This window comes from Engystomops pustulosus, chromosome 7 (assembly GCF_040894005.1).
Source record: "Engystomops pustulosus chromosome 7, aEngPut4.maternal, whole genome shotgun sequence".
In the NCBI taxonomy this organism is placed as follows: Eukaryota; Metazoa; Chordata; class Amphibia; order Anura; family Leptodactylidae; genus Engystomops; species Engystomops pustulosus.
The window spans coordinates 79,469,787-79,541,875 of record NC_092417.1 but is presented as its reverse complement, the minus strand read 5'-3'; the positions used below and the strand labels follow the sequence as shown (position 1 = coordinate 79,541,875).

The 72,089-nt window shown below is 41.7% G+C and overlaps 1 long non-coding RNA gene across 1 annotated transcript; it reads right to left on the bottom strand.

Moving 5' to 3' along the window:
• Window positions 1-20,229: 20,229 nt before the first annotated feature.
• Window positions 20,230-23,825, bottom strand: LOC140068857 (uncharacterized). The gene is made up of 3 exons (XR_011848595.1): window positions 23,746-23,825; window positions 23,011-23,156; window positions 20,230-20,488 (listed from the first exon to the last, which is right to left on the bottom strand). It is a non-coding gene; the product is annotated as an uncharacterized lncRNA (long non-coding RNA).
• Window positions 23,826-72,089: the final 48,264 nt, after the last annotated feature.

Here is a 72,089-nt window from a genome sequence, read left to right as displayed (position 1 = left end):
GGTTCTTGAGTATTCATGAGCACATGTATCATAGTTTTTCAGCTGCCACTTTTGCAAGTTCTGAAGTTGGTCTACTTAATCATTGCAATGTATCTTAAGATTTTCCCTTTGTGACACATGTGATGAGTTCCCTGTTTAGTCTCATTTTTGGGACATTTTGTGGTGTGCAACTTTCTAGTCCCAAATCGTAGTTTAGCAAAAGTAAGTCTCGGCCTAGCATGTTCTGTTTTGCGACTCATTAGGTGCAAGAATAGGACAATTCCAAGCCTAAAAGTCCGACAAGTTACACAAACATCTGGGCTACAAAGATAAATATGGCTACTTCATTAAATCCCTGTCGTAGCTAACCCTGGTACGCTGCTTGATTTTGTACCTACAAAGTCACTAACTGCAAAAAGTCGCACAAAAAAAAAAGAACGCTATTAGAGATGAGCGAACATGCTCGTCCGAGCTTGATGCTCGGTCGAGCATTAGGGTACTCGAAACTGCTCGTTGCTCGGACGAATACTTCGCCCGCTCGAGAAAATGGCAGCTCCCGCCGTTTTGCTTTTTGGCGGCCAGAAACAGAGCCAATCACAAGCCAGGAGACTCTGCACTCCACCCAGCATGACGTGGTACCCTTACACGTCGATAGCAGTGGTTGGCTGGCCAGATCAGGTGACCCTGGGATAGACTAGCCGCTGGCCGCGCTGCTCGGATCATTCTGTCTCTGGATGCCGCTAGGGAGAGAGCTGCTGCTGGTCAGGGAAAGCGTTAGGGTGTTCTATTAGCTTACTGTTAGGCAGGAGTGATTCTCAAAGAACCCAACAGCCCTTCTTAGGGCTACAATAACGTTCTACTTTTTTTATTTTAATTTGCATCTTTTACCATTTTGTGAGGAATTAGCAGGGGGACTTGCTACCGTTGTGTTTAGCTCTTAGTGGCACACATATCCATAGCAAAGACCGAAGTGGCAAAATTCAGTAGGGGTTGGATTTCTATTAGGCAATAACTCAGTGTCATCTCATCTGGCATAGTAGTGTGCTTCCTTTGATACTTGGCTAGAAAATAGCCATAGGAGAATACAAACAGCTTCTTGAAGCCTACAGTAGCGTTCTATATATTTGATTTCTGGTTGATCTGCTGGTGGCTTTAGTTTCTGCAGTGCATGTACTTGCCAATTCTGAGCAATTTGTAGTGAGACTTGCGACCGCTGTGTTCTGCGCTTAGTGGCGCACATATCCATAGCAAAGGCTGAAGTGGGAAAATTCAGTAGGGGTTGGATTTCTATTAGGCACTAACTCAGTGTCATCTCATCTGGCATAGTAGTGTGCTTCCTTTGATACTTGGCTAGAAAATAGCCATAGGAGAATACAAATAGCTTCTTGAAGCCTACAGTAGCGTTCTATATATTTGATTTCTGGTTGATCTGCTGGTGGCTGTAGTTTCTGCAGTGCATGTACTTGCCAATTCTGAGCAATTTGTAGTGAGACTTGCGACCGCTGTGTTCTGCGCTTAGTGGCGCACATATCCATAGCAAAGGCCGAAGTGGGAAAATTCAGTAGGGGTTGGATTTCTATTAGGCACTAACTCAGTGTCATCTCATCTGGCATAGTAGTGTGCTTCCTATGATACTTGGCTAGAAAATAGCCATAGGAGAATACAAACAGCTTCTTGAAGCCTACAGTAGCGTTCTATATATTTGATTTCTGGTTGATCTGCTGGTGGCTGTAGTTTCTGCAGTGCATGTACTTGCCAATTCTGAGCAATTTGTAGTGAGACTTGCGACCGCTGTGTTCTGCGCTTAGTGGCGCACATATCCATAGCAAAGGCTGAAGTGGGAAAATTCAGTAGGGGTTGGATTTCTATTAGGCACTAACTCAGTGTCATCTCATCTGGCATAGTAGTGTGCTTCCTTTGATACTTGGCTAGAAAATAGCCATAGGAGAATACAAATAGCTTCTTGAAGCCTACAGTAGCGTTCTATATATTTGATTTCTGGTTGATCTGCTGGTGGCTGTAGTTTCTGCAGTGCATGTACTTGCCAATTCTGAGCAATTTGTAGTGAGACTTGCGACCGCTGTGTTCTGCGCTTAGTGGCGCACATATCCATAGCAAAGGCTGAAGTGGGAAAATTCAGTAGGGGTTGGATTTCTATTAGGCACTAACTCAGTGTCATCTCATCTGGCATTGTAGTGTGCTTCCTTTGATACTTGGCTAGAAAATAGCCATAGCAATAGGATAGGATTGTTTGGTTCTAAAAACTCAAAAAAAAACAAAAAACACAAAAAAAAACAAAAAACACAAAAAAACACAAAAAAAAACAAAAAAAAGTAAAAAAAAAAAAAAGTTATAACTCTCATTTTAAAAATGTTTAACCCCAGGGCTAGGGGTAGAGGACGAGGGCGGGGACGTGGGCGTCCAACTACTGCAGGGGTCAGAGGCCGTGGTCCTGGGCGGGGTGAGACACCACCTGCTGATGAGGGAGCAGGGGAACGCCGCAGAGCTACACTCCCTAGGTTCATGTCTGAAGTTACTGGGACTCGTGGTAGAGCACTGTTGAGGCCAGAACAGTGCGAACAGGTGATGTCGTGGATTGCTGACAATGCTTCGAGCAATTTGTCCACCACCAGTCAGTCTTCCACGCAGTCCACCCATGTCACCGAAATCCCCACTCCTCCAGCTCCTGCACCTCAGCCTCCTCCCCCCCAGTCTGCCCCCTCCCAGGAAAATTTGCCATTTGAACCGGCATACTCTGAGGAACTGTTTTCTGGACCCTTCCCACAGTCACAAACCACTTGTCCGGTTGCTGCTGAGCAATTTTCCGATGCCCAGGTTTTCCACCAGTCACAGTCTGTGGGTGATGATGACCTTCTTGACGTAGTGGAAGTGTGTAAAGAGGTGTCCGACGATGAGGAGACACGGTTGTCAGACAGTGGGGAAGTTGTTGTCAGGGCAGGAAGTCCGAGGGGGGAGCAGACTGAGGGATCGGAGGATGATGAGGTGACAGACCCAAGCTGGGTTGAGAGGCCGGGTGAACACAGTGCTTCTGAGACGGAGGAGAGTCCTCGACCTGAACAGGTTGGAAGAGGCAGTGGTGGGGCCAGACGGAGAGGCAGGGCCAGAGCTGGTGCATCAGCGCCACTGTCAACTAGTGAAGCTCCCGTGGTGAGGGCTCTTGCGGCGAGGGCTAGATCTTCAGAAGTGTGGAGGTTCTTTAAGGAAACACCGGATGACCGACGGACTGTGGTGTGCAACATTTGCCAAACCAGGCTCAGCAGGGGTTCCACCACTACTAGCTTAACTACCACCAGTATGCGCAGGCATATGAATGCTAAGCACCCCACTCAGTGGCAACAAGCCCGTTCACCTCCGGCCGTGCACACCACTGCTCCTTCCCCTGTGTCAGCTGCTAGTCAGCCCCCTGCCCAGGACCCTGCCACAAAAACCCCATCGTCGCCTCCACGATCCTCCACAGCATCCACCAGCGTTCAGCTCTCCATACCCCAGACGCTGGAGCGGAAACGCAAATATAGTGCAACCCACCCGCACGCCCAAGCCCTTAATGTGCACATCTCCAGATTGCTTAGCCTGGAGATGCTGCCCTATAGGCTAGTAGAGACCGAGGCCTTTCGCAACCTCATGGCGGCGGCCGCCCCTCGGTATTCGGTCCCCAGCCGCCACTACTTTTCCCGATGTGCCGTCCCAGCCCTGCACCAGCACGTGTCAGACAACATCATCCGTGCCCTGACCAACGCCGTTTCTGACAAGGTCCACCTGACCACGGACACGTGGACGAGTGCTGCCGGGCAGGGCCACTATATATCGCTGACGGCACATTGGGTTAACTTGGTGGAGGCTGGGACCGAGTCTGACCCTGGGGCTGGTCATATACTGCCGACGCCGAGGATTGCGGGGCCTACCTCGGTCCAGGTGTTTCAGGCCTACTATGCCTCCTCCTCCTCCCACCCCTCCTCCACCTCCTCCTCCGAACTACCATCCGTGGGCACGGCGCCATCAGTCGGTAGCTCTAGGCACAGCAGCAGTGCCGTCGCTAAGCGACAGCAGGCGGTGCTCAAACTGCTGAGCCTAGGCGACAAAAGGCACACCGCCCAAGAGCTATTACAGGGCATCACGGCGCAGACTGATCTGTGGCTGGCACCGCTGAACCTCAAGCCGGGAATGGTTGTGTGTGACAACGGCCGTAACCTGGTGGCGGCTCTGCAACTCGGCAGACTGACACATGTGCCATGCCTGGCCCATGTGTTAAATCTGATAGTGCAGCGTTTCCTCAAGACATACCCCAATCTGTCTGATTTGCTCACGAAGGTGCGCCGCATCTGTGCGCATTTCAGGAAGTCCAGCCCAGATGCTGCCACTCTCAGGGCAGCGCAGCGCCGCCTCCAACTGCCCGCTCACCGACTGTTGTGCGACGTGCCCACGAGGTGGAATTCAACACTGACCATGTTATCCAGAGTTTACCAGCAGCGCAGAGCGATTGTAGACTGCCAGATGTCAACTTCCACCAGAACTGGTAGTCAGGTCAGTCAGCTTCCTCAAGTCTACAATGAGGAGTGGACGTGGATGTCTGATATCTGTCAGGTGCTGAGTAACTTTGAGGAGTCAACACAGATGGTCAGTGGCGATGCCGCCATCATCAGCCTCACCATCCCGCTGCTTGGCCTGTTGAAAAACTCTCTGGTCAGCATGAAGTCGGAAGCTTTGCGCTCGTCACAAGAGACGGGGGAAGAATATTCCCTTGTTGATAGCCAAAGCACCCTGAGGTCTGTTTCTCAGCGCATATCGGAGGAGGTGGAGGTGGAGGAGGATGAGGAGGAAGAGGAGGAGAATGTTGGCGAGACACAAGAGGGGACCATTGTTGAGTCCTTCACTGTTCAGCGTGTATGGGCAGAAGAAGAGGAGTTGGAGGAGTTGGAGGAGGAGGAAATGGACAGTCAGGCCAGTGAGGGGAGTGAATTCTTACGCGTTGGTACTCTGGCGCATATGGCAGATTTCATGCTAGGCTGCCTATCCCGTGACCCTCGCGTTCAAAGAATTTATTCCAGCACCGATTACTGGGTGTTCACTCTCCTGGACCCACGGTACAAGCAAAATCTTTCCACTCTCATCCCTGCAGAGGAAAGGAGTGTGAGAATGCATGAATACCAGCAGGCCCTGGTGCACAAGCTGAAACAGTATTTCCCTTCTGACAGCGCTAGCGGCAGAGTGCGTAGTTCTGCGGGACAAGTAGCGAGGGAGAGTAGGCGAGCAGGCAGCTTGTCCAGCACTGGCAAGGGTACGCTTTACAAGGCTTTTGCCAGCTTTATGTCACCCCAGCAAGACACTGTCACCTGTCCCCAGTCTCGGCAGAGTAGGGCTGATCTTTACAGAAAGATGGTGAGGGAGTACGTAGCTGACCATACCATCGTCCTAAATGATCACACAGCTCCCTACAACTACTGGGTTTCAAAGCTGGACATGTGGCACGAACTGGCGCTGTACGCCTTGGAGGTTCTTGCCTGCCCTGCCGCTAGCGTCTTGTCCGAGCGGGTTTTCAGTGCAGCTGGTGGCATCATCACCGATAAGCGTACACGCCTGTCGACTGACAGCGCTGACAGGCTGACGCTTATTAAAATGAATAAAGGCTGGATTTCTCAGAATTTCCAATCTCCACCAGGTGAAGGAAGCTCAACCTGAATAATTGATCCACTCCTCCTCCTCCTCCTCATTTTCCTCCTTCTCCTCCTCTTTGTACAGTAAAGCAGAGGAAAATGGCTATTTTTTGACAGGGCCCACTGGCTCTTGCTATAGTACTTCATGCATTTAATTTTTCTGGAGGGCCACCTACCCGGTCCTCTGTTTGAAACAATTTTTGTGAGTGCCACATACAGGCACTCAATCTATTCCATTTTTCTGGAGGGCCACCTACCCGGTCCTCTGGTTTGAACAATTTTTGGGACTGCCACATACAGGCACTCAATCTATTCCATTTTACTGGAGGGCCACCTACCTGCTCCTCTGGTTTGAAGAATTTTTGGGACTGCCACATACAGGCACTCAATCTATTCCATTTTACTGGAGGGCCACCTACCTGCTCCTCTGGTTTGAACAATTTTTGGGACTGCCACATACAGGCACTCAATCTATTCCATTTTACTGGAGGGCCACCTACCTGCTCCTCTGGTTTGAAACATTTTTGGGACTGCCACATACAGGCACTCAATCTATTCCATTTTACTGCAGGGCCACCTACCTGCTCCTCTGGTTTGAACAATTTTTGGGACTGCCACATACAGGCACTCAATCTATTCCATTTTACTGGAGGGCCACCTACCTGCTCCTCTGGTTTGAAGAATTTTTGGGACTGCCACATACAGGCACTCAATCTATCCCATTTTACTGGAGGGCCACCTACCTGCTCCTCTGGTTTGAAAAATGTTTGGGACTGCCACATACAGGCACTATCCAAATTAAATTGTCTCCATAGCAGCCTCCACACGTTGTCTCCATTGCTACCTCCAAAAGTCGTCCATATAGCTGCCTCCATACATCGTCCCTTTATCAAACGAGGTGTGTCAGGCAGAAATTTGGGTTGTTTTCATGGATTCCACATCAAAGTTGTTAACTTTGTCGCCACCCTGCTGTGTTATCCACAAAATATACTGGCAAACTTTTACCATTTAGGGATATTATTTCAGCGCTTCTTGCGCATCTGTTTACATTCCCCTCACCCGGCATATCCTAAACTTATAAGAACGCTACTACACTTGATCTTATACAAAAGGTTCTTAGAAGTGCTGTTTGGGGAGTAGCCTAGAGACAGGGGCTTGGATTGGCGAAAGCTCGCCTGGCAGCGGAACGCCAGCTCCATGCGCATCATGCGCTTCTTGCGCATCTGTTTACATTCCCCTAACCCGCCATATCCCAAACTTATAAGAACGCTACTACACTTAACTTGGTGCAGGCTGGGACCGAGTCTGACCCTGGGGCTGGTCATATACTGCCGACGCAGAGAATTGCGGGGCCTACCTCGGTCCAGGTCTCAAAGGCCTACTATACCTCCTCCCACCCCTCCTCCACCTCCTCCTCCTCCGAATTACCATCCGTGGGCATGGCGCCATCAGTCGGTAGCTCTAGGCACAGCAGCAGTGCCGTCGCTAAGCGACAGCAGGCGGTGCTGAAACTGCTGAGCCTAGGCGATAAAAGGCACACCGCCCAAGAGCTATTACAGGGCATTCCACATCAAAGTTGTTAACTTTGTCGCCACCCTGCTGTGTAATCCACAAAATATACTTGCAAACTTTTACCATTTAGGGATATTATTTCAGCGCTTCTTGCGCATCTGTTTACATTCCCCTCACCCGCCATATCCTAAACTTATAAGAACGCTACTACACTTGATCTTATACAAAAGTGCTGTTTGGGGAGTAGCCTAGAGACAGGGGCTTGGATTTGCGAAAGCTCGCCTGGCAGCGGAGCGCCAGCTCCATGCGCATCATGCGCTTCTTGCGCATCTGTTTACATTCCCCTCACCCGGCATATCCTAAACTTATAAGAACGCTACTACACTTGATCTTATACAAAAGTGCTGTTTGGGGAGTAGCCTAGAGACAGGGGCTTGGATTGGCGAAAGCTCGCCTGGCAGCGGAGCGCCAGCTCCATGCGCATCATGCGCTTCTTGCGTATCTGTTTACATTCCCCTCACCCGGCATATCCTAAACTTATAAGAACGCTACTACACTTGATCTTATACAAAAGTGCTGTTTGGGGAGTAGCCTAGAGACAGGGGCTTGGATTGGCGAAAGCTCGCCTGGCAGCGGAGCGCCAGCTCCATGCCAAGATCCAACTAACATAGTTTTAACTGCAGCACCTTTAATCTACTACTAGTTCACTGCCTCCATACATGGTCCCCTTATCAAACGAGCTGTGTCAGGCAGAATTTTGGGTTGTTTTCATGGCTTCCATGTTAACTTTGTCGCCACCCTGCTGTGTAATCCACAAAATATACTGGCAAACTTTTATCATGTACCGATATTATTTGAGCACTTCTTGCTCACCTCCTTTGGTTCCTCTCTGCCACCCATTGGTTTGAAGCCTGAGTCCATTTAGGGTATGTCGCCATGACACTCTCTAGCCTGCTGCCGCTGCCTCTGCATGCCGTCCCCTATAGTGTCAGGGTCAATTATTGCATGTTTTAGATGCTATCTAGCTTCATTCTGTCACTCTGTCATGGCCATGCTGTTGCCCATAATTTTGGCATAATGGTGCGTTTAAGCATCCTCAGAGGCATCCATGCATGCTGCCCCTGCTGTTTCCTGTCCATTTCCGTGGTGTTTCCATCCTTTTCTGAGGTTCCCAGGTGTTTGGCCAAGCTTCCCTGTGCAGAGCCTTGGTCCCCTTGAAAAATGCTCGAGTCTCCCATTGACTTCAATGGGGTTCGTTATTCGAGACGAGCACTCGAGCATCGGGAAAAGTTCGTCTCGAATAACGAGTACCCGAGCATTTTAGTGTTCGCTCATCTCTAAACGCTATATGAGTAATTCATGTTCCCCATGGACTATTTTCACGTATTGGTATTGAAGAGAGGGTTATATCCAGACCGGGTGACCAGGTTTTGCTGGTCTGGATGATCCTCTCTCTTTTTTAATATGGAATCAGTAAAATTTAGTTTTTAGGGTTTTTCTTCTTTTTCTTTTTTATGTGCATTTATGTCTTGTTATGGTAAAAATGTTATTCTACAAAATCTTTATTCATATATATATATATATATATATATATGGATGATTTAGATATGATTTTGAATGTATTCATTTGTAACTCCACTCACAGCTGATTCTTTGGGTTCATTTTCTAAGCGCCCGAATCGCGTTTTTACGGCGGGTTACCCGAATATTTCCGATTTGCGCAGATTTTCCCTGAATCACCCTGGGTTTTTGGCTCACGCGATCGGATTGTGGCACATCGTCGCCGGCGTGCACGCAACGTAAATTGGGGGCGTAACCGAACGAAAACCCAGCGGATTCGGAGAAACTGCCGCATTAAAAAAAAAAAAGTGTCACTGGACACGCGCTTACCTGCACCCAGCAATGGATCGTGAACTCCGGTGGACCTCGGCGGACTTCAGCGCAGCAGCCTCACCTGGTGGACGTCGGAGGAACTGCCTTAGTGAATGCCCGGAAGACCCGGAACCACCGCAGAGAACGCGCCGCTGGATCGCGATCGGACCGGGCAAGTAAATCTGCCCCATTAAATAATGCATGGTGCAGGACCTGAAGGGAGGAGCATGACTCATTTTTATTGTATTTCTAGAAACTATAGTCGTACTCCTCCATTTAGTGAATAAGCTGTAACTGGCATTTTCCTTTAAGCTGTAGCTTCCATTAGTAGCATGAAACGAATGGCAACTTGATGCATTGTTATTGATAACATTTTTATATTATTATATTACATATTAGTTTTAAGGTATGGAGCATTATGAATACAATAACAATGGGAAAGTCACTTTGGGCGGCAGTGCTTCTACATCTGTCTGGCCACAACCCAGAAACACCCGGTGCCAGGCCGTGGCCAGAGTATTTACATGTTTAAAAAAAACCACAATATACTCACCTTTGGCTTCTTCCGCCGGTGGCTTTGTCTTCTTCCCCGCCTCGGCGCACACATTATTATGTCACGCAATGTCGAGGCTGGGTGACGTCATAGTGTGTGCAAATGAAGACGGAGCCACGGGGGTCCGGAAGAAGCTGAAGGTAGGTATATTGTGTTTTTTTAAGGGGCCCTCCTATAGACATTCCATTACAGGGGGGGGGGGCTGGAAGGGGGCACTCCTGTGGACATTCCATTACAGGGGGGGGCTCTGCAGGGGACATTCCATTAAAGGGGGACTTTGCAGGGGACATTCCATTACAGGGGGGACTCTGCAGGGGACATTACATTAAAGGGGGGGACTCTGCAGTGGACATTACATTAATGGGAAATCTGCCGGGACATTACATTAAAGGGGGCTCTGCAAGGGGCATTACATTAAAGAGGGCTCTGCAGGGGTTATTTTATTAAAAGGGGGCTCTGCTGTGGACATTACATAAAAGGGGGTCTCCGCTGTGGACATTTCATTAAAGGGGGCCTCTGCTGTGGGCACTTTATTACCTGGGGCTCTGCTGTGAGCATTACATTAAACAGGGGCTCTGTGGTGGACATTTCATCAAATGGGAGCTCTGCTGTGGACATTTTATCAATGAGGGGAGGCTTCTGGACATTTTATTAATGAGTAGCGGCTATATTTCCCTCCCTAGGCTTATACTCCAGTCAATAAGTTTCCCCATTTTTATTTTTTTATTTTTGTGATATAATTAGGTGCCTCAGCTTATACTTAGGTATATACACCATGTTTAGTTTTTTTCTCATAGTGAAAAGGCCAAAGACCAGGGGACATTATAGGTGTCTGTAGGGCTATAGAAATAGCAGTATTATAGTGTCCCCTTTTCTGTAGACCCTTCTTTTATAGATAAACAACGGAAAAAGGAACAGTATCAGGAGGGGCTAAAGAAAAGGGGGCATTTTAGACTGAGAGCTGCTCGAAATGGCACATTATATAATAATAATTCCTTTATTTATTTAGCGGACACAGATTATGCAATGCTGCACAGAGTTTGCCAAATCAGTCCCTGTCCCCATGGGGCTCACAATCTAATCAACCTACCAGTATGTTTTTGTGTGAGAGGGGGGCGAGGAAACCGGAGGACCCGGAGGAAACCCACGCAAACACGGAGAGAACATACAAACTCTTTGCAAATGTTGAGCCTGGGGCTTGAACCCAGGTCATGGCAGGGTGCATGTGTCTCAACAAATTCTCAATCAATTCTGTGATCTGCGGAGTTTCCCAATTCATTATTACCAATAAGTACAGTATATAACTCTTTGACCGTTCAGGGGGGTGATATGGGGGGTGTCTTCCTATAATTCGCCTCAGGCAGCAGAGAGGCTGGGTACACACCTGACAGTAGCCAATAGTCAAAGACACAATGGATGAAAGGACAGGTTTTCACAGGGGTTCTCTTTAATAATGCTGAAGCCTCTTTTCACCTTCCTGACACGGCCCATTTTTTCAAATCTGCCCTGTGTCACTAGAAGTGGTTATAACTTCGTAACGCTTTAACATATCCAAGTGATTTTAAAATTGTTTTCTCGTGACACTTTGTACTTCATGTTAGTTGAAAAATTTTGGTGGTATGTTTTGCATTTATTTATGAGAAAATCAGATATTTGGTGAAAATTTGGAAAAATGCTTGATTTTCAAACTTCAAAATGTTCTACTTTTTCCATACATAGTCATAACCGCAAAAATACTTAATAACTAACATTCATAGTCTTATTTTTGTAGGATGTTATGGGCCTTTGAACGTTAGGTGCGATTTTTCAAATTTTCATAAAAATGCTAAATCCTGCTATTGAGGGACCTACTCAGGTTTCAAATCACTTTGAGAGACCTAAATAAAAGAAAACCCCATAAATTACCCCATTATAGAAAATACACCCCTCAACGTACGTAAAACAACTTTTATGAAGTTTGTTAACCCTTTAATTGTTTTACTGGGGTTAAAACAAAATCGGATGCAATTTTGAAAGGGAAATTTTTTCGGCTAAATTAATGTGTTTTTCAAAAAATGTACAAATTTTCAGTGGATAAAATACCAAAAAGCGCCACAAAATTTGATTCCCTATCCCTCCTGCGTATAACAATCCCCCATATGTGGTGTTAACCTGCTGTATGGGCACACACCAGGGCATCAAAGAGAAGCTGCGCCATTCAGAGCAGATTATGCATTGTCACTTTTTATTGGCTATACAACCGCGGCGTGTTAGGGGTTAACACCCGCGATCGGAGAAATCTCCGATCGCGGGTGTTAGAGGCAGGCGTCGGCTATAATATATAGCTGACACCCGCAGCTTCTGGCCCCGGCTCCGTTCAGGAGCCGGGGCCAGAAGCATGACGTAATAATACTGCAATTTGCGGGAATGCACCTATTAAGTCAAATGTCGGGAAGGGGTTAAAATATAATATGATGTAATCATTAGTTATCTGTGGTTCCACAGTATATTATTACTGTATTAATCTAGGCATGGATAAGATGAATACAGGAAAAATAAACTATTATTGTCTTCTTTTGAGCTGTGCAGAACTGATATTTGAATTTGGTTGTTAGAAGAGACATAGAACAGCAGTGAAGCTTTTATTGTGCCACAGAGCTAATACATCAAATGAAAGGATCAGTGTTCTAGGAAATACCATGTCCTGGGCAATGCCCTAGACAACTGATCTAGTTAATTGCTATGGCCTGGGTGATCCCACGTCCACGACAATTGTTGAGTCGTAGGTGATTGCTTATGCCATAAGTGATCGTTATGGCCTGGGTAATGAGACTTCTAAGGATTCTGTGATATTAGATGAGTGGAAGCCATCAGACAATAATAGAGCCTTTTATACTAGGGATGGGGGATCCTGCTGAGATTTGCATTTCGGGTGTTAGTAATGGAGCTGGACCAAAAACCAAAAAGTATCAAATGAATAAATCAAAATTAAAAGTCCACAGATCGGCAGGGGGCAGAATGAAGGTTTGAATTGTAGCCAAATGAAGGAAGGTCAACAATCTCCATTACACTGACAGGACGGCGACGATTCCAAATGGCTCTGTTCAAAGGAGAGCTGCTCAAGGCGGCGGCTGTCCAAATAATTATTCATAAATTCACCAGGATCTATAGTCACCTTCTGAATATGAGAAGCAGGAAGGATTGTATAACTAAGGAAAAGGCTGAATTACAGAGAAGGGACAACCGGACAGAATGAATGCAACAACTTAGCAGTATCCCCAGGCTTCTATTAATGAGCATCTACTGATGATGCCAAACTTTTCACAGTTGACCCGAGACTTTACCCAAACACTCCTGTAAAACATATACACATGTAAATGGCTGTAACTTAGGAGAAGATTAAGACATATGATTTTGTTCTGTTTTTCCTTTTTAAACTCTTGTTGTGTAGAACAGGATCATAGGATTTATGGTACCAAGGCATCAACGCTGGAAACTTGCATCACATTTCTGTTAGAGACCAACATTATCCATGGAACCTGCCTTGAGACTTATCGTCTAAAATCTATACTAGTTACTAACATATACCCAGCAGGAATCATGTACTTCTAGTACAGTATTTTTCAGACTATAAGGCACACCGGATTATAAGGCGCACCATCAATAAATGCCTGCTAAAATCTCTAGGTTCATATATAAGGCACACCGGATTATAAGGATGAATGACCCGCAGGTGGAAGACCTGTGCACAGTTCAAGGCAGCTGTTGTCTGTAAGTACGGTTCATATATAAGGCGCACTGAACTATAAGGCGCACCTTTGATTTCTGAGAGAATCAAAAACCAATTTGTCATGCTTTGTGCAGCGCTGCATAATCTGTGTGCGCTATATAAATAAAGAATTATTATTATTATTTTCAAAGGATTTTTTGTGCGGCTTATAGTCCGAAAAATACGGTACTTGTAGTGCGCCACTCTCCTATACCTGGCTGGAGCCATCCAAGCACTTGTGGCATTCTTTTTGCATCTGTTTATCCATACACAATGACCCTCATTAGGTATGTGCAATTAAGTTCTCAGCACTTGCAACACCTTAAAGAGCATCTCTGGGATGCCAGAACGCCGCCCAAAAAGTGAGTCTACAAGATCCAGCGATTTGTAACTATGCAAATAAAGGAAAGGTAGTCCAGCATCCAGGCATTGAAGATTTGTCTTGTATTTAAAAATCCACTTTCTTGAAATATATCTTTAAAAACAATGAAGACGTCCTATAACATGATCAGTCTGACGCGTTTCAGACCGTTCGCGGTCCTTAGTCGTAGCCTAATGGTATGTTGTAGCATAGCACAGTATTTAAACATATGGCTGACTGGCTGGAAATGCTCCTATGTGGAATCACATGATCACAGATACACTGAAAAACCTTTACAAAATATATTACTAGTACGTTGACTTAATATATATAGATCAACAGGTCATTTCTGTAATTAAGACCAGCAGGGAAACGTGTTTGTAAAACTAATATCCAGAACGCCTCACGGGATCACAAAGCTTGTGTCCAATCCCCTCCTCTTTTTGGTTGGAATACCTTTTCAATGGGAGTAACTTGTAAGTAGGAGGTGTTACCTTCGTGTTTTTCATGAAAATGTTTAGAAAGACCTGACATATTGGTTTGTATATTTCTTGTTTGACTATTATTTTTGTTAGCTGTGTTCTGCAATTCTTTTTTTAAGAGTTCTTGTTGTGCAACCAACATATTGTTGATTGCATTGTGTGCATGTAACCAGATATACTATGTGATCACTCTCACAAATCAAATAAGTTTTTATAGGATATTCTTTAGATGTTGTACCTGATTTGAAGAATGATGTTTCATGTATACTGTGACATAAGTTGCAACGGGTGCCACCGCACTTGAAACTCCCTGTATATTTTAACCAAGTTCTTTGTTCTTTATTAGAAGTAACAAAGTAGTTACAAAAATAGAGTTACACCATCAACTTCTGGATATAGAGAAGGATATTCTCTTTAAGGTCTTGTTCACACTGCAGGATTCTGGTTATGGAGGACCACTGCTCTCTGTGACGTCATTCCATCATAGTTGGGTTCTGAGAGGTATCCTTAGTTGGAAGCTCTTGCTTCCAGGGAGAAGATCTTTGGTGGTCAGCATGGGTCTCCTTTCACAAGAAAGAAGGATCATGAACTCCTACTACTTTGAATTTATTACCGGGAGGTACTGTGTTTGACTGACTTTCTTTATACCGATTAATCTGAAAAGCGTCGACAACAGTGGGGAATTCAATAAGTAAGTGACTTTATTCATATATAATCAGTGCACAACTAAGGACAGTCACTTTTACCTCTGTTGAGTAAATATCCAGACCTACAGTTTATATCATCGGTTACAATGTAATCTATGTAATACCTCAAGTCTGCGCAAAGATACTAATCTGTCCTATGCTTACAAGGAACTATTCATACACAGACAGTCGTACAAACCATGATGGTATCTTTCACTGGCTCACATCTACAAAGTATGAATAGAGACTAAAAAGAGACTAAAAAAAACTTTTTGGTTATTCAGTATAATGAACAAGACTTTGTTTTTATGCCCACATGGGTTTATTTTGATTTGTTAGATGCACAGCAATATATTGTGCTACTGTATTTTACATTGTGTATTTTTAAATTATTTTTATCTTGTAATATCTGATCTGAATACTAAGGACTGTACAGGTGGTCCCCCACTTAAGGACAGCCGACTTACAGATGACCCCTAGTTAAAAACGACCCCTCTGCCCCCTGTGACCTTTGGTGAAGCTCTCTGAATGCTTTACTATAGTCCCAGACTGCAATGATCAGGTGCAGCGGTGGGTAATCTGTGTACACTTTATAAATAAAGGAATTATTATTATTAGCTCATTCTGCTACCTCTGTCCTGTATCCTCTTCCCATCTGTTATCCAGCAACCAGCAGGCACCAGGCTTCTCTGCGGTCCCATTCACCCTGGACTTTGTATATAAGATGACGGATGATGATTGGTTCAAGCGACAGCACTTCTATTTATTATATTATATTTTGTTCTATTGCCTTAAGAAGAATGGCTTGACCATTATATATTCTTTTACCTCTTGTGTCTCCCCACTCCTCCTCATAATCTGTAAGCTCTTGCGAGCAGGGACCTCACTCCTTTTGTTCCATATGAATGTTTCGTGCTCTGTCATGTTTTATTAGAAATGTATATATCCCCTATGATTTGTAAAGCGCTACGGAATATGATGGCGCTATATAAATAAAGATTATTATTATTATTATTAATAATAATAATGTTTCTTCAAATTGAGTATTTACCTCTCACTTCCCCCATACAGACATCTCAGCCACTCCTGGATTCTACTTCATCTGTCGTTGTCATCATCAAATTTCTCTACAGCTTTTAGTCTTTTTTATATGTTTCCAAGTCAAAATATATTCTGCAATTGTAATGACCCCAGGAGCGCAATGTCAGCCTCTCCTACGCATCACCTTGTGAGAGTCATTTGCTTTGACACAGAACCAACTCACTTTAAAAAATACCATTTACATGCCAAGTATTCAATCCTGGGCCACAAGCTCTCCCCACTCCACGATACAACCTCATCAAATAGTAATGTGATAAGTATCAGGCCTGCAGTCTTATAAAGCTTCATGATTGTGTAATGAACATTACTGTAACTTTCTGAAAGACTAAAGATAAAATATTCAGACAGGATTAGGAAGTTGTACCCTATGTACCTCCCAACTTTTGCAGTCATTCCACAGCCATTCCGTAGGCATCAGAAATAGTCTGATTTTCATGCCATGATTTTGCATCGGCAAGGTGGGTTGTGCAAAGCTTATTTTCTGCATTGCAGAGGTTGATTACCGCAATGTGATCCACAGCAATTAAATTACAAATCCACAGCAGAAAGCCGTTTCGCTTCAGAAAATTGCACTCGCTACACTGTTATGTGTATTACATTGCAGAATGACCATGTGGTAAATCCACAGGTTTTGCACCATATGTATGTGCACATTTGCATAAAACCTTACTTTAAACTTCCTTCCTCTTAGACATTAAATGAACTTTGGCTATCATAGACTTTGGTCTAGAAAAGTAAGGAAGCATGACATACCTCCAGAACATTCGTAGAAGGGAAAGAGGGACAAAATGGCGCACCCCCAATCACTCCCTGGCCACGCCCAAATTTTTACAAGATTATAATAATAAAAATCATCTTCTTTAAACCTAGAACCTGTGCAGTCCATGTGCCATAAAGACACAGAGCCTCTAGCCACTAAACTACAGGCTTAGCAGAAACCATTTAGATGATTTTTGGTGGCTAAGAGCTTTTAACTGCTACTGTTACACTGATATATAGAGAGGGATCGTCTCAGAGATTATTATTTTAATTATTGAGACAATCATTATTATTATTATTATTATGGGGACGATTATTATTATTTTTACTATTATTTATAATCGTCTACATAATAATAAAAATAATAAAATGTATAATAATAATTGCCTCAATAATTACAATAATAATCTCTGAGAAGATCCCAGCTCTTAGTTACCAAAAATCCTCAGCACACCACTGGGGCACACCACCAACCAAAATAGCACAAAATGACACTAAAACAGTCATAAAAGGCCTTCCTTTACTAATAAAATACCCCTAGCGGCCTCCCTTTACTAATAAAAAACCCCTAGCGGCCTCCCTTTAATAATAAAAACCTCTAGCGGCCTCCATTTACTAATTAAGAGCCCGTAGCGGCCTCCCTTTACTAATTTAAAGACCCTAGCTGCCTCCCTTTACTAATTAAGAGCCTCTAGCGGCCTCCCTTTACTAATTAAGAGCCCCTAGCGGCCTCCCTTTACTAATTAAAAGGCCCTAGCGGCCTCCCTTTACTAATTAAAAGGCCCTAGCGGCCCCCCTTTACTAATTAAAAGGCCCTAGCGGCCCCCCTTTACTAATTAAAAGGCCCTAGAGGCCCCCCTTTACTAATTAAAAGGCCCTAGAGGCCCCCCTTTATAAATTAAAAGGCCCTTAAGGCCTCCCTTTACTAATTTAAAGGCCCTAGAGGCCTCCCTTAACTAATAAAAAGCCCCAGCCTCCCTTTACTAATAAAAAATCCGCGTACCTTCACTCCTAATGGCGATTCGCCCACCTTCTGTAGCTCCTGCACCGCGCGCCTCTGGTCAAGTGACTTACGCGACCTGACGTCAGGTCGCGTCAGTCACGTGACATGGGCCGCGCGGTGCAGGAGCTACAGAAGATAGGCAGATCGCCGACGCGGGCTTGTAGGTAAGTATGGGGGCCGAAACACGGGGGCGCGGTGGTAGCGCTACACAGGGGCACCATAGTTCGGGGAACTTTCCCCGCGGCCCACTCAACCATGTGTCGCGGCACACTAGTGTGCCGCGGCACACAGGTTGAAAATCACTGGACTAGAGTGTCTTTATGGCAGTTAATTGAATCAAATAGAGCCTTGTGTCTGGGGAAGTCCTAGGAGAGTAGATGTAGACACCATATATGGACAGATGGTGATGTTTCCCTGATGACGTTGCCCCTGCTCTGTGCTAACCCAACACAGCCCTCAAAAGGATTCCCTGTCTGTAGAGGCCATTCAGAAATGCAAGTTCAGGCTTTGAAAATACTAGGCAGGACACAATGCCGGGACAACTCCAGCCAGTGCGGGACCTGGAGGGAATATCCGGGACAATCTCCCAGCTGCCCCTGACAGCATGACAGAGATTAAAAACCGGGACTGTCCCGCTGAATCCGGGACGTTTGGGAGCTATGGCATGAGAAAATCTATTGACAACATATAGGGGCTTATTTAATAAGGGTCCTGCGGCTGCATTTCCATTGGGTTTTCCGTCTTTCTGGGGATCGCGCGAGGGATTGTGTCACACACGATCGGATTTTGGTGCATCAGCGCCGGCTTTTATGTGACTGAAATCGGGGGGGGGCGTCGGACGATCCGATGGATTTGGACAAACTGCAGGATTTAATTTTGAATTCGTGTCGCAAGATCAAGCACTTACATGCACCGGGAAGAAGAAGGTGAACTCCGGCGGACCTGATCGGGGAAGTGACAGATGAAGGATATCGGGCACTCGCACATTGTGAATCGTGGTAGAGACGGGTAAGTAAATCTGCCCCATAGAGTGCTTGAAAAAGATGTGAAATTGGGAAACAAAGAATATATGGGAATGTTGTGTAGAAACCTCCATTATACAATGGTGAAACTTTTTTGACTTTTAAACCCAACCCTTATGGATGGCATATGTATGTCATAAATGATGTGCATTGAGGAACTATGAACTTGCCGTCACCTTCAGCAAAGTCCAATGTGTATGATGAATCATGTGACCACAGGGGTGGGGCATATAATGTATGTTGTTTCTATCTAGACCTCCTTAGGAGGTCTATCTTATATTAGGGTGCAACATTAAACCCTTAGGGTGACCTTTTCCTCTGGGTATGCTGTGTCTCTGGGTATATTCAGCTCTTTCTTCCTTACTCTGCAGCTGCATGAAGCTCACATTTCACCAGTTTCCTTCCCCCTCTGACAAACAGGCCTCATAGAGGACGCAGGCCAGAAATTCTCCATGTTAGTGAAACATTTCCTTTTTCCCGTCTTCCCATTAATGATATTACACTGCTCCAGGGAAAAGCCGATGTTTTTAGCACAGGCAGCAATTCTGAGTCCAGACAGTGGGGAGGCAGGGGGTACAGAGGAAACCGGGCCTGACACACCATCTTTGGGGTTTACGCTAAGGTTTTATTAACCTGTCATTTATGTATCACCTACATATGCTGCTGCTCAGTTTGGAGGAAATGCACTAGATACACACATAGACCTGTTATATACTGTATTATTCTTTATGAATTCTTCTCAGTTGAAGTTTATAATCTTCTGTCCGTGCTGTGATCATCTCTTTATGTACTGACCTCGTGCCGAACCTGTACCTAGTTGCCCTAGATCTATCAAAAGTGAGGAAAACTGCAGTAAATGCACAGCGTGCTCCAGATTATTGAATTCTGGCACAGTCTTCAACTATCTGGCGCACCCGGCACTGCTCTGGAAGTGTGCACCAACTTTTTTTTGGTGCATCTTTAGCCTAGAGAATGCAAACTCCAACCAAGCACTACCATGCCCCTTTAGGTGCACATTTTCTCTCTTGTCGGACACAGTGCAGCGGTGATTAAAAACTTGCGCAGACACTTCTTAAATACATGTGCAAGTTCCAAAGACGTTCTTTCTATTGCAAAATGAGACAGAAACCTAGCACAGCCACTTTAATAGATCTGGCCCAGTAAGCACTGTCTGAATTAGCAGAGCTTCAGTGTAAAGCATGAGGGACGGAGAGAAGGGCACCAGTGTAAAACTTAGGACACACTGATGATACAAGAGGTGGATTTAAGACTACCTAATGGCTCCAATACACAAAGCCCAGGAATACTACACAGAGCTCGTCCACAGGAGGGAGATTGTGTCCTTATCCTGGGTAGAAGGTATAGCTTCAGTTACTGATTGAAATAATAATGTATTTGATGAACTTAGCTATAAAAAGAAGGCGATTTAATGAATCAGGCCCCTGGTGGATTGCCAGGTGTTAGCGCCCACGCCTGAGCCTTTTATGCTGTGTCGCTCACTGAAGCGGTAGATGGATGTCTGCAGTTCTGTAACACATCTTGTGTTTGTGAAGTTTTCTCCATATTTAGTTTTTGGCAGAGGCTTTTTAAGACATATTTTCAGCATCCAAGAGCATGGAACGCGTCCTCCGCACTGCGACTAATTCAATGTTCTGTTTATGTTATTCCATGGATTTATGACTCTGCACCTTTAGCGGAAACTTCTCTGTCCAGGCAGTTCACCTTTGAGGGGATGAACCTAAATAAAGCAAAATTCATTTATTTTTGGCACAGTGTGTTGGGCCCCACTAGCAAAACTGACAGGGCCAAAGAGAACACATGGTAGGTTACTGCATATGCTAGTGGAGTCTAGTAGCCCACAGATCCCCCCACAAATAAAAACAGCGTTGTGTGGAGTACTTTATAAGCTTTCCTGTTTCCCAGAGAAAATTATACATGAGCTTCTTGGTACATTAGAGGGTTGGCCTCTTCTATGTTATGTTTCTACAACAGGCACTGGATGGCATAAACACAGTTTCAGAGTTCCATAGTTCACTTTTGACCCCTTCAAGCTAAAAGGCTAATTCAATGATATGTGATGATTTTTATGCACCAGTACTATGTTCTAAGAACTTACCACGGCCCCCATCAAGGAGCAAGATTGCTGCTCAGGGGACCTACCATTAAAAAATCCTCTGTCGGGCACCCCAGATAAACCAGTAGATATCACCCTACCTGTGATATACTGAGTAGCTCATCTCCATAGAAATGCAAATATAATTTTCTCTAAACTAACAGATCACTGGGAAGCAGAAATGTATGTCTGGAATGCATATAAAGAAACCTACACAATGCTGGTCTTAACACTTGATTTGGGGCTTTTAAACTCCCTTTAAGGAACAGTTCAGTTGACCAAGTACAAGTAACCTTGAAATCCTATCAGCTATTTCCTGTCCGGACTGAATGTTCTCGGGGTACAAGGTAAGCGAATATTGAGCTGTGCCCAGGCAGGCTGTGTACCTACTGACTGGCATCCGCTATATCCACACCTGCTCAGCTGTGTACTCAAAAAATGAAACACATTTGACCATTGACTGCATGTACACCACAACCAAGATAAACAATGTAGAAGAATGAGACACAGAAAGAGGAGGATGGATGGAAAGAAAAACTAAAGCTGAATGGGAAAAAAGTCACAAAATAAGAAACAAATACAGAAAAATACAAGATCAGAGAAAAGCAATATATATTTAGAAGATTATATAAAACAATACAGAAAGCCATCTACATATATCAGAATCTTATATGTACTGTAAACCTGACCAGCCTTGGAGTATTACTACTACTGCTGCCACTGCCTTTCAGTGGTGTTACCCATTGACTGGATTGGAAAGAGACCACTAAAATAAGCCCCAATTTTCCCCTATGATGCCTCTTCCCCTGTAAACATTTTCTACTTCCTCTTAATATTTATGGTGTTGCTTGGGGGGTCCTTTACACAAAATTTTTACAATCCAAGAGAATCTTTTAGTGAAGAATTAGACCCTTGAGACCCTGGTCGCTCGCTTCCTTATATTCATAACTGATGAACCCTTGATGCAGGGTGTCAGCAGAGCTGTAGGTGTTAGGCCACTGTTTGGAACAAATAAATGGGGGCAGATTTAGAAAGACTAAATGGATGCTGTGAACTGATTGGTTGCCATGGACTACAAACATAGTTTCATAAATCTTGGCAACTGAAATTGTGACCTAGTAGCCGCAATTTACACATTTTCAGAAGAAAAGCTGTGTGATGGATATATATTATGTGGTGTCTGCTCTGAGTTCTGCCCCCTCGTTATTCACCTGAAGATTGGATTTTAGATTTCACCTTTGTCTCTTGCCTCCAGTTAAGTGGCCCAGGGCAAGGTCCAGAGCTTAATTCCAGGAATGTGTGGGACACATGCAGCATCTTAATTACATGTTATTGAGCAGTGGGCTCCAGAGCGGCAGAACTGGCAGCTGTGATGGACACCAGTCACGCTAAATCTATAACATATGATGACACCAGTGACCCTCGTTCCTTGAACTCTCCTAAAAGTTGACTTCATTGACTCCATGTGTGGTGGATCAGGTTTATCAAATCCTGAAAATACTATAATCTAATTAAGATATATCAATGTGACAATCAAATCCTTCTCGGCTTCTGGATCATTATTTGGTTATTATGGAGTAAGCGGCTGGTGTGGCACTGGGTCTCAAGGTCAATCACAATGATCTGCATAGGATGGGAATGTTAAAGGAGGGATACAAACATCACATTTCACATGCTTTGTACAAATGGAGTTTTTACCAACCTCAACAGTTCTTAAAAAAAAACTGAGAAGCTCATTTTCACGTTAGATTTTTTCATAGTGGCTTAGAATGATTGAGAAATCTGGCATATGAGGTGTGTAGATTTGCAGTGTATGTGCAACTTCTTATGTGAAAAGTTATATAAAAGTTGCAAATATTGGTACAAACATTGGGGTAATTACCGGGAAATGGTGTGTAGGGCACCCACAAGCCCGAAGCTGTACCTCAACCAGACGTATAGGCTTCAGGTCCGGCTGCTGGCCTACTGAACCGCCAACCAGCTTGAGCATTGCTGTAATTGGCCAGGATATGTGACCCTGTTATATAAGAGGCAGGGTCACATGACCTATAGTAATGACAGCCAGGGGAGTGCTTTAAACGGATTGTCTGAAACCTATGAAAAACAGATATGTGGCCAGAGATGGGTTGAAATAAACTTGTACTTACCTCTGCTGTGCCTCTGAGTGTCCCCCGCTGCTGTCTCTCCAGGCCGTGCCCCTGTTTACAGGAGAACGGAAGCTGCGCTCAGACAAAGGTCCAGCCAGTCAAGTTGGATGGCCACGCCCACCCGTCCCCATATCTCACGCCCATATCTGAAGGCACATAGAGAGAGAAGGCTGTGAGTACTCTTGCCACAGTACATCCCTAAATTGCAGAGTCCGTATTCATTGCATACGTGTTCTCCAAAATAGCAGTGCAAGGGTTTGCTAAATCCATGTATACCTAAATTGAAGAGTCTGAATTCACTGCATCCGTGTTTTCCTAAATTGCAGATCCTGCTTGATTCTTTTACCGCTATGAGAATAACTGATTCGGAACATGCAGAGCTAGGACTGAGCCTTTTTGCTATCTAAGGCGAAATTTTAAATGCTGGTGCCTAGTGTGTGGCTATTTCATGGACAAAATTGTGAGCTTGCCACACAAATTGTTCTACTGTTCAATAAACTTTTATTGAAAATCATATTGTAATGTACAACAGGAATAATGCATAAAATGCTCAAAATTATTTAAAAAATTGAGACTTGCAATAACTGTATTGATAATGTTATCAGAATGCCATTAGCTTCAAGAAATAATAAATCGATCATCAAGCATTGATAACCTTTCATATTGTGCATATACAGACAGCTTAACACAGTAAGAAACATGAGCAAAGAACAAGAAAGAAGGAAATCTACTTACCAATGTCATGACCATAGAAAAAGTTGTAAAAAGTCATCTATGTTCTCTCTGTGTTTGTGTGGGGGTCCTCCGGTTTACTCCCACACTCCAAAACATACTAGTAGGTTGATCTCTTTATCTACTAAAGAGAGTGGCCCAAAAAATATTAGATGGTCACCTATAGAGGCATCTAGTATGTATATAAGCTCCAAACACTTGCAAAATATACTGTACAGACAGATAATACCACTGTTCAGTATACATGTCAATAATGCGCAATTCCAAACCAACTGTATTCATAGCTCAAGGAAATAGAAAAAAGCAGAACAACATAGGATGGCGCCTCGGGTAATAACGTCGGGTAGTTGTAGGTAAAAAAGTAGCGAGTAGGGTGCTCATCTGTTATGCAATGGGCAATTGCATGTAATCCTCAATTAATAGGTAGACGGGAGGTAATAAAGCTGCTCCCAGGCTCCAGATAACCAGGCTCCTAATACAGGACTGGTATGCAGTAAAAAAAACGAAAAATGAAAAAAAGGGGGCTCTATTGGGGCACTATACCGAATTGTTTGTAACGTGGAGTATCGCAAAACACACTCCTGGATGAAATTTTAAAAAGATTTTTTTTATTATTATATAAACTGAAATAAAATGGTTATAGGACATTTTATTTCAGTTTATATAATAATATATACTCACCGGCCACTTTATTAGGTACATCATGCTAGTAACGGGTTGGACCCTCTTTTGCCTTCAGAACTGCCTCAATTCTTCGTGGCATAGATTCAACAAGGTGCCGGAAGCATTCCTTAGAGATTTTGGTCCATATTGACAGGATGGCATCACACAGTTGCCACAGATTTGTCGGCTGCACATCCATGATGGGAATCTCCCATTCCACCACATCCCAAAGATGCTCTATTGGATTGAACTCATTGTCATGTTCAAGAAACCAGTCTGAGATGATTCCAGCTTTATGACATGGCGCATTATCCTGCTGAAAGTAGCCATCAGATGTTGGGTACATGGTGGTCATAAAGGGATGGACATGGTCAGCAACAATACTCAGGTAGGCTGTGGCGTTGCAACAATGCTCAATTGGTACCAAGGGGCTCAAAGAGTGGCAAGAAAATATTCCCCACACCATGACACCACCACCACCAGCCTGAACCGTTGATACAAGGCAGGATGGATCCATGCTTTCATGTTGTTGACGCCAAATTCTGACCCTACCATCCGAATGTCGCAGCAGAAATCGAGACTCATCAGACCAGGCACGTTTTTCCAATCTTCTACTGTCTAATTTCGATGAGCTTGTGCAAATTGTAGCCTCAGTTTCCTGTTCTTAGCTGAAAGGAGTGGCACCCGGTGTGGTCTTCTGCTGCTGTAGCCCATCTGCCTCAAAGTTCGACGTACTGTGCGTTCAGAGATGCTCTTCTGCCTACCTTGGTTGTAACGGGTGGCGATTTGAGTCACTGTTGCCTTTCTATCAGCTCGAACCAGTCTACCCATTCTCCTCTGACCTCTGGCATCAACAAGGCATTTCCGCCCACAGAACTGCCGCTCACTGGATGTTTTTTCTTTTTCGGACCATTCTCTGTAAACCCTAGAGATGGTTGTGTGTGAAAATCCCACTAGATCAGCAGTTTCTGAAATACTCAGACCAGCCCTCCAACAACCATGCCACATTCAAAGGCACTCAAATCACCTTTCTTCCCCATACTGATGCTCGGTTTGAACTGCAGGAGATTGTCTTGACCATGTCTACATGCCTAAATGCACTGAGTTGCCGCCATGCGATTGGCTGATTAGAAATTAAGTGTTAACGAGCAGTTGGACAGGTGTACCTAATAAAGTGGCCGGTGAGTGTATATAATAATATTTTTTTAAATTTCATCGAGGAGTGTGTTTTGCGATAATCCATGTTACAAACAATTCGGTATAGTGCCCCAATAGAGCCCCCTTTTTTTCATTTTTCGTTTTTTTTACTTCATACCAGTCCTGTATTAGGAGCCTGGTTATCCGGAGCCTGGCAGCAGCTTTAATACCACCCGTCTACCTATTAATTGAGGATTACATGCAATTGCCCATTGCATAAACATGCAGTGCACAAACAATTCGGTATAGCTCCCCAATAGAGCCCCCTTTTTTTAATTCTTCGTTTTTTAACTGTATTCATAGGGGGAAATATAGAGGTTAGGGTTTCTTTTTTATTTATTTACAAGTGAAGTAGTGTAGAACAGTAAGCAATTTTATGCAAATGTTTCCATGGTAAAATGTATCTACTAAAAAGATTTTTTTTAAATTGTGATCCTATTAGTGACCTATTTTCCTGTACGTCAATACAGCTCAATACATTAAAAGTAACATAACATGTATACATATTAATAGTATCCCTATATGCACTATAAGTAATGCCACAAATAATACCTATAAATACTACAACTGTATATATATATATATATATATACATTATATACATTATATATACACACATGATCTATACATGTTCCACTTGTATGCACATTCTACAAACATATGCATATTCCACATATATACACATTATTAATACATAGATACATCTCTCAAGTATCAAGATAACTCACACATATATACATTCTACACGCATTTACATGCCCTACATATAAGCAACACACACTTAACACATTACTTACTCACATAGAAATTTTACACACATTTACACATTAGAGGAACATATATATTCCGAATGTTTCAAGTTCCACAATAATACATTTTATACATTTTTAAATTTTACGTGCATATACACATTACTTGCACATATTGTATACACATAAATTCCATGTGTATACAATTAATGTATATTTACATATTCCACATATATACACATTAAATGCACATGTACATCGCACTAAACAAACTGTACACACTCCACAGACACTGTCACTGTCACTGCCGACTACACAGCAAATTAGCAGAACAACGCTCTCCTCCCCCGAACACCACTTTCCCATTATATGCAGAGACCAGCAGACCACATGTTCCAGTATCCTGTACACAGACAGCCTTATTAATGAACATGCCCCCCTCAATGTATAGTTTGCCCCAGCACTGCACACACCTCCCTCAGTATATTGAAATCCCCAGCAATCCACATGCTCCTCAGTATATAGATAGCCACAGCACTGCACATGCCCCCTTCAGCATATACATAGACCCAGTACTGCACATGTAACCTCAGTATATACATTGCCCCAGCAGTGCACAAGCTGTACTCTGCATATAGATGGTCCCAGAACTGCACATGCCCCATCAGTATATAGATACCCACGCACTGCACATGCCCCCTCGGTATATACATAGCCCCTGCACTGAACATACCCCCCTCAGTATATATATAGCCCCAGCACTGCACATTCCCCCTCAGTATATAGATGCCCCAAACTCTGCACATACCTCCCTCAGTATATACTGTAGAATGCCCCAGCACTGCACATGCCCCCAACAGTATATACATAGCCCTAGCACTGCACAAGCCCCTCCACATATAGATAGCCCCACTCAGAATAAACATAGCCCCAGCACTGCATATGCCCCCTCAGTATATAGGTAGCCCCAGCACTGCACATCCCTCCTCTTCATATAGATAGCACCAGCACTGTACATGTCCCCTCAGTATATCGATAGCCCAAGCACCGCACATGCCCCCTCAGTAAGTAGATAGTCCCAGAACTGTGCATGCCCAGCTCAGTATACAAATAGCTGCTGCACTGCACATGCCCCCTCAGAATATAGATAGCACTGCACATACTACCCTCATTATATAGTTAGCCCCAGCACTGTACATGACCCTCTGTATATAGACAGCTCACTCACTGCACATGCCCCTTAGTATACAGATAGCCTCAGCACGGCACATGCCCCCCTCCAAAGCGCGTTTAGCCACAGTGAAAGGAGCGATTTGTGGTTTTCCACAAATCTTTTTTTACCAGAGGGAGAATAACTGGGTCTGAATACCCAGAGCACCTTTAATCTCAACGACATTAATAGCATCATTTTAAATTATTTTTATTATTATTATTATTATTTATTTGTTTTGTCTAATGTTATTATTTGAAGTACTTTCCCTAGACCATTTTTGGCATGGTACCAAAATTAGGTATCAAAATTTGGGTCCCTTTTTATTTCAATATGGTTCTGGTTCAAATCTGGGTACACAAACCAAACTTTTCACTAGAATTTGTCTGAACTTGACAACCCCATATTTCAACAAACCTTCTCATCACTGCTCCTCATAACTTTTTTTTATTGCTGGTGAAAAAGCAGTAATTTAGATATTTGGACTGTTTGAACTTATGTTGTTTACCTTATGCAATAATTATTTGTATATTTGGCCAGGCATATGGTGGGCAAGGAATCCCCACATTAATTCATATACACACATTCTATACTCATACACACACACACACACACACACACACACACACACACACACACACATATTTGCACTTTTTTCTAAAGTAACATATCTGTGACCAAACGGACAGGCAAAAACTCCAGCCTCTCTGGTCCCCTGGCTGCCTCCCTTCCATCTCTTCTGGTCTTTTCATGTGGCCCCTGGTGTCAGGAGTAAAACAGCTCAGTGCACTTGTTGTGAAGAGGTGTGAGGTTTGCCAGACCTCAGGAAACAATTAGACAACTAACAAATGAGTGTTATGTCTGCAGGTCCCTTTAGGCTTCTTTTATTTCTTCTTTTCTTTCACTTTCACACAGGGGTCTCTGCCGGGGGCCATATTCAGCAAGCGCTTCTGGTAGTAAACATAGTAGTATTTTGCTGTAATATCTGACATTACTCACTGCTGTACATAGAACAAGGTTCACGACTGATGACAGAGATGTATCAGGCATCGTAGCCATGACAGCCAACAACACATTCTCAACAGTAGACGGCGGCTGGAGGGGCAGAGGGGGCTGTAATGACTTCTCTGTATATTCATGTCCACAGAAAATGATTTACTGCAGATATTTTCCTACTTCCTGTGGCAATTTTTCTTTTCTGGGTGGCCAATGAGATTTGAATCGAGACAACCCAAAAAATCGGCAAAATGGCGACCCTGTGGTTTGTGTGTAAGCACTCACATCTGGCTTTCATATTAAGGATAATTAATCGTCCTGGTTGACTCCAGTGCATGGCAGCCCCTAATTACTGAGCGAGAGATGAGGAGCCGCTACATATGTGACCATTATTATCCTACCTATGAGCTGACCGCATCGCACCCTGGAGATGCAGGATATTCACGACATTGCACTGTTTTTTCAGATACAGTTTCAGGACCTTTAGATCTGGAATTTCACATTTTCCATGGATGATCTGCAAGAAATGTCAGGTTCCGTGAAAGTATACATTATATTTGGAATACAGCATAAAGACAGTATATACATATTTACACAAGAGCCAAATTGAAAGGTTTGGGGAGAGTTCAAGGTCATAATAAATCAATCAATGGTCTCATCGTAATAATGATACATAACATTATATAACACCTTGTCTTATAATTGCCTTACACTTAACACTTCAGCTCAGCTCAATTAGTGTACAACTATAATAATAATAATTCCTTTATGTATATAGGCACAGATTACACATCGCTGCATAGAGTTTGCCATTCCGGTCCCTGTCCCCAATGGGGCTCACAATCTACCTACCAGTATGTTTTGGAGTGTGGGAGGAAACAGAAGGACCTGGAGGAAACCCACACACACACACAGAGAACATACAAACTCTTTGCAGATGTTGACCCTGGGACTTGAACCCAGGTCCCCAACGCTGCAAGGCTGTAATGACCAGTTATTGCAGCCTTAGAATCTACTGTAGAAGACACAGCACACACCAAAATTGCTTCCGTTTTTCTCTCGTTTATTCAAGCGTGATATAGCATTTGGCCTTCACCAATAGATGATAATGACATCGTGTATGATATTTCACGGAACAATAGTTTAAACGTTTTGGTTGTGTTAACCTTTGTCAAGTAGATCAGAATATGGTAGAGGGGGGCATTATGTATGTGGTGAGGCAGCGGGGGCAAAGGCCAACATGACCGATTAATTATATTAATTTTATATTGGTGAAGGCTAAATGCTTTTTCATGCTTGAATAAACCAAAGAAAAACTGAAGCAATTTCAGTATGAATCAGTATGAAGCAATTTGGTATGTGCCGGGTCTTCGTACTTTATCAAGCCAGCGTAAAATTTCTACTTGAGCAACACCCATTACCTATGAGTGTGTGGTACCTCCGTCTTTGCCTTTGTTTTTATTTCCCAATCATAGTTTTTTTTTATCCAGCTTTCTGGGGGCTGGTATCTTGCCTAAAATCATAACAGAGCAGAATGATGTACTTTATAGCAGCCTCAAGTTTTCTAAGGATGTTCTGTGCAGATAATAGGTAGATAAGCTTTGACATCATCTGTTGTTGTCTTTTATTGTGATACTGTCAATCTTGTTTGTGACTGCTGCATTGAAAACTCCTAGAGAATTAGCAACGGACAACCCCATTATTAAGCCAAGTAGCAAATGTTGTTTGTATTATGAAAAATTATATAATTTTTTCTGGTTTTCTGGATCTCTGCTTGCTTACTTTTTATAGAAGCTTCATTGTTTATTTCCAGTGGATAGAAATCTGACCATGGTCATACAGGTGTTTTATAACGAGCCGTGCACTTGTGTGATCATGGTCAGATTTCTGTCCACTGGCAATAAACCATGTTTATGTTTTCCCTTCTCGAATTCCAAAGGACATAGATTTTTTTTTTAATCTGACATGGGCTTGTTTTTGGTGGTAAGATTTGCCATGCTTCCTGTTAAGAATATACATTTGCCATGCTTCCTGGTAACCATGGGAAACTGTAGAGAACACCTAGAGACAACAGGAGATTTGTTGCAAGTGTCAGTAGTTGAGGAGTGCAAATAATAGGACCTTAAAGAGGACCTGTCACCCAAATAAACGCACTAGGAGCTGCTTAGTAAAGTAAGCAGCTCCTAGCGCTACCCCATTTTTAGCAGTGATAAACTTCTAGCTTTATCGGAACCCTCCAATAAAGCTAGCAGACAATGCAGTGCTGTACAATAGGAACGCTGGACCAAGCTCACAGCGTTCTGGCATATTCATTAGGGGTCTGCTTCTTTCCACGGACCGCCCCTCCTACACCATAAGTCGGCAGTGACTGCCAGACTGCATGCGGCAGTCACTGCCTCCTAGTTCCGCCCCCTTATGTATATGCCGGACCACTGTGAGCATGGTCTGGTGTTCCTATTGTCCGGCGCTGCAGTGTCCGCTAGCTTTATCAGCTTTAGTAAGCAGCTCCTAGAGCAGTTTTTTTGGGTGACAGATCCTTTTTAAGTGATGTCACAAACATTTGACTTCTCACATGCTTTAGGTTGTCTAATTACAAACATGCTGTCCTGATGCATGTGAAAGGCCTTAGTGTTCTGGCAAAGGACCTTCAGTGATGTCACATGCATGTGACTCATCACATGGTTCAGATCGCCCAATTACAGCTGAGCAGATGTCACAAGCAGGAAGTAACCTCCCACTTCAGGAATAGCGGAATCTGATTTAATAAGAAATGATGTTATATATACAGGCAGTCCCCAGGTTACGTACAAGATTCTGTAGTTCTGTAGGTTTGTTGTTAAGTTAAATTTGTATGCAAGTTTGAACTATATATTTTATAATTGTAACTACAGACAAATGTTTTTTTTGTCTCTGTGACAATTGTATTTATTGTTGTATTAAATGTTGTATTGTCATAAGAACCAGGATTAAGAATAAGTCTTAATTACAGATACCTTTTATAGCTGTTATAGCTCTTTATTGTAACATAAGGCTAAAGTACAGTAAATTGCCTATTACCAGAGGTCCGTTTTAACTAGGGGTCATCTGTAAGTCAGGTGTTCTTAAGTAGGGGACCACCTGTACCAGATATATGTTAGGCTAGGAAGCAGCATGATACAGGTATCGTTGGAAGGCTCTCTCCAGCTGTACTAAAACTATTTTTTTGGCAGTAACTTTACAGTTACGCTTTAAATATATCTTTAATATGAAATCTTTGTAAAAATAAGTAATTTTCAGATAACATCTTCCCCTTAGATTGGAATGATTCATTGAAGACTAGATACAATAGTAGAAAAAAACCTGTAGTCAAAGACATATGGTCTCCTTTACACATATATATTGGTTTTGTTTTTTGGAAATTATTTCTTATTTAGAATGTGTTAGGTCTATAACAGAATGCCATTGAACCATGAAAAGTGAAGAAAATAAGCACAAACAAAAACACCTCATTTACAGTTTTTCTAAATAATATACTAATCTTCTGCTGAAGGAATGATGAAGCACTGAAGCCGCAGCTACTGCACATATGGCGCACAGGTAGGAGAAATAGCAGAGGCTACTGGGGCGGGGAGTAGCCTTCACTCCCACTCCCTGAAGAGGCTACTCCATGCCCCAGTAGCCTCTACAGAAAATGTACATATTAGTTAGATAGATTAGGTTAAAAAGTATTATAGTTATTAGGGAAGAATAGTTTAGGGCTTAGGATGTTATGGGAAACCTACCATCAGATCTACCTTAATAGGTAAATTCCTGATGGTAGGTTTCCTTTAACGCTAAAGGGAAAAAAAAAACATTGCTGCAAAGAAAGCAGCACAAAACATATATAAGTCTGAATATTAATGTAATATCAATTCACTGACTACGAGACAGTATCTTGAAGATGTATAAGAATTAACATGCAAAGTCTATTAATAAGCTGCAGAACTTCTTATTGTACAATAATTATTCTCATTACTTCTTGTGCACAGTGACCGCAGTGTTAATGCAGGACTAGGACAACATGAGCTGGGACCATGGTGGCCGCTGGCTGGACCAGATGCTGCTGACTCAATGGAAAGGGTGGGTGCTGGGAGTTCAGCCGTGTAGAGTGACAGGAAGTCTGTAAAATATCATAAATCAGGATTTACTGACTGGGGGTTTGTACTGGGCACAACATCACGGATAGAATGTCAGCAGTGAGTACAGAGCCCTCCGAGCCACACTCTGCCAGCACCTGCCCTGTCCCGCCTCTCATCTACACTTTACCCAAATTACAAAACTGAACGTTTCTGCAAACTCTGGAAAAACTTTACAAAGATGTTTTGGAGAAAGTCAGAGCTGACTCAGTGCGGGGTAGAAGCAGAGGTGAGCACACAGCCGCCAAGTCTGCCATGTCTGAAAGATACCTTCTTAAAAATCAAAATTTAGACTCACCGCCCTGGAAGAAGCGGAAAACAGTCATTAACTGTTTAGTTGCCGAGTTGAAAAATTCTATATTATATTTTCACATCAGCAAGATGTAAACCATGGCTGACCCTATTACTGCACATCAATGGCTTAAACATTTTATGACAATCAGGTGGCATTTACCATTTATATATTTATATTTATAACAAGTGATGAGCCTTCCCGTGTAAATACAGAGTGTGTTATATAGTAATTTATGTGCACAGTGATAATACCTGCAGGATAGTGATTATAGATCTGGAGTCTAATAAAGAATGTAACTCAGGATCACTACACAAGATAGATAATGTAATGTATGGCTTCAAAGGAAATCTCCAGAAGGAGTTTAGTAACCATACCACCAGCAGAATGGTGATTGCAGCTCTGGAGTATGACACATGATGAAACTCAGGAAACACAGTATAGCATAAATGATATAATCTATGTACAAATTTATTATCGCCTTTCAAACGGAAAACTGGCAGAAATGTTTTTCCCCATCTGCACTCCTTGTGCCTTATTTATGAAGTGCTGGCGCCACAATTTTGCACCCCAAAACAGAACAAGTCGTAAGTGTTGGAAAAACCATCAAAATTGTGGTGCCAACAATTGTGAATCTGACACTTTTCTGTAGCTTCTATTTTTCCAAACCGTTTTGTGTCACAGTTTTTGGCATACAATTACAGTAGCTAAAAGTTGGTTTAGGGAGTTCTGTTTCATCTTCGTGAATGGAGAGGCTGTTCAAAACCTTTTAGTCCGCGCACCAAATCATTGATCCCTTGAGCCACAAACTTGCATTTCACTGAAAAATAAAGCACGTTTCCAGCACCACCCTGTGCCCAAATTGATAAATGCCCCCCAGTAACTTCAGGAGAATAGTGATTTCAGCTGTGGAGTATGATACATGATTAAACTCAGGACACAGTACAGCATACATAATCTAATCTATGTACACAGTAACTCCAGCAGAATAGTGATTGCAGTTCTGTAGTATTATAAAGAATGTAACTCAGGATCAATACACAGTATAGATAATGATTCACATTTACTAAGCACAATGCAAACCTGTGTAGTTTGCAGGGTGCCCCAGATTCAGGATTTCTGGTGCACGTTCTTCATGAATGTGACACCCTCTGCACTGCTCAGACAGAGTACACCACTTTTTATGGTGCACCTTTAAAATGGGGTGTGCAACACAATTGTGTGGGACTTTGCATGACAAATGTTTCCCCTGGGCCACAAATGTGCAAAGTCAGAAACCTGGCACAGGGGCTTTTATAAATCTGGGCCAAGGTATTGTATGCTTGCATGAATGTACAGTGCACAGTAACCCGATCAGCAGAATAGTGAGCACAGCTTTGGAGTATAATACATTGGTCCTGTCGCGATCCCTTGAGGTGCATTGTCCGAGGAGGATGAAGTCTGCGCGATTCACTAAGATCGTGCGCACGATATCCTGCATGTGTCGCTTCCCTGCACCGAGAATAAACAGTTCACCTTCTTGTTCCCGGTGTATGTGAGTGCATGTCTTGCAACACAAGTTGAATTTTAAATTCCACGCTTAGTCCGAATCAGTCAGGTTGTCCGACTAATCCCCCCCCCCCCATTTGTGTCGCATGAAAATCGCGCGATTGTGCCAAAATCCGATAGCGTGTGCCAAAAACCCCTATTAAATGTGGCGAAGATAGCCGGGAAACCCAATGGAAATGCGGTCCACGGACCCTTAGTAAATGTGCCCCATTATGTTAGAGCTGCTCTGACTTATAATACAATGCTGACTTGTCTGTTCATGTACCACTGTTTTATTAATATGTAGCATTCGTGGGTGTAATGTACACATAATTCTGCAGTTATTTAAACCTTTTCCATCTGGTTGATTATTAAATATGGGGTTTCAGTCATTTTTATTTAAAGAATTTAAGTTGACCACAAAGTTATGAAAATTTCTTAAGGCTCAGACTAAACTACTTCCCATATCATGACTATAGCTAGCAATAGTCTGGTGTATGGAGAATTTTTGAGGCATGGTCTTAGCAGAAAGGAAGAGTGGATAAGGTGTGACATCATCTATTATCTATATTGGATGTAATGATAGTATTTTCTATGAAAGTATTTTTCCCCAAAAAAAATATGTTTAACATAAAAAATATAGTTTAAAAATTTGGTGAAACATTCGCCTTAACCAATTTTACAGCAAAAACCTTGTGGTTATTGTCAGTCCACAGTTACTAAGATTATCACCCTCGAATTACTATGATAGTACAATACAAGTTATAGTTTGAATGTCAATCATACTAGATGCATTATACAGTTTGCTGTGTTTGATGGAGCTGGCACAATAACTTATTGCTGATACAAAACATTTTAAAAGATTTTATATAAATATTGAGAGTCCTCAGTTTATGACACTTTTGAGACAATTCAGGTCTTTATATCATGCATGGTTTAAGATAACATCTAAAAAGTATACATTTCTATGGATAAATATGCACATAAATTAAAATGTTTGCCCCAGCTTTCTGTCTGACTTGCACATGTAACTATGAATTGTTTGCGGCAGTTTTGTGGAGGGACTGCACTGTATCCACAAAATTTTGCACCTAAAGGGGCGTTCCAGTGCCGTCACATTTAATACTGCAATTTCACAGAAAAGCGTTGCACGCTGTATGTTAAAGGAGTACAAAAAACCGCTGGTGCACACTTCCCAAGCAGTGCAGGGTGCGCCAGATTAGTGGAGACCGTGCCAGTATTCACTAATCTGCCACACTCTACACATTAGGGAGGCAAACTGCCTGTGGTACAGGTTACACTAGTTTTGATAAATGATATAAGACAAGAGATGTGCAAAATAGACACTAAGAATTTTATTGAGTACAACATTAAAACACACTTAAAAAGCCCAATGAAGGGTACACACCACATAACAATCCCCAGTACAAAATTAATAGATAGATCTAAAGGTAAGTAGTTGAATATTAAAGTGCACAGTGTATATGTCACACATGAATCCGGACCATAAATATATAAATAGAATAGAAATTAAATATGCATAGGTAGCTGTCATAGACAATGGTACATATACTGGATCCAGACCTGAATAAGGTGCAATGCATAGACATACAAACGGCTACATTACCAAATGAGCAATTGAATCTGGGGATGGATGAACGCCCCACACGTATCGCCCGGCTTGCGGGCTTCGTCAGCCGCAAGCCGGGCGATACGCGTGGGGCGTTCATCCATCCCCAGATTCAATTGCTCATTTGGTAATGTAGCCGTTTGTATGTCTATGCCGTTTGTATGTCTATGCATTGCACTTTATTCAGGTCTGGATCCAGTATATGTACCATTGTCTATGACAGCTACCTATGCATATTTAATTTCTATTCTATTTATATATTTATGGTCCGGATTCATGTGTGACATATACACTGTGCACTTTAATATTCAACTACTTACCTTTAGATCTATCTATTAATTTTGTACTGGGGATTGTTATGTGGTGTGTACCCTTCATTGGGCTTTTTAAGTGTGTTTTAATGTTGTACTCAATAAAATTCTTAGTGTCTATTTTGCACATCTCTTGTCTTATATCTTATTTCAGTTGTTTTTTAGATGTGTGACACGATATTTATATTCTTGGTATATTTATTCCCCATTCTTCCCAAAATACTATAGTTTTGATAAATGTGGGCAGGTAAAGCTATGGTTGATAAGACAAGTGACTGGGAACAGAACAATCAATGTGAGGAGAAGAATAAACACTAATTGCAGTAAATATTGTAGCACTTGGATAGGGTGATGGATTTACTGTTCCCTGATTGAGATCTGGAGATTGAGATCAGAGGAGCAGATTCCTTAAAGGGAACCTAGGTCCCGGAATTAAGAAGACTCCTTAGGGGGACTTTGCCATCAAAGGCCACCTCTGCGGGTGTGTGGAAACTAACAGCCATTGATGCTCCACTGTGAGATTCTGGGAAATGCAGTATGCAAATACATTTTACAAGTACCTTGCCAGGTGTCTAATGGGTGTTGTTATCTTCCCATTCATCCTCTGCGTTCTTGTGCTTACGCAATGCACCTTTGAGTTTGGCATTGGTCCGGCACATCATCAGTTGGCTTCACTCCACTCCAGCTGGCTGTCTAGCTTATACTTGTTCTTGTGTCGAGGGGAACCATGCAATGAATTGGCACTGTGCATGCGAATCGAAAGGCCATGCATGAGCGATATTAAGCGTAAGAGGATGAAATAATGTCAGAGATGAGGGCAGGGTTAGCAAACTAAATGACCAATAGGGAGTGGAGGGAGCTGCATAGTTTAGCTCCCATGCCTCTTTATGTTAATGATGAGAGCGCATAATTAAAAGTGTTTTTTATAGGAATATTGTTATGTTTTTAAGATAAAAAAAACCACCACGTGTGACAATGAGTTCATCCTTATTGTAAGGTGATGCCCTGTTTCACCAACATAGAGGCCTCCAGTAGGACATCAAGCACACACAGTTAGATAAACCACATGGTGTAGGATCTTTATCCTGTCAGTGGTCATTATGTCAGGACAGGTTTTACCTCTTTTCTGGTTGCAGGGAGATGTTCCTGTTATTGTTGGAAAGGCCAGGGAGCTGATAACGATAATGTTTTTTATTATGAGCCTGTCTATAACACAAGGTCTGGAAATATAGATTTTGTGTGGTCATCTGTTTGTGTAATTTGCATGCAATTCCCCTTATTATTTCAAGGCGTAGGTTGTAAGCAACATCAAGGGGTTCTCTTTTTTCTTGTACTGGAGATGCTGACTTCTTGAAATCTGGGTGGCTCTGACAATTTGATTTCCAATGGTACTTAAATAATAGCCCAGATTTTAAAAAGTTTTTCAGAGGCTGGTTTGTCCCTATCTATAGAGGTAGAGCGAGTGCAGTTATATCTTACTCCTGTAGACTGACTGTAGACAATGCAGTTTTTAATGTGTTTGGAATGGAAACTATCCCATCTGAAATACCCTGGAGGGTCCATTGGTTTATGGTACAATGATTGTATTGAATTTTGAAGACAGCATCCAGAAAAATTATACCAGTAAATAAATAGTTGAGGGTCAGATTAAGTCCAGATAAGTAGTACATCGTCAATGAACCGTTGGTAAGCCAAAGGCTTAGTTGTTCAGGTGGACAGAAAGTACCATATTTTTCCGACTATTAGACGCACCATTCTAAAAGACACACCCCAGATGTGGTCAGCCAAAAAAAGGGAAAATATATTTACACCAATTAAAAATTCCCTGCTGGTCACACACACAGCACACACAGCCTGCTACATCCATACATTCAGTGCTACTGCATTGATTGATCCAATCACATAGAGCTCTGCTACATCCATTCACTCATTCAGGTCTGCTACATACATTCACTCCCATAAACACACTGTTGCACACACTCATCACTGCTAAACACACACATTCAGCACTTATATGCATAATAATAATCTATATTTATATAGCGCAATCGAATCCTGTAGCACTTTACAGATTCTGGGGAACATATAAATATAAAATAAGATATTATAGAGTCATATGAAACAATAGGAATGAGGGCCCTGCTCCCAAGAGCTTACAGTCTATGAGGGTGTGGCACAAGAGGTATAATAGTCCAGCCATTATTTATAAGGGAATGGAATAAAAATGATTTAGGAAATAAAAATGCTGCTGCTTATACCAGCCATAAGTCGCCATCTTATACACAAGGTCCAAAGTCAGTGGGACTGCAGAGAAGCCTGTACCATGGTACCTGGCATTTTCTGGATAACAGACGGGGGGGAGTACCCAGAATTGGTTAATAAAGGGAGAGTTAAAGTTGCATGCAGTTGGCGAGTGTGATAGGCCTGTCTAAATAAATTGCATGTTTGAAGCTTTGGAGGTTGGATATTAGTCTCATAGACCAGGGTAGGGCAATCCAGAGAATCGGTGCAGCTCAGGAGAAGTCCTTGAGACGTGATTTGCAGGTTTGAATTAAGGAAGATAATTATCTAAAATCACTGTTGGATCGAAGAGCACGGGTTGGGTGATAGACTGAGATAAGAGAGGTAGGGAGGTGCAGTATTATGAAGAACTTTGCGGATGACGGTGATTAATTTAAACTGTATATAATGCAGGAGAAGGGAAACCAGTGCTGTGACTGACACAGACTGGAGGCATCCATATTATTAGAGAGTTACAGTAGTCTAGTCGAGAGTGAATCAGAGCGACAATTAGTGTTTTAGAGGTTTGAGTTGTAAGAAATTGTCATGCACAGGGACACATGCAGCACTGCTATAGAATCGTAGATTTTCATATAGGCCGTATGGGCGGATGCCTGGGTCATTTGGATTACCAGGGGCCCCCACACAAACCCGGACCCTATATGAAGATCCTCCATTGTTTGGGCCTGGGTTGCAGAAACATACCTTTGAGGTAAAAAAAAGAAAATGTATACTCACCTACGGCTTCTTCTCCCTGGCTCCGCTGCTCCATCTTCTCCTCTTGCTGCCCGGTAGCTTACACTGTGTCGCTGCGGTGTCATGGCAACGTGGCGTCATAGTGCTGCGTGCTGGAAGAGGAGTAGACAGTGAGTATAAAGGTTTTTTTTTCAATTGGGCTCCAATTTGGACATTACATTAATGAGGGAGGAGGGAAATCCCTGCTATGGACATTACATTAATGGGGAAGAGGGGCATGCTTTCCAAGATGGTTCCAGCTGGTTTATCCAGTAGGTATGTAGTTTCCTGCAGATAGCTGGATTTGTACTTCATCAAAGGCTTTAGAGTACCCTCCACATATCCAGAAATAGGTTCAGTGAGGGTGTCCATACATGAGATAATGGGTCTCCTTGGGTTACAAGGCTTGTGAATTTTAGGGACTATTTATAATATCTTTTTCAGCTTCTTGGTATATTCCTTTGTTGGGTCTGCCTCCAGTTGTGAGCAGTAGCATGCGTCTATAAGTTATTTATAATATCTACCTTTTTTGTAGTCAGATGTGTTCATCATAACTATTGCATCTGCCTTACCTGCTGGTTTAATGATGATTTCCTTTTTGAATGCCCATCAACCTTTTTTTATTAGCCAATAAAGGTAACAATAACTGAGGACTATTTTTTATCTATTTAAACACTGGCTAATACAGTACAAGGAATATTTTGGCAGTCTGAAGTATGAGTATATTTACAATGGGAAAGATCCTAAGCCCTTGCTGCCAGAGGCATGATAAAGGAGGGTGTGAATCATCACACACATCAGCGTAGGTGGGTGTGGGGTAAGGAAGGTGCTCATGCTGACAGACTGGAGTGAAAACCTTAACACCCAAAAAATCCAAGTCACACAGGTCTTCTCTAACCTGTTAAAAATTAAAATCCCTAAAGGTGCGTGGGCGGCACCACCTTGGAGAGATTGTCGATGGGAATGACAATATACTCATTTACTAAGGGTCCACAGACTGCATTTTCGTCGGGTCTCCCGACGATTTTCGTGTTGTGCCGCATTTAACAGAGGTTTTTGGCGCATGTGATCGGATTTTGGTGCATCGGCCCCGGCTTTCACACGACACAAATTGGGGGGCGGATTCCGACAATGTGCAGGATTTAACATCGCAAATTGTGTCGCAAGACATGCACTCAGATACACCAGGAAGAAGAAGTTGAACTCCGGCAGACCTCAGCGGGGAAGCGACAGATGCAGGATCTCAGATGCATGATGTTGCTGAATCGCGCCGGACTTCATCTTCGTCGGACTGTCCTTTTATTATCTGTCGGGGAGGTGTATCTGCGTGCCCATTACAGGTTTGAATCTGAAAAGAGAGAAGGTATTTGGCTCTCATTAGAACATTTGATGATGTTGTACTGTTCTGTTCAGCAGGTCTCCCTCTTAATGACATGACCTGAATTTATGCACAACAGGAGCTGCTTTTACCTTCTGAATCACTTATCCCACCCTGATCGTAGCTCAGTATATGGTATCATTCCTTAAAGAGTTAATCATGGACGGACCAAAGATTGAGTTTCTGCAGAACTAGCTGGTCTTTCTTTGTCATACACTTGATGCTTGTCTCTGCTGCGATCTCTCCCCACCCACCATGCACATTCCTGATGATATTGGCCACTATGTGGCTGTAATTTAAGAATGTGCGATCCTTTAATAAATATGCAAGTTTTTATCCAAATATGTGGAGGCTGAGGCCATTGGCTCGAAGATATTGGCTGAATGAGCCGCTGCGGTGGGGGCGGCAAGATGTGAGGGCACAAATTAATTCCTAAACAAATCAAGTTAATCTCTGCACTCGATCACTGAACATTCACGTAACGCAATGAACCCTGGATCTTCGCAGCCGCTGTCTCCTCTAATAAGTCCGTTCAGCCACAGCTGTGGAGGAGAGATGTGTGCCCCTCCCCCAACCTGCAGGAGATATTTGCCCCTAAAGTAAATGTAAAATTTCCAATTTATGTAAAGTGATTCATCATTATATTATCAAATGTTCTGCAGATCCAAATAGACTAAGGGGGGAGCAACTTCCAATCCCAATCTTAGTCTTAAATGCATTGAAGTAACATGTGCCAACTTTATTAGGCAATGGACAAATAATTTTTGCTGTCTTTGCTTGTATTTAAGCTACAACACTTGTTCAGTTTTATGTACCATTTACTAGCTTGAAATAAATTAGTATTTGATAGAAGTGTGGTGCGTACAGCCAGTCCCGCTAAGAATCATCCGCCCCGTGTAAAGTCAGAAACTATTATGTAAATTTCATGTGCTTCATACCTTGAAACTATTATATTCCACAAAAGTGGCTCAACTGACTTCATAAAATCCCCACATTGTGTATCAGTTCCTGGTCATTTTCAAACTCTCTACTTGCAGTTAGTAAATGGATAGAATAAAACAGCTGATAAGTTATTACAATTCTATCCAGTTAAAGGGGTATTCCCACGAAGACAAGTTTCTCAAATATTCTCAGGATAACAAAATAACACATCCTCTAATTCACTATTATTAACAAAACTACAGCATTTCACATATATAATTCCAACCTGTCTCTATCACTCCTGGTGTATACAAGTTCAGTTGCCCCTGGTTTCTGACACTGTATCTTCTGACTTTAGGGTCGACATCTTGGTTTTCTGTCTGAGCTGTGGAGCAGAGCTCTTCTCTGCTCTCTACCTCTAAGCCCCCCCCCCCCCTACATTCCAGGACGAGCTCACACTCACTGGCTTCCTGCTGGCAAACAGCAACACAGTAGTGATGGGAATTACGGCTCTTCTTAGTGAGCTGGCTCATTAGTCTCCACTCACTAAGAAGAGCCAGCTCTTCTGGCTCCTGAACAGCTCCCTATTAAATATATAATAGGGAGCCAAAGGGGGCTTGGTAAGCTGGTTAGGGACGGGGTTAATTGAGCTACTGGCTCACTGAGGGGAGCTGGCTCTAAGAGTGGGCTCTCGTTTGTGACCGACACATCACTACAACACAGCACATCCTGAGCTACAAGCTACAGGCAGATAAATTCTTTATCTGGGGGAAGGGGGAGAGAGTCACATCAGATCTAACAGTGTGTGTAGTTGAGATGTAGCAGAGCTGACTGTGTCATTGTGTGTTATATGCATCTCATGGATATCATCATTTCTCATCTCTGATCTGTCTCATCTCTCTTTCTATGTGTCAGATACTAGTGCAATGTTCAGAAGGTAAATGGAAGTGTATATAAAACCCATACCCTGACAATCTAACCCCACTGTCAGCTCACAGAACTAGATGGATCATAAGGTGTCTGCTTAGAGAGTTCCCGCCCACACCCTGAAATTTTATGCTGACCATAACTTAGTGGTAGGAGCTAAAACAGCAATAAAACTGAGTAAAATTGTAAAGGAAAGGGTTAAAAATGATATTTATTGTGTTAACATCCCTAGGGGATTGAAATTTGAGAATTTTAATTTATGGACAACCCCTTTAAGACCAAGCTCTGCAAGGTTAACACAGTTACATAAAGATCACAGTAAAGCTGACAGTCTATGAATTTCACAAACAGACCAATGTACAGAGGAAGAGCCTCATTGTAGTGTTATGTAGTGATATATGTTATATATCCTCTGCACTGTGCTTGGTCAAGCCAGGAAATGTACGTGATTCGCAGTCATGTACCGCTGGCCTTAAAGAGCATATAAAATATATCACAATGAACAATCTAAATGGAGGATCTAAGACTGTCGGGCACATCCCAAAGTATCCTTACTATTGAAGGCTAAGAAGTTTGACTCTGCATGCGCATACATCTGATATGTTCTCCATTTACTCTCCTCTCATCAAGAGCGGGAGGTGTGGTGAACATGTGATTGGCTGCTGGCTATTTTAAGGGTGTTTCCTCCAGTGATGTAATGTCCTTATATGGAAACACACAGGGCTTACACTCAGCAGAGGTCAAGATGGATGCAACACAGTTGCAACTGTTCTTCATACGCTATTATGGCCTCTGCTGAGCTTATATGCTGCTCTGCTGCAGGAAGCATCCATTTTGCTGCATATGATAAGTATAATCTATGGATACATTCAGAGTAAATGTTGGGAGTAATGTTGTATCCAAGAACTGTCATATGAACATAGCCTATATATGATAGCAGAGGAGTCCCTGCTCTCATGGAGTCTTGTTCTCTGCCCAGCTCCACAAAGTTTGTTCTGAAGTTGTAAATGGGCAAAGAGTCGCCTTTACTGAAATGTCCACAGTAGAGTCCCCATTTACTGAAATGTCCACCGGCAGGGTCCCCCTTACTGAAATGTCCACCAGCAGGGTCCCCCTTTACAGAAATGTCCACAGTAGAGTCCCCCTTTGTTGGAATGTCCACCAGCAGGGTTCCCCTTTACTGATATCTCCACAGCAGAGCCCCCCTTTACTGAAATGTGCACCGGCAGGGTCCCCCTGTCCACCCCAGATGCCCCCTATTAATGAAATGTCCACCCCAGATGCCCCCTATTAATGAAATGTCCACCCCAGATGCTGCATCCATCATTACTGTTATTTCCACAGCTGGGCTCTCTTAAAAAAAAATTCAAAAAAGCTATGCTCACCTTCCGGCTTCTTCTCCCCGGCCCGCAACTCTGTCTTCTCCTCGCTCGCCGGCTCCTTCTTCTCTATCTTCCAACCCAAGCGCATCACTATGACGCGGTGGTGTCGCAGCCGCGTGACATTATAGTGTAAGGGCCCGTGAGGTGTTTAAACTATGACGTCATGCGGCCGGGACACTGCTGTGTCATAGTGATAATGCCCGGGCCAGAAGAGCAGAAGACGGAGCCGCAGGACTGAGGAAAAGAATCCAGAAGGTGAGCATAGTTTTTTTCTTTATAGGGCCAAGGTATGGGCAGACGTGGACCCCGCCCAAGCCAAAGGCCCCAAGCGCCCACCCATACCGCCTATATGAAGATCCGACATTGTGAGCAGGAATTTGTCATTTTTGTAAATTGTTTTTCTGCACACCAGAAGACTGCCATGCAAGGAAAGGTTTACATTTGAGCACTTTAGGAAAGCTTTGTGCCAAGAATGGTGACAACTGTTGAGCTGGTGTGGACAGGTACTGTGATTCTTTTGTGGATGGCTCTATAGCAGTGTTGGCCATCCTATGGCCAGAGGTGGCACTCGGAGAACTCCTTGTGGGCACCCAGACCATCACCCCAGCACAGAGTTTCCAGACAGGACTCAAAACCTCCTCCTGCAGTCCCTGGCCACACAGGATGTGCTCTCATAACTGTATTGGTGTCCTCAGAACAGTGATACAATTAAAAGCTGTTGCAAAACAGGTAGCAACATGTTACTGCTTCAATTGCAATGTTGGCATTTAAATAAGTGGGTTTGGTTGTAGTTTGGGCACTCGGTCTCTAAAAGGTTCACCATCACTGCTCTATAGTCATCAGATTTTAAAAATGTGTTTATTTCACTTTGTTTCTATCCTAGTAGATAAACTTTATTTGCTCATCATGTAGATCTGGACAGCGATCGCGATCTGGGCAGATCTCCAGGATGCCACATTTCATGGCTTAATCGCCAAAATTCTTCGCACTTATTTGTTTACACGTTTGGCCTCGTCCTCGTGTTTTCACAAAATTCCCACAGTCACAGCCGTCACACTGCAGCAAATGGAATATCAGCGACCAATCAGCGCCAGCCTGCAATAAAGCAGGGGAAGCCTGCAGACTGACCGCTGGCTCTAGACCTGGCCCCAGTTCCATGTTCAGCTCTTTCCCAAAGTGTTTCTGTCCCATCCCAGAGCAGATTTTGGCGCGATGACGGAGTAGAAACCCTGATTCATTGCCATGGAAGGGTCTGACCCGGAAACATGATTGGCGCATCCGACTGTGTCCTGAATCTCCTATAGATAACAGACAGATGGGTGAAGTGTTTGTTCATACCCTCAGTGACAGCCATCAGGTCAGCGGTCAGGATGCGACCAGAACATAAAGGCTGCAGTGCGATGACAGCTTCATGTGTCCATACAGTATGTCTGTAAGCAGGGCCCTGCAGGTATTGAATGCGATTATTCTCAGCCTTTTACATGACACCCATAAAGATGAGTGTCTCTTCCTAACCTGCATGCATTAGATGTATAATATTACTTTTGTGATTTTTCATTTTGAAGAGCAAATATGGAGAAAGTGCAATGTTGTAGACATGAAATGATAGACATTAGTGGTGCATGATAGACCTATTGGGGGTCATCTATCATTTGGTTGCCTTACTGCCAGTTTTATGTCTGTTTTGGAGCTCCGCTGCCCTCCGATTTAGTAAACTGGCTTTGGCCCTTTGATAAATCTGTTGGCAGTGTTCTTAGCTTATTTTAGTTTACAACAGTTGCATAAAAAGGGGTGGTTTGAGTAATTTTGCGACACACCGGTAAGTTTCTATACATGAATTCAGTCCTGTTGTGACAGATTAGGCTGAACCAGTTGAATGCATTTGTCTCAAACAGGGTCTATGTCAAAGTGATTTGAAATGGTCAATATTATTTGGAGCAATGTAAAGCCCCAAAACCGCAACTAACAAAAAAGAAAATGATACTTCACCCCATTGACTTACAATGGGATTAATGAGATTTTGTTAAGGTACTGTTCTTCTGGATTCTTCTATAGGGAGGTGGGGGTCTGACAGAATCAATGTCACTCTTTGGACTATTTTCATGGTCAGCTCCAGCACGCGGCATACCTGGGCAAGTGCCGGGGCCAAGAGAGCTACTGGGGGCCCACACACGCTGTGCACATGTTCACTCTTCACTTCCTGGGATGACTGCTGTGTCCTGCCCTGTTCCTCCCCTTCTCAGACAAGGCACAGGACAGGCAGAGGTTACTGAGCTGCCTATATGATGCAGCACATTATAGGTTTAACCCTCCCCCTAAGCCACCCCCCTAATCACACCCTGGCCACGCCCAAAAGTTTTATTACTAATAATTATTGCCATTATAATAATAATAAACTCCATATTAAAAAGAATAATAATCCTCTCCATAATAATATAAAAAAAAATGCCCAGCTTGGGATTTGAACTCACAAACATTTTACACCAAATGTAATAGAGATGGAGGCCTCGATCCACCAGGCTATTGGCTTAGTGGATAGTCATGGGAGGATTTTATGTAACTAAGTCTTATACTGTTACACAGTGACACAGGCTCCATGCACTGGTGTATAGAGATACATCTTCTCAGAGATTATTATGGTAATTATTGAGACGACTATTATTATTATTTTTATTATTATTATCATGGAGACAAACATTATTATTATTTTAATAATCTCAAAAGGATTCCCTGCCCAATGTAGTCATTCAGTATAGCAGGTTCTGGCTTTAAAAGTATTTACTAGGCGGGACAACCCCAGCCAGTGCAGGACCTGGAGGGAATATCTGGGACAATCTCCCAGCAGCCCGTGACCGCGGGGGCAGAGGCAAAAAAAATGGGACTGTCCCGGCCATTCCGGGAAAGTTGGGAGCTATGCATGGAGACTGCTCTGTGTGACACCAGGGCTTGCTGCAAACACCACAGGGTGTGTGATGGTATGTGACATGCATGGATGTGTATTACTGATCCATATATTGAGTGTATTGTATGTGTTTGCCTGCATGTGTGTCTGTTTTCATGTATCTGTCTGTGTGTGAGTGTTTGCCTCCATGCGTGTCTGTCTGCATGTATTTGTAGCTATCAGCATGTGTGTCTACCTGTATATGTGAATGATATTAATCATCTCAAATGTACATGAGAAGAAGAGAGGGTTCTGTGTCTGCAGTGATGTGTATTATGAGGTCACACAGCAGATGAGGTGTGTAGTATGAGGTTCCGCGGCAGCTGAGGTGTGTTTTATGAGGTTCCGCAGCAGCTGAAATGTGTAATATGAGGTTCCGCATCAGCTGATTTGTGTAATGTGAGTTTCTGCAGCAGTTAAGGTGTGAATTATGAGGTTCCGCAGCAGCTGAGGTATGTGTTATGAGGTTCCCCAGTGGCTGAGGTGTGTGTTATGAGGTTCTGCAGCAGCTGAGGTGTGTATTATGAGGTTCTGCAGCAGCAGAGGTGTGTATTATGAGGCTCTGCAGCAGCAGTGATGTGTATTATGAGGTCACACAGCAAATGAGGTGTGAATTATAAGGTTCTGCAGCAGTGATGTATATTATGAGGTTCTGCATGCAGCTGAGGTGTGTATTATAAGTTTCCGCAGCAGCTAAGGTATGTATTATGAGGTTCCGCAGCAACTGAGGTGTGTATTATGAGGTTCTGCAGCAGCTGAGGTGTGTATTATGAGGTTCTGCAGCAGCAGTTATGTGTATTACGAGGTTCTGCAGCAGCTGCGGTGTGTATTATGAGGTTCTGCAGCAGCAGTTATGTGTATTATGAGGTTCTGCAGCAGCAGTTATGTGTATTATGAGGTTCTGCAGCAGCTGCGGTGTGTATTATGAGGTTCTGCAGCAGCAGTTATGTGTATTATGAGGTTCTGCAGCAGCAGTTATGTTTATTATGAGGTTCTGCAGCAGCTGAGGTGTGTATTATGAGGTTCTGCAGCAGTTAAGGTGTGAATTATGAGGTTCCGCAGAAGCTGAGGTATGTGTAATGAGGTTCCCCAGCGGCTGAGGTGTGTGTTATGAGGTTCTGCAGCAGCTGAGGTGTGTATTATGAGGTTCTGCAGCAGCAGAGGTGTGTATTATGAGGTCACACAGCAAATGAGGTGTGAATTATAAGGTTCTGCAGCAGTGATGTATATTATGAGGTTCCGCATGCAGCTGAGGTGTGTATTATAAGGTTCCGCAGCAGCTAAGGTATGTATTATGAGGTTCCGCAGCAACTGAGGTGTGTATTATGAGGTTCTGCAGCAGCTGAGGTGTGTATTATGAGGTTCTGCAGCAGCAGTTATGTGTATTACGAGGTTCTGCAGCAGCTGCGGTGTGTATTATGAGGTTCTGCAGCAGCAGTTATGTGTATTATGAGGTTCTGCAGCAGCAGTTATGTGTATTATGAGGTTCTGCAGCAGCTGCGGTGTGTATTATGAGGTTCTGCAGCAGCAGTTATGTGTATTATGAGGTTCTGCAGCAGCAGTTATGTTTATTATGAGGTTCTGCAGCAGCTGAGGTGTGTATTATGAGGTTCTGCAGCAGTTAAGGTGTGAATTATGAGGTTCCGCAGAAGCTGAGGTATGTGTAATGAGGTTCCCCAGCGGCTGAGGTGTGTGTTATGAGGTTCTGCAGCAGCTGAGGTGTGTATTATGAGGTTCTGCAGCAGCAGAGGTGTGTATTATGAGGTCACACAGCAAATGAGGTGTGAATTATAAGGTTCTGCAGCAGTGATGTATATTATGAGGTTCCGCATGCAGCTGAGGTGTGTATTATAAGGTTCCGCAGCAGCTAAGGTATGTATTATGAGGTTCCGCAGCAACTGAGGTGTGTATTATGAGGTTCTGCAGCAGCTGAGGTGTGTATTATGAGGTTCTGCAGCAGCAGTTTTGTGTATTATGAGGTTCTGCAGCAGCTGAGGTGTGTATTAAAAGGTTCTGCAGCAGCAGTTATGTGTATTATGAGGTTCTGCAGCAGCTGAGGTGTGTATTATGAGGTTCTGCAGCAGCAGTTATGTGTATTACGAGGTTCTGCAGCAGCTGAGGTGTGTATTATGAGGTTCTGCAGCAGCAGTTATGTGTATTATGAGGTTTTGCAGCAGCTGAGGTGTGTATTATGAGGTTCTGCAGCAGCAGTTATGTGTATTATGAGGTTCTGCAGCAGCTGCGGTGTGTATTATGAGGTTCTTCAGCAGCAGTTATGTGTATTATGAGGTTCTGCAGCAGCAGTTATGTGTATTATGAGGTTCTGCAGCAGCTGATGTGTGTATTATGAGGTTCTGCAGAAGCTGAGGTGTGTATTATAAGGCTCCGCAGCAGTTGAGGTGTGTATTATAGGGTTCAGCAGTAGCTGAGGTGTGTATTTGAGGTTCTGCAGCAGCTGAGTTAAAGTTTTAGTTTTATTACTTGGCAGAGGGGAGGGGCACAAATTTTTAGGTTTGCCCTGTTGGTTAAATGACCTCAAAACTGCCCTGACCGTGGCACGGGTGTTTGGGATGATAAACTGGGGAATATTTCAGGGAACAAGAGACTGTTTTAGGTTTTCAATTTTTAATGCTGGCACGTGAGTTAACTTCAAAGGGGTCCATTGAGACTCTGTCACTCAGGGGTCTACTGAAACCTGGAGCCGGCCCTGACCACTTCAATGTATATACTGCACTAATTTATCTACAGTCCGACACCACCTTGATTTTCAGAGCTAACTATCTCTTTGCTTTGATATCACAGCTGAGCACAGCATCACATGGGCATCTAAGAACAATACCATCTCTCTAAGCTGGGAGGGCAGTGTTATTATCTTATCCACTAAGTACTCTAAGAGGTTTGTATTGTCATCTTCTACATTGCAACTGGAGAAACAGAATTGGGTCTTATCATCAGCAGTAACTGTGATAAAAGTCTGTGCCCCCTGTGTAGAGTTCTGACAATTCTGCTAAATTATATTTATCGGGGGTATAGGGGGGACTTGGCCCTTCTTTGTTTTTGTGTACTGAGCTGTGTTTGGGACATGGAGATACCTAACCTGTTTATGATTTATTTGTGTTCTGTATATATCAGTTCTAGGGAAAAGGGGGGTGATTAGGATTTTTTTATGTTTTTTTACATTTGTTACTATTTTTAATATCCCCTAGGGTACTTTAACCCTAGGTTGTCTGATATATCCTACCATATACTGCCATACTACAGTGGGAGGGGGAAAATGCTTCTTCACAATGTAACAGGAAGTGAATCTGCAGCATGCAGGGACACTGATAAAATAATCATAGCCCTCCGGCTCATTAGCATAATTATAAAAGTTGATTTTAGAAGGAAGAAGGCCATGGATAACAAATACACAAAGATAACAAAGATAACAACAGTCACGGTGCCTGGATCCATGAGTATGTACCACTGGTTTATCATGCTTCATTTTGATGGTAGATCTTCTTTAAATGGTTTTGACTTCTAAATTCTGACCAGTAGATTGCCATGCAAAACTGGCTTTCATCCAAATTCTACACATGTGATATTGAATTAAACACAAGTTTTTATACATATCTAAGCTGGGATTTTCACAGTGATTATCACTAGTGACTATGCTGCAGCTCCGGCACATGAGATTTATGGGATCTGCATAGCTCCCTCCCCCCAATTTATACTTTTCCATGATTCTGCTACATGGAGTTATGGAGCTCATACCTGTCTGATGGAAAATCCACTGAGCTTGTGGTTCATGTACTTTCTTTATGTGTCAGTGACTCTAGCAGATCACGTTTCTTGCATTGTGTAGATTCAGTGCTGAAGGATAGTTGTAGAGGTGAACTTTGTATTTACAGGTGCCCGCAGCTCTGTGGCATCCTGCATTTCCATATTTAAGCTGTTTGAGCCCATAGTAAAAGCTACATAATAATTAAAGGGGTATTTCAAACAGGACATTCACATTTTATTTCATTTAATTCATTTGTAATATATATTTAAATCTTCAATTGGATGTTATTGAAATAAATATACTTGTGTAAAGATCATTTCCAAGAAATGTAGACATAGAAACGAGATAGTGGTCCTTGGTTATGACCACCACTGCATTCTTCCAGCCATGGTCATACATGCTCTATTGGGGCCTACAGGCCACCTGGATTCAGTGCTCATTTCTACAGGACGGCTGTGGGACAGGTGGTAACTTCATATGCAAAAATAATTTTTTTCTATGCAATCTTTCCAGTATTGAAACGTGGTTGCATTCAAGCACCAAAAATTCAAAGGGACTGCATGGCTAGATTTATAGTAAATTATTTTCATATAGGAACATTTTTTAACCCCTTCATTCCTGCCATATGGCTATATACATCCTATTTGCACATTCCCCGTTTATAAATGCCATGACAGTGACCAACTTCAAAGGCTACATCTTCTGAACCCTGGCACCTAGAAACAATAGAAACAGATATATCCAGTTTTAAAGCTGTAGTAAAAAAATATTTTTATATACAGATTTCTATTTCCGAGATGTCCGGATGTTGGATTCTCTTGGATGTGGATTCTAACTGCCAGAGTTCAGGAGATATAGGCTTTTAAGAATATAAGAATTAGCTTACAATTTGCTAAATTGCAGAAGTTCATGAACCCTCTGCATTAGTAGCTGAACTTGGAAAAAGGGTGATGGAATGGTGCTGTACATATTTATATCATATGTTGGTGAAAGTTTACTTAGTTTTACTACTTATTAAAATAAAAAACTTTAATCAGAAAAATGACGAAAAAAGCTTATTTTTTAACATCATTTGTTGTCCACTTTAAATTATTTTTATTTACTGCTGTAGATAATACATGTCATATAATTTTCTAATAATAAGGCATCTAGAGTACAGACAGTTTCCGACTTAAGAATACCCGACTTACAGACATCCCCTAGTTACAAACCTCTGTCCACTGTGACCTCCGGTGAAACTGGATGGATGCTGTACTCTGGTCCCTTGCTGCAATGCCAACTGTAAGAGTTATCAAAGGTGTCTGCAATAAAGCTTTATTGCTCAACCTTGGTCCCGTGACAATCCAACATTTTCAAAATCCAATTGTCACAGGGACTAAAAGAAAAATTTGCCTGGAGCAATTACAAAATATACCTGTTCCAACCTAAGAATAAGTCTACAGAACCTTGTACGTAACTCGGGGACTGCCTGTATAGCATTTAGTATAGCCAAGGGCATAATGCCTTGGGGTGGGAGGTCCTCTGAAAGGGGTTGTCTTCAAGAGAAGTTTCACTGTATATGTAAAATAGATATTAAAAATAATGATTGATATATAAATAAATATAAGATATGGATCTTCCTTTAATTATTTATGATAATAAATACTGTACTGTACTTTTGTGGTGATATTTTTGGGGGTTTGAGCTCCAGTCTGATCTAGATACTAAATTCGTTTGGGCATGTAATTGAGTTAAGTGAAATTTAAGGATCAAACTGTGTTGGAATAGTCCATGGACAGTTGCACATTTGAGTTTAACTGGGTCATATGGTTGAACAGGGAGAGATTTCCTAATATGTGAATTTTGTGGCCATTTGTCAAGTTTAGGAGGAAGACAGATTTATAGAAAATATATAGAAAATGATTGCTAAATAGATGTAAGAGGAATAGATTAGTTATAGTGATAGATATTTGCATACATAGATATGATAGTGATACAAACACAGACAGATACATTGATATTCTATCCAGATGTAGCAAGAAGTATCTTTCTTTGTATCTCTTCTTCACTCTGGTGTATAATATATGTCACCCTGGGGGGCACTGACTGCATTTCTCTAACTCCTGGCAGTTGACCCTCATCTATTTTAAAGATGCCCCCCTCCTCCTCCTCCTTGTCTGTCATGGTTCAGGCCGGCAAGTTCTCCTAATTCCTGAGCCAAATGGGGCAATTACAATCTCAGTTACCAAATGGTGACCAGATGCTTCTCCCTCTAACACTGGAGATGTAATGAGGTTCTTGGGTGTAACCTCGAGACGTCTGTATTCACCTGCACTGGATGAATGCATGAACCAGACTTGTCTGGGTCACCATCGCCTGGGGAACAGTGTGTGGGGTGCAATGTCTTACATGAAATATTACCCGATCAGTAGCATGCATGAAATAAAGTAGCTCTTTCTGCGTCACTTAAACCAGTAGATGGAGTAGACCTAGCACGACAGAGAGCCCAGAGGAAAGAACTGAGAATAGACTTCCATTATAACGCAACACAATAATATCATGACTAACATATTGGGAAGACCAGAAGGGGGACCCAGCTGTCCTAGAGCCCTGAAAGGAAAACTACATGTCTCTTATAAAAGGATTAGAGAGGAACTACTCTATCATCATACTCAATTCAGGAATCTGGGAAAGCTGGGCCACAACCTTTTTACGTTTATAATAGCTGTCGTCAAGGTCAGGTGGCGAGTACTTACTGAGAGCATGGGGAAGTGGCTTCTTTAAGTGCTGCCTTCCTGAACATGGACATAAGACTGTAAATGACAATAGGAATACGTTCGGCTTCACACCCTGCAGAGGCATCAATAGACCTGGATGTCTCTACAGAGTAGATGTCTACAACCTGTGGCTCTCCAACTACTGCTCCCAATATGATCAATTGAAGAAAATACCAATTCATTCTATATTGGAGAGAGTGCTACCTAAAAGCAGACAATTAATTTATGATTGCCTTCATTTCCAAATATATTCCCATAACTTCTCATTGAATCCCAGAATCCCTGTGGCCGAGTGCTAGTGGAAGGGTGCAGCTTCCAAATTAGGGAGGGAAGGGCTCTGCTGCTCAATGTGAATCATGTCCTGTGGGAATTTGGCTCTCATACGGAGCCAGAAAAAGTGGGACCACCTGGGAATAATTAGGAGCGCTGCTCTGTATGAATCACGGTACACTGCTGCACTGAATGCCTCATTGAAATACATCAGGCGGATGATTGAACTCTGACCCTTCTCTCTGGCATTGCTTAATGCTCGCTGGACGCTGCTCTGGAGAAAATTCTAACCCACGAGAAGAAACTGGAAAAGAAGCAAAAACCTAAAACTAGAGGAAATGAGCAAAGGAAAAAACGCTGCCCTACGGCATGGAAACTGCCAGAAATACTGGTATATGCTCCTCCATACATTCTCACATCACATCCATTCTGTATTCATTCTGTACAGTAGATGACTGAAATACAGCAAACAATAAGTAATAATAATTATATTGTGGCAAGGGGGAGGTAATAACAAGCATCATAACAGTGTTTACTGAGATTAGGCCCCCAAAGGCACTACATCTCCCACAGAGGATTCCAGCGAGGTCCAATTAGGCCATTCTGACAGCGAACAAGAATCCATCAGAGTAATGGTTCTGCTCTGCATGTAACCAGAGTATGATACATTTCATACAAATAGCTGAGGAATGGATCACGACCTGGAATGTCCCGGTTATGTCTTCATAACTAACACCCCATATATTACTTCATAAATGCTCCACATTGACATAGTAGAAGCCAATCACCATGGAAATAAGGGCAAGCACATACAACATCCCCGATGCACGGGTTACCATGACACATCACCTCTTGTCTCACCCACAGTCATTGTACCTTTGTGTCACAGGTTTGGAATGTGACAAGTTTTACTGTGCAAAAATATCAAAAAGTCAAGGCACTGGATGGAATCTGATGTGAAAATAAGAACCTAGACATTATTACATGTAGATACATTTTGTACATAAATACAGTAAAGTCCAAACTTTACACTAACACTAACCCCCATAGTTTACCTAATACTTACCATCATCATTCACTAATGTAATGCTTCGTGTAGGATATAATAAAAATATTAATAATAATAATATTTGTATAAGGTAATAATATTCCACAGCACTTTGCAGATCATGAGGGACATGTACAAACAAAATAAGACATTACAGGGTAATAACTTGGTTAGATGAAACAATAGGAGTGAGGGCACTGCTCTACAATCTATGAGATGTCTTATATTAACATAATGTACAGTGACACTGCATCTCCTTTAATACACTGCAATTGAACCAAGACACTGAAAGAGTAAGAGCTAGCAGAAAGAGGTAAAGTTTCATTAGCGGTTAATGAAAAACTGATGATTTTGTTGTGTGTCAGTTTTTCACATGCAATTTGGATCAGTTTTTAATACTTTTTTGTATAAAACAATTAACCCTTAAAGGACATCTACCACCAGGATGAATGACTGTATGCAAATGAGCCCGAGGGGATCCAGGTTCCATAGGTGTTAATGGAGCCTGGAGCACCTCAGGCTCATTTGCATAGAGTCTTTCATCCTGATGGTAGATGTCGTTTAATTAAAAAACACATTACACACGAATTGGGGGAATTTATTAATGTTGTGTACAAGTTCTCTTTTGTGACTCCTGATTTCAGTGTGATAATAGGATCGGGAAGTAAGAGTTCTCCTTACGGAGACTGCCAATTAAAGGACACCTGTCATCAGGTCTCTGTCACTTGTCCTGTCACTTTTACCTGTTGGAGCAGCTCACAAGGATCCCATCCCAGCCTTTATCTAGTTATTTCATACATTAATCATTATAAAATCATCTATTCTTTATTATGTAAATGAGGCTGGTCACATGGTCAGAGGCAGTGATGTCACCCCTGTTCCCCCTCCCCTCTCCTCTCCCTGCTCATGTCTGTGTGTAATGTATAGTAAAGCATGGCTAGTGTGTGTGCTGCATCTGCTGACATGCTGCATCCTCCTAATATACAGGTGAGAGACACAGACATCAGCTACACATGAATCTGACATGTTCTGCTGTAACATGGCTGCCTGGAGCTGTTGTATCTCTCCTATAGACACACAGGCTGCAGGGGGCGTGGCCACCAGCACCAGGAAGCACACCATTATACAGCCTCACATCATTATACAGGCTGTCAGTCATGCACTGGGGGTGTGGCTGTACCTCCCACTCATGAATAGAGTGGACAGCTTGAATATGCTAATGCTTCATTGGACATTTCACAGGTCATTTGCATACAGCTTTAGGACCTCATTGCTTAGGTTTACAGTCATGTAGAGGGACAATAAGGGGTTGGGGCAATGCTCTCTAATGGCAGTTTATGAAAAAATATTTAGTTTAGAGGGGTTATTTTGCATGACGGGTTCTCTTTAAGGCCACCTTATAGGTGTGTGAAGACTTATAGCCATTAAGGCTCCAGGGAAAATATGCAAATATGTTTTTAAGGATGGGTTAAGGAAAACCACGCCTCTTTTAGCTATCTTGTAAGGCAGCTCTCTTGACATCAAGCATGACTTTCAGGAAGCCTGAAGCCTGAACAATGAAGGATTTTTATATTAGGATGCACAGCCTTAATTTATTTGGTGCACCAAGGGGAGGGGCATTCATTATTGATTTTCAGACAAAAAACTGTCTTTTCTTTCCCCTTGCTTTGCTGGTTGCACCATATTGATAACTGCCTACCCAAATGTGTGTAAATAGAAGCAAGCCCAATCCAGGAAGGGTTCAGAAAGATTACACACCTGTTTTTGGTATAAATGTTTCCTAAAAATTGCACCCAAAACAGGTCTAATAAAGCTGTTTGTACTCACACTGTAAATCAGTTGAAACTGGTACAAAATGCAAAACCTTGGAATCTTACTAATAAAACCTGCTACTAAAGCATTCTTACCCCCCCCCCCCCCCCTCCCCATTGGCAGGCATTTATCAATTTGTGCGCAGGGTCCGTTTTTTTTTGCTGCACAAATTGTGCTATATTTTACACTGGAATGTCGGATTGTGAGCAAGGGGTTAATGAATTGGTGCAGTATCAAAAAGGTGCAGAACTGTCTCCACATTCATGGCGGTGAAATAGAACTCCGTAGACCAGCTTTTTGCTGTGAGCCAAAAGTTGCGTCAAAACAGGGTTGGGGAACTTGATTGCAGAAAAACTGTCGGATTCCCAAGCTGCGCCAAAATTGTGCGCTCAAAATAAAAAATTATTTGTAAGTGTCAAAAAAGCACCAGTATTTTGGTGCCGACACTTCATAAATAAGGCACAATAGGTGCAGCAAGGGGAAAAAATCAGAAAGTCAATAATTAATGCCCCCGTTGGATCAGTAGCTATTTTTGTGTGTGGGCCTGTTTACACTATGGATAGTATTTGGATGCATTGAGCTGTGCAGGTTTGCTTTTCCATGTACTAATGCCCCCGTTGTGCCATGCATTTTTAATGCGTCCCAAAATATGTGAACGGGACTTTTTTATGCACTTTTTTAGGAAAAGTCGAATATTCTGCACGTTTCTTGTAGCAGTGAGAGCGTACATAAAAAATGTATGTCTGAATAAGGCCATAGAATATAATGGGTCAGATTCATTTCTGTAACAATATAAAATATTTGAGTGTAAAGCTTCTGTGAGCTAACAGGGAAACATGTAAGATTGTATCTGGAGTTCTTATTGTGACTAGAGAACAAGAAATGATTGTAGATGCAGATCTGGGAGTATGGACCATGGTCACAAAATAAGGTCACGGTCCAGCCAGGTTCCCGTCCGTGACCTTATTTTGTGAATTCTACATACCTCAGCAGAAAGGTGGCCTGTGCCTCATCCAACATATACGGCAGAATATGGGAAGGTGAGCTGGTGTTCTACTACATAGTATGGACCATTGTGCCAGAATCAGTACAGTGCACCAGTACCAGGGTTACTGAACACTCCTTAGAGATTTGACCTGTGAAATGTTGTTCTGCAGCGCTTGCACATTGGGATATATACCACCTGGAGTTGCCAGCTCTCCAGAGGAAAATCACACCATGGTCAGTGGTGCCAAATATTTGCTGTCACCAGAAGTTTTCTAATTAAAAAATGAATGTGTTCAGGGAATGGCAGTGAGAAATATATTTATACATCGCCAGGCTGCTCGGGCCACATAGAAATGACCTTCACCAGTCAGACAGTAATTGAAGATAATTGCTCCTCATTCAGCTACACAGAGCAGGTCCCTCTGAAGGAGCGGCCCACATCCAAATCTGCTACTGATGAGTCCACCCTGAGGAGTTAAGCAGAGATATGCTCAGTAACCACAGAATAAAATATGAAGTATTATGATAAAAATAAACTCATAATGAATTACATTATTATATACTATTCCAGCAGTCCTTGTTCTTGCACACATCTTCTTATTTGTCCACACTCTTATTGTTACCCTTTTTTCTATCTCTCTGGCACTTGACTTTTGTTTCAATTTACCTCAGGATATTTGGAGCAAATAGCTTTTTCAAACCAGAATAACATAGAATCATGTACAATTATTTCATTAATACATCATTTTTTTATTGTAATTTACATCAGTAGTTGATTTATTGATGGTGCTTACAATTTTTTTTATAATATCCTGATTTAATTGTTTATTTATTTCTGATTGTGTGTTTTTATTGTGATAAAAGTTTTATTCATTAGATACCATTATTTTAATTTAATTCTAATATATAATATTATTGAACGTACGTCATTTTCATTTAACAATGTTTTATGGTGATCATTTCATTCTACAACATCAGATCAGTGATTATGCTGCTTTTGCTTTACACAAGTACTTTCTAGTACACCAACCGTGGAGGTTTTTGATACATAAACCATAGAAATCACGGCATTCATTAGTTCTTAGTAGTATGAGCACCATCTGCTGTGTGTAAAGGGAATTACAGTCAACATTAATAAAATTGCCTTTAACCTGAGGTCACAGCCACCCAAGTTTAGTAAATATGCATCACCTCCTAGTGATCACATTACAGCAGCTTTATAGTAAAGCCGTATTACTTTTAAGATGATGGCAGTGGTGCCATGTGATCCACGTCAGGATCCTAAAAAGTGGCACTCTGAGGTGTTAGTGATGACAAATTTTCCTCCAGGACTCAATTTTCTGTACAGTTTAACAGTTTAATACTAAGATGAGCAGTTTTGAGAAAAGTGGAATTTACATTTTTGCTGTTTTTCCAAGGGCCACATTTTTACAGATTAAGGGCAAAGATTAAAAATATGATTTCCCTTATATGAGATAATAAATAGGAAAGATATTAAGAATTGGAGTTAATGTTCTACATTTACAGATCTATAATACGAAAGACACTTTGTAAAATGCTAGAGACAATATTATAAAATGCATAACTTATCACTAACAAGAAGGAAAAATACATTTTTACCTTATTATCTTAATGAACATTTTGTTTTTGATGGTAGGAACTTTATTTCAAACTCCATTCAAGATCGTAACGTATTATAATACTGGACATACACATGCAGCTTGAGGTTCAGTTTTTATAATGCAAAACTTCTGAAAAATAAGAATAACATAACGGTATCAAAAAAATTCTAATTAGTAATTTAGAGAAAAAAGAAATAAATACCAGCCAGTAAAAGACACATCAGCATTATCAAAGATTTAAAACCATATTGGGGCTGATGTATAATTGTTTTTTTTTTTTTTTTGTATATGTGTGCCATTGTTTTGGCGCTGTTATGGTACAAATGCTGTTTTGCGACTTTCCATTGCACCAAATGAACATAGGACATTGAAAAGTCATTTTGACATGGACCCTGCCTGCACCAAATTCATTATGTGCATAGACAGGTTTTCACATTGGAACTGAATTCATTAATTGTACGTTTCCGTTTAGGTGCAAGTTTTGGTGCAAATTGGAGCTCATTTTTCATGGCCTTTCGAACGGAAAACAGGCAGTGTTTTTTTTCCCTTTCTGCGCCTCTTTGCGCCTGAATTTATGAAGTGTCTGCGCTACACTTTTCCGACACTCTCAACTCCTGCTTGTGAATCCACCAGTTTTCTGAGGCTTCTATTTTTCCAACACGTTTTGGCATAATTTGTGGCGCAAAAAGAGAGCAGCTAAAAGCTGGTCTAGGGAGTTCCAAACTTTTTAATCCTTGCGCCAATTCATTAATCTCTTGCACCACAAACTTACATCTCACTGAAAAATATAGCACCCTGTGCCAAAAATAAGAAATGCCTCTCATTGACTGCAGTCCCCACCCTGGTCTATACGATGTGACTTTTGATAATATTTTGCAACTTTTTATGCGACTTTCTCATAGTTTAAGAAAACTGACAGTAGATTAATAAAGGGTCTAAGCCACTTTAATGGATCTTATGGCAGATGAAGTCCAAAGACAGACATAGAACTGTCCGAAGGAGCCACCTAATGATAATTTATCCCCAGTGAATGTTTCTAGAAATGGCAATTCATTATTTACAGATACTAATATTAAAAGACATACATTAATATTTTATTTATTAATAAATAAAATAAACCGTCACATTTCCTCTATGTATCCAAAAAATAAAACCCATTTCTATGAACTTCAATTAATATCATTAATAAAGACATTGAATACCTACAATATAGAGATAGCTCTGATGCATCTTACTTAGAAAAAGCTAATTCTTACACATTCATAATTAATACATTTTTTTGTTCCATATCTTAATATAAAAATAACATAATATTGCTAATACAGTTAAAATGTTTAGTTCATTGACTGTTGGTACATGTTTTTATGGTTAACTGCATGTAATATTTCATTTCTTTATAACATTAATATTAGAAAATTAATTATTGTGAACATTATAATTATTTTTGATAAATTATTATTATTGTTGTTGTTATATTATTTTATTTAAAATTTTCTATTTATTCTTTATCTTCCTGGTAGAAATTACAATGAACTTCTACTGAAGCACGCAAATTTTATAAGAGATTTATAGGAAAGTTTACACAATTTGTGATAACAGAAAATTATAAAATTATCCAGATTGTCTGTTTTATATATTTTTTCTAATGTCTTTGTTAACTCAATTGGGATCTTTATTGAAAGAATAAAAACGAAAACAATTTTTAGCTGTATGTGTACCAATAAAATACCAGAATATACGTCATGAATATTTGTATTTGAGAATTTACATTAAACTAAATCATAGCTAGTAATTAAAAGAATAGAAATATAAATGAATAAATATATAAATATTTCATAAAATATACAATAAATCAGGAAGACATATGCACTTACACAATGTGTAAAGTTCTGCCTTCTAATGTGCAGAATCAGAAAGCAGCCGAGCAGCTGACTTACTGTGCAGAACTCCTGGAGGCAGTGAGTCGCTAATAATTCGCCTCTTATATGAGAGCCTGACAGTGAAATGAAATAATGATGAAAACAAACAAAATCTGGAAGTTTCGTGTTTACGTTTCCTGATGAAGCGACAATTGTGTTATGTTTTCAGCTTTATTATTTACATTGTAAACAGTTCAGTTGTGAAAGAAAAATAAGAGAAAAAAAAACCTTTCCACTTTACTAGGAAAATATATGACAACCCCCCTTCCCCCATCTGCCAGTTCAGGGGAATGTAGACAGACACAGGCAGCATTAATATAAGACCTCATTCTCATCCTGCCCCCACCACACAAGTAGTCATCATTCTGAAAATTTATATAACTACGTAAATATTTTGATGATAGTAATAATATTAATAATCTAATAATAGTCACCATCATTATAAGTAGTAGTATCAATGAATCAATCAATTTTACTGCATATATATATATATATATATATATATATATATATATATATACATGCTACAATACTACTACAATTTGTCCTCTTGGATTTTGGGTTTGGAATATTGTCAAGGACAAACGGACAGCAGGTGTAAAGTAATCTACTAGACGAGGTTCATACATTTGTGGTAGTTTTAATGTAGGCTTTAGATACAAACACAGGCAGAGACCTAAAAGGAAGAAAATATGTAAAGGGAAGACCACAGAACTTCAAAGATAATACTAATAAAAGTTTATACACACTTCTACAAATAGATGCAATGATAATTCATACCTTTGCATGTACTTTATCTTCATGCTGTTATTATATAAATCAGAATTAGACAAAGAAGAAATCCAAAATAATGTATAACAATCAGACTACCATTATGATACGCCTTTTCAACATTTTAGTAGGACAAGGAGAAATTTAGAGCCAAAACCGATACAAGACAAAGGGGTCTTTAAAATGTTCTCTAAGCCTTGTGTTGAATCTTTATTTCCTGATATCCAATCTATCCCATTTGATATTTCTCATTACTATTACTACTCATTTTTACCAACTTTTTACTCTGATGCCACTTAGTTGTAAATGGATTCTGCTTCTAGAATTTGTATATTAACCCAAAATGTAAATTGTTCTTTAATAAAAAATCATCCAGCTAGAAGGGTTTTTGTTTATTTTACTCTTCCCAGATGGGACAAATTCTGAGAATTGATAACATTCCACTCAATGCACCCATTCACCACCCTAGTACCTTCCAAGGCCACACAGAGCAAAGTAGAAGAGAGGAGTAAAGGTGCTTCATGGATCATCACATTTACAGGATCTAAATAAGATTACTGGAATCTGACAGTCACTGGTTTCTAGAAATTCCATGTTGAAGTTTTTAAGGAAAAATAATCTAGAATCTTTGTAGCTCAGTTCTGGATGCAGCAAAAATCAGGCTATATTTGAAAAGAGAAAAAAAAATAAAAGCAATATTTTATGATGTCTCCTCCAAATGTAAATAACATATTATTAGTGGTGACCATTTACCACTACCACATAATCATATAACACACGGTCGAGGCTCCACATTATAAGAGAACATTATCATTATATCAACAGAGGATTTTCCACTCATCTGGAAGAAAATTAAACATGAAAGACTTTTACTGAGTTTTATATCTACCATATATTTTGTTACCTAATGCTTATATCATTATATATTTCTTTCACATTGTTAAATATAACGTCTATCATGTTCTCCATATTTGGCTTCATGGCATTGTAACATTTTTAGAATATTCTGTAATCTGCAAAAATCTGATCTTCTTCTTAAATGTTGTTAAATATTCAAATAATATAATATTTTGTGTTATGATTAGAAATTACATTTATGATTTTTCATTAAAAAGTATTTACAAATAAAAATGACAGCAAATGGCACATGCCACAGCACCTACATTTGACTATCACTGTTCCTGATCGGTCCACATATATTTAAGGTTGGTGAAACAGAATATCATAGTGTTTAACCTGTTGAATTCCTGTGCTGCACAGTTGGATTCATAAAGTATGGTGGATGTGATAACCTCATGGAGAGCTTATGTTTATGTATGTCTTGAATAACAGGCTTGGTTTGTTATCATGACACAAGTATCATAGGGAGGGTCTCACCTCGCTTGAATTTGGTGCCACTTACAACACATGTCTGCCCCGGCCTCCCCTAAATCTTTCAGCACAACAGGGCGTTCTCTCTTCAGTCCACTCAGTGGGTAAGTACACATGTAACTGGGTGTCCTTAGCAATGACCCAACGCTGCTCCATTATTTGAATGTTTCACTAAGGCCTCTGTGACCCCAGAAAAATATGAGATGCTAGTAAGTGATAGCAACTAAGAGAAAGTCTCAGAAGATGTCCCAAGATAGGTGAGGGGAAAAGCGAATAACCCATAGACCAAAAACAATATGTGCCCCCAACTTTTACACTGTCCTGTTTTTTTCCCCAATGTTTAGTCTTTGTTCACCCCGATGAAAGATGGAAAGAGTTTTGGCTTGATCACTGAAGAAAACTTTGGCTTTCCACTGGCTCCTCCTGAGGGGGAAATGTTGCCTTTGTGGGTACAAAGATAGATATGGGCTAGAATCAACCACAGAAAAAACCTTTTCAGAATACTTCACTGCTGCTCTTATTATTAAGAATCTATCCCATAACTCTTATTGCTGATTTTGCTTTGGTTTTATTTGGTTTAGGACCAGTTCAAAAATAAGTTTTTAGTATTTTGCATCAGTTATTGTGAGATAAACCAGGAGTGAAGATACAGATGAAGTACTAACCTTTTCAATATATTGTACCTTTTCCCTGAGGAGTCTCTATACCTGTCTTGTCTCCCAATAACCTATACAAAAACGGATGACATAACTGAAGTGTAAACTCTACTTTATTGGAAGTCATTAAAAGTGAATATTTTAGCAAAATATTCAGCCGTTTATTCTCCACATCCAGTCCCAGTAGAGAGTAGTTACTTTCCTGCTCCCCTCTTTATAGACTGAAGGGGTTAATGGAAAATGTTGACATTTGGCGGTGCAGGAATACTGATTTACATGGGGAAAGCTGAGCCTCTGTGACTTCAAGGCCTCATAAACTTGTCTTCCACACAGCGACTTTATATCTGCATTGACACTTTAATGTGGCCAATAAAGTCCCTGAGCTGCGGCCGCCTTGTTATAATGTGGTAATTAGTATCCATTAATATTCTGTACGTGGCGGTGATTTAAGGACTTTATTTAATGAAACTCAAATTTAAGGGAGAAAAAGGGGGTAGGTAAATCTTTGGCCTAAAACATGCGCTATATTTAGGTCCATGTATCTTCATGGATTTTTGAGCATTCATTATCAAGTTATACAAATTTCTGAAGAGTTATTTTCAGAATGGAATTTATACTTTCCACCAATTTGTCCAGATACTGATATCTGCCCCCCCCCCTATTTACCATAATAAAAAAGTTAAACTGTATCTTCCTCAGAGAAGAATGGAGGTGACTCTATATCAGGGGAAGATATTTTTAATGTGTAAAGATCCTTCTGAGGTGCCCAGAGCTCCAAAACCCAAGTTTTTGTTAACCTAATAAAATGCAGGAAAAAAAATTGGAAAGTTAAACTAAGAGAATCACGTGCAAACTCAAATAAATGCAGGCAAGTCGCGTAACCTGACACTGAGCATAAGAAAAAATATACTGGAGAACTCTACAATACTTACTACTTAATACTTATTAAGTTATTGCCTGCTGGACCACTGAGAGGAGGAACATTAGAATTATGGCTTCTCTGTACTAATGAACTGGTATTAATATTAACAAATATTGATTTGTAAAATGCTACAGAATTTGATGGTGCTATATAAATAAAGATTATTATTATCATACACATAGAGTAATTGCAGATAAGGAATACAGCTAACAAAGCATTACAGGCGGTCCCCTACTTAAGCACACCTGACTTACAGACGACCCATAGTTAAAGTCGGACCCCTCTGCCTACTGTGACATCTGGTGAAGCTCTCTGGATGCTTTAGTGTAGTCCCAGACTGCAAAGATCAGCTGTGAAGTGTCTGTAATGAAGCTTTATTAATACTCCTTGGTCCAATTACAGCAAAACATTTTGAAACTCCAATTGTCACTGGGGCAACTGGATCTACCATTATAAAATATACAGTTTCGACTTGCATACAAATTCAACTTAAGAACAAACCTACGGACCCTCTCTTTTATGTAACCCGGGGACTGCCAGTATTACTGACTCTCTTCATAGTGGTATTATTTTTATAATGTATGGCAAAATCATTGGGGCGCCCTATAAAATCTGTACACTCTATAGCTGGGGTTATGTATAGTAGTCGCTTACATGGCTTTGTATGTTTGTATGGCTTTATTACTGGGTTATTTTTATGCTACATAGTGGTTTACACTTTATGATGTTATTATGTTCATGCTTTATGGAAGTATTGCTAGGACACTATATTTTGGTACTGTTTACACACTGGGCACTCAATGGACACTGTACAATGACATTATTCTTATGCTGGATGACACTTTTGCCAAGGTAGCGTATGTTTTATCATGTGGCTATTGTTTGACTGCGTCAATTTTCCCTCCCCTCCATACACAGAGGTCCTAACATACTGGATTTCCAGTTAAGTTCCCCTTCATTCGTGCCAGCAGCTAAATGACCAATGGCCGTTCTATATTTAGAGTGATGGACTCTGATCTTTAGTAAGCATCTCCCCGAGATGAGTTTTTTCCACAAGATAATTAACCTTTTCATTGACATCACTTTGTCCTACAGCCAAATGACTTTCCCCCAGCTCATCAATATGACATTAACCAGAGGCTCGCCATACTTGCCTGCAGTTTAATGCATACTTCACAGGGCGGATGATTTTTAGACGATAGAGCTGCAATCCAGAGACATAACTGGGGACACAATATATTATCTCATATGAGAATTCTTCCTTTTACTCCCCAGTTATTGTATGCTCTAATGAATGGCTCTAAAAAGCCTTAGGTCCATGCAGAGCATAGATTTTGAACCCCAATATATAGGGAGTGCACAAAACAGAGAGAAAGACATTGGGGGTCATTTACTAAGGGCCCGATTCGCGTTTTCCCGACGTGTTACCCGAATATTTCCGATTTGCGCCGATTGTACCTGAATTGCCCCGGGATTTTGGCGCACGCTATCGGATTGTGGCGCATCGGCGCCGGCATGCGCACGACGGAAATCGGGGGGCGTGGCCGAGCGAAAACCCAACGGATTCGGAAAAACCGCTGCATTTTTTTAAAAAATTGTGTTGCGAAAATTTCACTCACCTTCATCCAGGATAGGCCGGTGTATTTCAAGGCATTCCAGCGGACTACAGCGCAGCAGCGCCACCTGGTGGACGGCGGAGGAACTACCATCATGAATCCCGGCCGGACCCGAATCCAGCGCAGAGAACGCGCCGCTGGATCGCGAATGGGCCGGGTAAGTAAATCTGCCTCTATATGTGGAATCTCCTTAAGAAAAAACTCCCCACCAGGTAAAGACTGTTCTGCTGTTGTCAATGTTACAAATTTGTATTTAACAATTTCATAGCTGAACCTGCTGGTCATAGGCTAACAAATACAATTTTCACTGAGGATGTCACACAGTTTTCCCGCAGAATACTTTATGGCATTGGCAACTCTTATATATACGAAACATAGATAGTCTGGAGGAAGTGGATAGCCTGGATTTTAGCAGGACCATGTCAGCTTATTATAGGCCACCCGGGTTATTAAACTGATTTTATAGACCCTCTACCTGTAATGTCTGGCACATTCCTATGTATTAATGACCCAGAGCAGAGACCTGGGGTCCTGCCCTGTCATTCCCAGGATCAGACTGCATCCACAGACCTGGAATGAACTCCCTGGGGTATTGTTCTCCTGACACTTCCTGTATTCACTCCCTACATCTCCCATTCACAGGAATTGGACAGATTGGAGAATTCTTCCCCATCTTCCCAGGACCCTGCCCTTATGGAATGACTGCCATCACATTGAAAGCTGCTTTATTGATATGCAGGTTGCCATTTAGAATCCATCAGCACTGTATAGACAGTCATATCCCTTACAAATCTGCTATGTTGTTAACTGCAACTGAAGCAACGGAGGCTTAGTAACAATGTATCAGCTGAGACAATTATCTGCACGTTTTAGTGACAAGAGCCGAGGATTATGATGTAGGACAATACAACATGGTGCCCTGTGCACAGAATCAAACTGGCCCTTCGGTGGGCCCCCTACAACTGGTGTTACGGCAGGGGCCTCCGTCAGCGCCCATAGAAGGCCCCTGCCAGTGATTGTAGGAAACCGTACGCTCGAGTAATTTCACTGCAACACCTTGCGAGGGAGACGTGTCTGGGAGACTGTCCCTGCATTTGTCGCACTCTGACCCCGGATGCGCGACTAGGTGGTGATGTCATCATCCTGCCGCGCAACCCTTTCCAGTCAGCCCAGCTGCAGTAGCAGCAAGAAGACCGAAGAGAGGACAAGGTAACCAGGTGACTAAATAATGGAAAATACAGAAGGACCAAGGGGGCAGTATAGAAAATACATGGGGACCAGGGGGGCAGTATAGAAAATACATGGGGACCAGGGGGGACTTTATGGAAAATACAGAAGGACTAAGGGGGAGCAGTATAGAAAATATGAGGGGACCAGGGGTGGACATTATGGAAAATACAGAAGGACCAGGGGGCAGTATAGAAAATACATGGGGACCAGGGGGGACTTTATGAAAAATACAGAAGGACCAGGGGGGCAATATAGAAAATACAAGGGGACCAGGGGGGACTTTATGGAAAATACAGAAGGACTAAAGGGGAGCAGTGTAGAAAATATGAGGGGACCAGGGGTGGACATTATGGAAAATACAGAAGGACCAGGGGGCAGTATAGAAAATACATGGGGACCAGGGGGGACTTTGTGAAAAATACAAAAGGACCAGGGGGGCAATATAGAAAATACAAGGGGACCAGGGGGGAGACATTATGGAAAATGCCATTTTTTATAAACTTTTTTGACTGTTTTGACTGGCGCTGGCAGACTCTTTCAGTGACTGTCTGACACTGGCAGTATCTTTCAGTGACTGTCTGTCTCTGCCACTCTCATTCCAGTAAATGTCTCTGTCTCCGACTGTAACTTTGTCTATGGGAAGATTTATCGGAAGTGTCTGATAGCAGAACTGCTTTAGTAGCAAATGGAAACCAATCAGAGCTCAAGTTTCATATTTGACAGCTGTTTATAAAATTAAAGCTGATTTCTGATTGGTTTCCATGGGCAACTGGAACAGTTTTACCTAAGAAATTTCTGATAAATCTCCCCCTATTTCTATACTTCAAAGAAATGTGCAGCACTCCAATTTCGTGAACCGTAGTCAAATCTTTATTCCATAGTGAGTAACATACAGCGACGTTTCGGCTCAAGAGAGCCTTCCTCAAGCTGTCTAAACAGTGCAAATGGTGGATATATATACATACAAAAATCTGGTCACATGATCCATGGTGAACCTCCCACCAAATTAGCATAGTTGTGATAACAATTGTAAAAATACATACAAATTACAAATTTATAACATATATAGTGCTCAACATTAATGTATAGACATGAAAGCAGCATTTTGTGCATTTAGTGTCACATTTGTAAGGGAACATTTCCGCTCCTAGATGTAAAAAGTATAAAAAGTGCTGTTGTGCTTTTGTGCATAAACCCGACCTTTATGTGGGGACCTCAGATGTCTCTCCGTCTCCGCCCTTCCTTCCGATCGATGTAAAGCCGCTGGAACATGAAACATAAACAAATATGCCGCGGTCCCGGTGGAACGCACAGCTGGAACGCACGCTCCTTCCGGATTCGTGCGCATGCGCAATGGCTTCGTGCTATCGTGTGTGTTACCATGGTAACCTGTATACGGATCCTATTTTTGTGGCGCAACACTCGATCCTCATATAGAGCAAATGGGCGTATATCCAATTCTATCACCCTGCATAATGGAGTCAGCTAGATGAAACATAATTGAAAATATCTAATTGAATGGATGTAATGGATCCACGGGTGCTCAGCCATGATCGAGGTCTGTATTACTGTGATAACAGCGTTTGATGGCCAGGGATCAATGAGGAGTGGTTAACCCCAGCCAGGGAAACCACTCATCCAGGACAGCATCGATAAGGGATATACCCCTAAGAATAAACGGGGAAACCCTTTACAACGGAGTCCACCCTAAATGGCCTAATATATAATAATAGACATGAAAGAACCTCAGGCTAAAGTGCCCAACCATACACCCAATACATGAAAATTGTCACGCATAATTATTTACTTGAGGAAAGCTGCGATCGAAAACCATAGTCTGATTAGATGTAGAACCAAAGGATCGGGAGCTTCAGCGGGGAGACATCTGAGGTGAGCTTGTATTTTCTGAAAAAAATAAAAATGAAGAAATCAAATATATTTCTTTTTTGTATTATCACAACAAGTTACTCACAACTTAACCCTCAAGGGCATGAAGAAGAACAATATCTATATGGATATGTTACCCGTCATTACAGGGTCCATAGTTTAAAATCTACATTTAGACCATACGGTCTCAAGGTATTCAAAGTATAAATCCATTGGAGTTCCCGTTTTTTAAGAATTTTTTCTCTATCGCCTCCTCGGCGTAAAGGAGGTATGTGGTCTATAATCCGAAATTTGAGATCTTTTTCCAGGTGTCCGGCTTCTGTAAAGTGTTTAGACACCGGTAAGTCTTTTCGATTGCTACGTATGGTGTACCTATGTTGATTGAGGCGAGTCTTAAACTCCAATGTAGTCTCACCAACATAAAGTAAACCACACGGACAACTCAAAACATAGATAACAAATGCGCTGTCACACGTCAGATAATGTGTAATTTTATATTCATTCCCATTGTGCACAAAATTAGAACCTTTTAACATGTATTTACAATTTATGCATTTACAGCATGGAAAGCAACCCTTCCTTAATTGCCCCAGAATTCCTGTCTGTCTAGTGGTCCTAAATGGTCCAACATCAGCTCTTACTATACGATTCCTGATGTTTTGAGCATTTCTATATGACATTAAGGGTGGATTCTTGAATTCTGGGACATCCGCTCTGGTACCTGTTAATTTGGGCCAGTGCTTCCGAATTATTTTGGCAATATTTTGGCTTTGAGAATTAAAGGTTGTAATGAAAGGTATTCTGTCGTTCCTCTTTGGAATTCTATGTGGGGACAAGAGATCTGACCTGTTCCTTCTTTCTGTTTTTGCTAGGTTCATATCAACGATTTTCTTAGGGTAACCTCGTTGTCTAAATTTGGCAGCCATGGTTGCCAAATTTGTTTGGAGTTTTGTGGGTTCACTTGTAATTCTTTTTACTCTAAGTAATTGGCTATAAGGTAGAGAATTGATGGTTGACCGCGGATGACTACTCTCATAGCGGACTAATGTATTTTTGTCAGTTGGTTTTGAAAAAATGTCAGTTTTAAATGATTTACCATCAATGGATACAGAGACATCCAAAAACTGCAACATTGTTGAAGATGAAACTACTGTAAACTTAATGGTGTCGTCGATTGTATTTAGATAGTCATGGAATAATTCCAATTCATTCTGGGTACCAGTCCATAGGAGGAAGACGTCGTCTATATACCTCCACCACCTCAGACAATGTCTGAACAGAGGGGAAGGGTAGACGACGTCCTCCTCCAAGACCCTCATTACTATGTTCGCATAGGTTGGTGCCATGTTGGCCCCCATAGCGACACCCATACACTGTAGGAAATAGTCATCTCCAAAAAGGAAATAGTTGTTTTTAAGGACAAACTCTAGTAAAGTTAGAATAAAATCTTGTGTTTTGGGCGAAAAAGTTGTACTGGTTAACATTTTTTTGACTGAATCTAAACCTCTCTGATGGTCAATGGAGGTATATAATGAGACAACGTCAAACGATGCCAAAAGAATTTGCTGTCCAGGGGAAATATGTACATCATTAAGTTTTTTGAGAAAATCTGCCGTGTCTGATATGTAGGAGCGTCCTGAGCATGCTAAATCCCTAAGTACCCTGTCAAGGAAAGTAGCCATGTTGGAAAAGATAGAACCCGTGCCGGAGACAATCGGTCTACCAGGGGGGTGCAACAGGTCTTTGTGTATCTTTGGTAAAATATACAATACAGGGGTAATGGGATTATCAATGTACAGATATTTATACATGTCATCATCAATGATACCATTTAATAACGCTTCATTAAGAATGTGTTTGATTTTTTTAGCCAGCGAAAATTTCGGATCACCCGGGATCCTCTGATAAACCATAGTGTCAGAAAGCTGCCTTTTGATTTCACTCAGATATGAGCTGGTATCCATGACGACGACAGCACCGCCCTTGTCAGCCGACTTGACGGTGATGTCGCCGTCATGGGCCAGCTCACCGAGTGCAATAATCTCACCACTCGTCAAATTAGGATGACATAATGGCGAGTCCTTGGTTGTGTCACGCAATTTGGCAATATCATTTTTGATGGCCATAGAAAATGCTTCAATATGTGGTACGTCTGTATCAGGAGTAAAGAAGCTCTTATTCCGCAATTGAAATTGACTTAAACATAATTCAGACGAACCTCTCACTATCCCACCAGGATGAGCATGGAAATGATGTTTTAATTTAATCGTACGTATAAACCTTTGTAGGTCTATCTCTAACTGAAACCAGTCGGGGTGTGAGGAAATACAGTATGATAACCCTTTAGACAGTACAGACACTTGTTCATTAGTCAAACTTTTAGAGGAAATATTTACCACTAGATCGGTTAAGTCCTTTTTCTCA